General features: G+C 46.4%; 1 protein-coding gene across 4 annotated transcripts; it reads left to right on the top strand.

Moving 5' to 3' along the window:
• Positions 1–32,808: 32,808 nt before the first annotated feature.
• ARF6 (ADP ribosylation factor 6) lies at positions 32,809–56,645 on the top strand. Of its 4 annotated transcripts, none has more exons than XR_007774619.1 (3): positions 32,809–32,873; positions 50,956–51,216; positions 54,505–56,645. XR_007774619.1 is itself a non-coding variant. In XM_050954747.1 (2 exons), exon 2 carries the CDS (start codon positions 33,446–33,448, stop codon positions 33,971–33,973), a length of 528 nt encoding a protein of 175 aa, XP_050810704.1. In that variant the 5' UTR covers positions 32,824–32,873; positions 33,025–33,445; the 3' UTR covers positions 33,974–36,971. The 4 variants fall into 4 exon arrangements, 1 of the variants encoding a protein (XP_050810704.1); XR_007774618.1 differs by lacking the exon at positions 32,809–32,873 and adding an exon at positions 49,558–50,231; XM_050954747.1 differs by lacking the exons at positions 50,956–51,216; positions 54,505–56,645 and adding an exon at positions 33,025–36,971 and having other exon boundaries at positions 32,824–32,873.
• Positions 56,646–72,089: the final 15,444 nt, after the last annotated feature.

The following is a 72,089-nucleotide window of genomic DNA, read 5'->3' as shown; positions in this document are numbered from 1 at the left end:
ACCGGCCCAGGTCGGAAACGGAGCAGGTCAAAACTCCCGTGCCGATTAGTAGTGGGATCGCGCCTGTGAATAGCCCCTGCAGCGTAGCCTGGGCAAAACAGTGAGACACGGTCTCTTTTTATACACCCGCCCCGCACAGCCTGGAGGGGGGGATGGGAGCACCCACACGCTGGGGATTCTGACTTGGGGAGAGGGACGCACCTAAGCAACACAGATCTTAAAAAGGGGAACAGAGACACCCACAGATCCCGGATGGGGGCAGGGGAAACCACGCACTAAAGCTAGTTCATGGGGTGGAGGACAGACACCCACCAGAGATCCTGTACGGGAGCACGCACATGCTGGGGATCTTGAACTGGGAGGAGGGAAGCACCATGTACCAGAGGTTCTGAAGGGGGAACAGGGACACCCACACACCAGGTGTCTTGCAGCAAGAGCTGCGGTCTTGATTTACACACGGCAGGGATGGGGAATGAACCACTGCCCTTGCGGAGCTTGTTGCACTAGATAATTAGTCTCACGATTAAAAAATGGTCATTTGCAGTTGAGATTTTGTGACATTGACTGCAAGCCAATGGGACCTTGTTCAATCTTTCCCTGATGAATTGAAAAACCCTTTAAAATCACATATTCCCCCTCTGGGAATTTTTAAAACTGTATATTTAAAACAGTGATTAAATCGCCTCTTAACCTCCAGTCAATGAAATCACTGGAGCTTCTTCAGTCTCTCGCTGTAGACAGAACAGGACAATGCACATTTTCCTTGTTTTTAAAGGCAAAAGCCCAAATCTTTCCAAGAGAACTTCTGCTTCAACTGTCAGTTTGGGGAAGTATTTGGCTTCCTGGGTTATAATCTTCGTGCTGCGTTATAACCTGCAATCTGCAGGGTCAAATTTAGATGAGACCGTTAGTGCTGCTCCCGTCTGGCCGGAGAGGGGAGTTCACAAGCAGAGTTGAAAGCTGGAGCTGGGGCGGACCTGGCTGGACACGCGGGGCACAAAGCCTCTCGCGTGTAATCCTTGCTCTGCAGCCGGAGGCTGAGGCAATGAGACGAAATTCAGGGCTGCACCCTGCCATGCTGAGCAGTGTCTGTGCTAAGGTTGGAGTCAATAAGGTGATTCTGGGAAGTTCGGGGTCCCCAGGTTCCCAAGGGAGGGGTGAAGTAGGTCACTCCTGGATCAGGTTAAAGCTGCAGGTTGCCAGTGGGATTGCTACCCCTGTGAACAGCTGCTGTAGCACCGCCTGGGCAGGACAGTGCGAGCCAGTTATCACCCCTGCCCCGCCTGTATCTGTTGTTGGGAGCACTCACACCGTGGGGATCCTGAGCTGGGGCGGAGGGAGGCCCCCGTGCACCAGGGATGCTGTAAGAGCGAACAGGGGCACCCACCCACCAGAGATCTTCTATGGGGGGAGAATGGCACCTCCACACCCAGGATCTTGTAGGGGGGACAAGGGCATTCACACTCCGGGATCCGCGGCAGAGGGACAGGCTGCCCCCTTCTGGCCAAGGCACAGAACTCACAAACTGAGTTTAAAGCTGGAACTCGGAAGAAGCAGAATCAGCTGGGTCCCGTGGCTGGTGCCTGTGATCCCAGCTCCCGGGGAGGCTGAGGCCGGCGGATCGCTTGAGCTCGGGAGTTCTGGGCTGCAGGGGGCTGTGCCGAGCGGGTGCCCGCACTAAGTTCGGCATCAATATGGTGATCCCGGGGGAGCTTGGGGTCCCCAGGTTGCCTAAGGAGGGGTGAACCGGCCCAGGTCGGGAACGGAACAGGTCAAAACTCCCGTGCCGATCAGTAGTGGGATCGTGCCTGTGAATAGCCCCTGCAGCGTAGCCTGGGCAAGAGAGTGAGACACGGTCTCTTTTTATGCACTCAGCCACCGCAGAGCCAGGAGGGGGGCGGAATGGGAGCACCCACACGATGGGGATCATGACCTGAGGGGGAACGCACGCACAGCTGCCACACGGAACTTGAAAAGAGGAACAGCGACACCCACACACCACAGAGCCTGGATGGGGACAGAAGAACCACACAAGGGAGCTAGTTCATGGGGTGGGGGACACACCCATATGCTCCATTGCACCATTCTTAATGAGAAGAACGGGGACATCCACACAACAGAGATCCTTAACGAGCTGGGGGACACCCACACACTCCACTAGTAACCAGGAGGGACAAGGGCACCAGACACCCTCAGTAGCGTGGAGAAAACCCACATCCATGGGTAAGACAGAGCGGATTGTAACGGGGCCCAGCACACCCACGCAGCAGGGATTGTTAAGAGTTGAAGGGATAGGGACAGTTGGAAAAGAGGCGACTAAGAGGGGATATGATAGAGGTCTATACACTCATGACTGGTGTGGAGAAAGGAAATACCATGTGTTATTTACTCCTTTTCATAATACAAGAACTAGGGGCCACCATATGAAATTAATCGGCTGCAGGTTTAAAGCAAAGAAAAGGAAGTATTTCCTCAGACATTGCACAGTCAATCTGTGGAACTCCTTGGCAGAGGATGTTGTGAAGGCCAGGACCATAAAGGGTTCAAAAAAGAACTAGATAAATTCATGGATGATACATCCATCTATGGCTATTAGCCAGGATGGGCAGGGATGGTGTCCCTAGTCTCTGTTTTTGGGAAGCTGGGATTGGCGACAGGGGATGGATCATTTGATGATTCCCTGTTCTGTTCATTCCCTCTTGGGTACCTAGCACTGGCCACTCTCAGTAGATAGGATACTGGGCTTGATGGACCTTTGGTCTTATCCAGTATGATGGTTCTTATGTTCTTATGACACTCACACTTAAACTCTATGAAAACATTTTCCCGGGTTTCTCCTTGCGGCTGTCAGATACCACAGTGATGGGCCCGATATAAGAACCCCAAGACAGCACTCTAGCTATTACTTTACATTAATGGTGACGTCAGCGCTTTTCTAGCAAAGCTGCTGCTAAAGCGCTGGATTTGGGGAACTGTTCGGTTCTGTTCAGAGATCTGCCTGCGGGGTGTTAACCTGCCACGAGGAGTGGGAAATGCAACCAGCAGCGGGAGGCGTTGGCTGAGCTCCAGGCTGCCCCCGTGTGGCCAACGCTTAGAACTGAGCAGCGGAGTATAGAGCCGGCGCTGGGAGAGACCTGGACACGCGGGGCACGAAGGCTCCTGCGTGTAACGCTTGTTGGATGAGCGTACCTGATGCCGGCGTTCGGGGCTGCACCCCGGGGTGCTGAGCAGGTGTCTGTGCTGAGGTTGGCCTCGCTGTGGTGGTTTCTGGGAAATGTGGGGTCACTAGTTTCCCTAGGGAGACGGGAGCCAGGCCAGGAAAGGAGGCCGGCAAAACCCTGGTACCAATTGGCAGTGGGACTGCCCCTGTGAAGAGCCGCTGTAGCCCCGCCAGGGAAAGCCGGTCTCTCTTTATGCAGCCCCCACCCCACCACCACCCATTCCTCAGGACGAGGCTTGTGCTCAAAGATCCGTGCCCCGTGTTTTCACCTCCATGTGAAGCGCGCAGTGCAAATAACCCGCAGCGCATCGACGCCTGTGACTAGCCGCTGCAGCGTAGCCTGGGCAAGACAGTGAGACATGGTCTCTTTTTATACACACGCCCCTGCAGAGCCCGTATCGGGGGATCGGAGCACCCAGACGGTGGGGATCCCGACTTGGGGCGGATGAAAGCACCTATGTATCAGGGATCATGAAAGGGGAACCGGGACACCCACATACCGGATATCATGCAGCAGAACAAACACTTCAACCTCCCTGGTCACTCAAGTACAGACCTAAAAGTCGCAATTATTCAACAACAATAAAAAAAACCCTTCAAAAACAGACTCCAATGAAACACCACAGAACTGGAATTAATTTGCAAGCTGGACACCATTAAATTAGGCTTGAATAAAGACTGGAAGTGGATGGGTCATTACACAAACTAAAAACTATTTCCCCATGTTAATTTCCCCCCTACTGTTACTCACACCTTCTTGTCAACTGTTTCAAACGGGCCATCCTGATTATCACTACAAAAGTTTTTTTTTCTCCTTCAGATAATAGCCAACCTTAATCACTGAGTCTCATTAGAGTTGGTATGGCAACTCCCATTTTTCATGTTCTCTGTATATATATATATATGTATATATATATACACATATATATACACATATATATATATATATATGTGTGTATATATATATATATATATATATATATATATATATATACAAACAGAGAACATGGGAAGTAGGAAGTGTATATATACACTTCCTACTGTATTTTCCACTGCATGCATCTGATGAAGTGGTATTTAGCCCAGGAAAGCTTATGCGAAAATAAATTTGTTAGTCTCTAAGGTGTTACAAGTACTCCTGTTCTTTTTGTTGATCTTCATGTAGAGACTGCAAGTGATGCGGAGAGAGATACCTACACGAGGCTAAACTGGGTACCAGAGGCAGAGAACAAGGTACCCCCAAGCGAATGGCACGAACTCATTAGGTGAAATATGCCCAAATGATCACAGCAGGGGATCCACTCCTAGAGGTGGGTGTCCCTGTTCCTCCTACCTTTAGAAATACCTGGTATGTGGGTGCGCACAATTCCTCCTGCCCTTAAGAATACCTGGTCTGAGGGTGGCCCCCTCCAGATAAGAATCCTCCATGTGGTTTCCCTCGCTTCACCTCCAAATAAGAACAGTGTGTGGAGAGGGTGGGAGGAAGGTTGTTTGGCAAATACGTAAAGGGGGGACTGTGTCTCCCTGTCTGGCCCAGGCTCTTTGGAGGAAGTGATCTCAGTGTGTCCGGCTGTCTCCATTCCTCCCACCCATAAGAATCCCTGGTGTGTGGGTGCACCCCAGCCCATTAAGGATCTCTGGTGGGTGGGTGTCTCTCTCCCCCTAGTCAGGACCTCTGGTGCTTGGCTGTATAAAAAGAGACTTTGACTCACCCAGGCTGGGCTGCCATCATGGAACAGACCAGGTCCTTCTGTGGAGGGTTTGGATTCCTTCAAGGACGTGATCTCAGTGTGTGTGGGTGTCCCCGTCCCTTCAACCCTTAACAATCCCTGCAGTGTGGGTGCGCTGGGCCCCATTACAATCCCCTCTGTCTTACTGTCATAAACAGATAGTTAAGGGTTAATAGAACAGAAGTACTTCATGTCTCTTTTGACTGTAAAGGGTTAACAAGTTCAGTGAGCGTAGCTGTCACCTGACCAAAGGACCAATCAGGGGACAAGATACTTTCAAAGCTTGAGGGAAGACAGTTTTTGTGTGTGCTGTTAGATTTTGGTGGTTGTTCTCTCTGGGTTCTGGGAGTGACCAGACTTGCAACCAGGTTTCTCTCCAGTCTCCCTGATACAGGTTCTTATAGATTCAAAATAGTAAGTACTAGGTGATAAGGAGAGTTAGGCTTATGTTTGTTTTCTTTATTTGCAAATGTGTATTTGTCTGGGAGGAGTTCAAATTTGTGTTTTGCTGAAAGGATTTTAATTAGTACTTGTATACTTAGGCTGGGAGGGTATTCCCAGTGTCTATAGCTGAAAGACCCTGTACGTATTCCATCTTAAATGTACACAGATAATTTTTACTGTTTTTTTCTCTCTTTAATTAAAAGCTTTTCTTGTTTAAGAACCTGATTGTTTTTTTTATTCTGGTGAGAGCCCAGGGGACTGGGTCTGGATCCACCAGGGAATTGGTGGGGAGAGGGGAGGGAAGGGGGCGAGAAAGGTTAATTTTCTCTCTCAGGGAGAGTCTGGGAGGGGGAGAGAGAAGGAGGGGGGAAGGTGAATTTTCCTCTCTGTTTTAAGATTCAAGGAGTTTGAATCACAGTGATCTTCCAGGGTAACCCAGGGAGGGGAAGCGTAGGAGAGGCAACGGTGAGGGAAAGGGTTTACTTTCCTTGTGTTAAGATCCAGAGGGACTGGGTCTTGGGGGTCCCTGGGCAAGGTTTTGGGGAGACCAAAGTGTTACAGGCACTGGAATTCCTGGTTGGTGGCAGCGCTACAAGTACTAAGCTGGTAATTGAGCTTAGAGGAATTCATGCTGGTACCCCATCTTTTGGACGCTAAGGTTCAGAGTGGGGAATTATACCATGACACTTACCCATGAGGGATCCTGTGGATGTGGGTGTTCTCCACGCTACTGAGGGTGACAGGTGCCCTGTCCATCCTGGTTAATAGTGGACTGTGTGGGTGTCCCCCAACCCGTTAAGGATCCCTGTTGTGTGGTTGCCCCCGTTCTTCTCATTAAGAATGGAGCAATGGAGCATATGGGTGTGTCCCCCACCCCATGAACTAGCTCCCGTGTGTGGTTCCTCTGCCCCCCTCCAGGCTCTGTGGTGTGTGGGTGTCGCTGTTCCACTTTTCAAGATCCGTGTGGCAGGGGGGGCGTCCCTCCCCCTAAGTCAGGATCCCCAGCGTGCGGGTGCTCCCATCCCCTCCAACTGCAGGGTGTCTGTATAAAAAGAGACCGTGTCTCACTGTCTTGCCCAGGCTACGCTGCAGGGGCTGTTCACAGGCGCGATCCCACTACTGATCGGCACGGGAGTTTTGACCTGCTCCGTTCCCGACCTGGGCCGGTTCACCCCTCCTTAGGCAACCCGGGGACCCCAAGCTCCCCAGGGATCACCATATTGATGCCGAACTTAGTGCGGACACCCGATCGACACAGCCCCCTGCAGCCCAGAACTCCAGCGGCCCGCCGGCCTCAGCCTCCCCGGGAGCTGGGATCACAGGCACCAGCCACGGGGCCCGGCTGGTTTTGCGGCCTGGCAGCTCGAGCTTTAACTCTGCTTGTGAGCTCTGTGCCTTGGCCAGACGGGGACAGCCTGGAACTGGGTAATGCTCCTGCTTCCCCCGCCCCCGTCTCATGTCGGGCTGCAGGCGCCGCTGTCCTCCCAGTTAAGATCTCGGATGTTTCGGTGCCCCCATCCCCCGTCCAGGAGCCCAGGTGTCCGGGTACCTCTGCCCCCCATACAGAATCCTGCATGTGTGGGTGTCCGTCCCTCTGCAGAGGATCCTGGAGCGTGGATGCCCTTGTCCCCCACTACAAGATCCTGGGTGTGGGGGTGCCATTCTCCCCCCATAGAAGATCTCTGGTGGGTGGGTGCCCCTGTTCGCCCTTACAGCATCCCTGGTGCACGAGGGCCTCCCTCCACCCCAACTCTGGGTCCCCAGGGTGTGAGTGCTCCCAACCCCCGATACAGGTGCGGGGGGGGGGGGGCGGGTAATCACTGGCTCTCACTGTCCTGCGCAGGCGGTGCTACAGCAGCTGTTCACAGGGGCAGCAATCCCACTAGCAACCTGCAGCTTTAACCTGCTCCAGGGGTGACCTACTTCACCCCTCCCTTGGGAACCTGGGGACCCCGAACGTCCCAGAAATCACCATATTGATGCCGAATTTAGCACAGACACCGGTCAGCATGGCGGGGTGCAGCCCTGAATTCCGACAATCAGCTACCCTCAGCCTCCTAAAAGAGAGCTTTAAACTCTGCTTGTCAGTTCTACTTTTTGACCAGACGGGGGCAGCACTAAAGGTCTCATCTAAACACTCTTTGTATTTGACCCTTCAGATCGCAGATTATGAGCCACGGACAGTTCTCTGAGTGCAGCCAAATCCCTCCCCAAACTAAACATTTAAGCAGAAGCTCCCTTGGAGAGATCAGTATTTTTGCCTTAAAAAACAAGGAAAATGTACATTGTTCTCTTCTGTCTACAGCGAGAGATTGAAGAAACTGAATTGATTTCACCGAGTGGAGGTTAAGAGGCGATTTAATCACTGTTTTAAATACACTGTTTTAAAAATTCCCAGAGCGGGGAATATGTGATTTTAAAGAGTTCTTTAATTCACCACCGTGTGAGTGCTCCCGTCACCCTCCAGGCTCTGCGGGGCGGGTGTATAAGAAGAGACCGTGTCTCACCCAGGCTACGCTGCAGGGGCTATTCACAGGCGCGGTCCCACTACTGATCGGCACGGGAGTTTTGACTTGCTCCGTTTCCGACCTGGGCCGGTTCACCCCTCCTTCGGCAACCTGGGGACCCCAAGCTTCCCCGGGATCACCATATTGATACTGAACTTAATGCGGACACCCGATCGGCACAGCCCGCTGCAGCCCAGAACTCCCGAACTCAAGCGACCCGCCGGCCTCAGCCTCCCCAGAAACTGGGATCACAGGTACCAGCCACGGGGCCCGGCTGATTCCACACGCTCCCACTTCCAACTTCAGCCTCCAGTACAGGATCCCAGCTATGTGGGTGTCTATGCTTCCCTTTTCAAGATCCCTGTTGCATGGGTGCATCCCTCCCCCACAATTCAGGATCCTCATTGAGCGAGCGAGCGAGGCACTTAAATTGAAAAAGGTCTTTTAACATAAAGTGTGTTGTCAGCATAACCATAACGGTTTCTAGCACATAGTGAGTTCCCAATACGTTTAAGGGTTTTCCCAAATGCTCATACACATTGTACATTTTTATAGTTTTTGATATCAGCAACAAACTAGTCACAAAATTTAACAGCAATAATATTATTATCAAATCTATCATGTGTACATTGACAAGTATTTTTGTCACGTCACATCTTTGGCTCAATGTCATTGTGGTTTTGGCATTTAACGGTTATCCTGTGGCTTCTATTAGCAGGATAAAATTTTTCTCTTCCTCCCTGTCCTGGAGGGTCAAAATCTGAGCTATCTTGTGTAACAGAATCCATTGGCTGGCTAGGTGCTTTCTACACAGAAACTTCTCAGTGTAGACAAGGCCCTAGTTAGAACCTTCACATGAAAGTCCATCAGATGTGGATGGTTATCTTCCACAGTCCATTGTGAGTTAAGTATTCCTGAATGGGCCATTTAACTTCAAAGGTCCCTTCAAGATGTGCAGGCTAAATACCTTCTGGGTGTTACCACAGGAGCAAACATTTGAAATACAGAGTTAATATTCATAACTTCAATACAAATGTGATACATGCATACAAGTAGCATAATCATATTCTGCACATCATCAAATTTGTGGTGATCGGGGGAGGTCCTGGACTATTGGAAAAAGGCAAATATAATGACCATATTTAAAAAAGGGAAGAAAGACAATCCGGGGAACTACAGACCAGTTAGCCTCACTTCAGTCCCTGGCAAAATCATGGAGCAGGACCTCAAGCAATCCATTTTGAAGCACTTGGAGGTGAGGAAGATGATCAGGAACAGTCAACATGGATTCACCAAGGACAAGTAATGCCTGCCCAACCTGATTGCCTTCTGTGATGAGATAACTGGATTTGTGGCTATGGGGAAAGCAGTGGATGTGATATATCTTGACTTCAGCAAAGCTTTTGAGATGGTCTCCCACAGCATTCGTCCCAGCAAGTTTAAAAAAGTATGGATTGGATGAATGGACTATAAGATGGATAGAAAGCTGGCTAGATTGTCCGACTCAATGGGTAGTGATCAATGGCTTGATGTCTAGTTGGGAGCTGGTATCAAGCAGAGTGCCCTGGGGTCTGTCCTGGGGCCGGTTTTGTTCAACATCCTTATCAGTGATCTGGATGATGGGATTAATTGCACCCTCAGAAAGTTCACAGATGACACTAAAGGGAGAGGTAGATATGCTGGAGGGTAGAGATAGAGTCCAGAGTGACCTAGACAAATTGGAGGATTGGGCCAAAAGAAATCTCATGAGGCTCAACAAAGACAAGTGCAGAATCCTGCACTTAAGACGGAAGAATCCCCTGCACTGCTACAGGCTGGGGACCTACTGGCTAAGCAGCAGTTCTGCAGAAAAGGACCTGGGGGATTACAGTGGATGAGAAGCTGGATATGAGTCAGCAGTGTGCCCTCGTTGCCAAGGCCAATGGCATATTGGGCTGTATTAGCAGGAGCATTGCCAGCAGATTGTGCGAAGCGATTATTCCCCTCTATTCAGCACTGGTGAGGCCACATCTGGATTATTGCATCTAGTTTTGGTCCCCCCACTACAGAAAGGATATGGACAAATTGGAGAGAGTCCAGCGGAGGGCAACAAAAATTATTAGGGGGCTGGAGCACATGACTTATGAGGAGAGGCTGAGGGAACTGGATTTATTTAGTCTGCAGAAGATAAGAGTGAGGGGGGATTTGATAGCAGCCTTCAACTACCTGAAAAGGGGTTCCAAAGAGCATGTAGCTCGATTGTTCTCAGTGGTGGCAGATGACAGAACAAGGAGTAATGGTCTCAAGTTGCAGTGGGGGAGGTCTAGGTTGGATATTAAGAAAAACTATTTCCCTAGGAGGGTGGTGAAGCACTGGAATGGTTTACCTAGGGTTACCTCCATCCTTAGAGGTTTTAAGACCCAGCTTGACAAAGCTCTGGCTGGGATTATTTAGTTGGTATTGGTCCTGCTTTGAGCAGGGGGTTGGGCTAGCTGACCTCCTTAGGTCCCTTCCAACCCTGATAGTCTATGATTCTGTGATAACCTTTCCATAGACAGCTTACATGCCACACTTTGAACAATATTTGTTGTGATTATATAACAGTGGTAGCAACAGTGATCTGCATAGTCATATTTTATCAGATAATATCACAGGCACCCGCACAGCCAGGATCCTGTATGGGGACACAGAGGCACCTGCACACCCAGGGTGCTCTACAGAGGCCCAGGCAATAAGGATTGTAGGGACAGATATGGACACCCACACACCTGAGCTCCTGAACAGGGGGAAGGGGGCACCGAAACATCCAGGATCTTATATGGCAGGATAGCGAAGCCCACACATCTGAGATCCTCTTTGGGGGCAGGAACATTAGCCCAGTTCCAGGCTATCCTTGTCTGGCCACATTATTCACAAGCAGAGGTTAAAACTGGGACTGGTAGGAGATGCAGTCAGCCGGGCCCCGTGGCTGGTGCCTGTGATCCCAGCTCCCGGGGAGGCTGAGGCCGGCGGATCGCTTGAGCTCGGGAGTTCTAGGCTGCAGCGGGCTGTGCCGATCGGGTGTCCGCACTAAATTCGGCGTCAATATGGTGATCCCTGGGGAGCTTGGGGTCCCCAGGTTGCCTAAGGAGGGGTGAACCGGCCCAGGTCGGAAACGGAGCAGGTCAAAACTCCCGTGCCGATTAGTAGTGGGATCGCGCCTGTGAATAGCCCCTGCAGCGTAGCCTGGGCAAAACAGTGAGACACGGTCTCTTTTTATACACCCGCCCCGCACAGCCTGGAGGGGGGGATGGGAGCACCCACACGCTGGGGATTCTGACTTGGGGAGAGGGACGCACCTAAGCAACACAGATCTTAAAAAGGGGAACAGAGACACCCACAGATCCCGGATGGGGGCAGGGGAAACCACGCACTAAAGCTAGTTCATGGGGTGGAGGACAGACACCCACCAGAGATCCTGTACGGGAGCACGCACATGCTGGGGATCTTGAACTGGGAGGAGGGAAGCACCATGTACCAGAGGTTCTGAAGGGGGAACAGGGACACCCACACACCAGGTGTCTTGCAGCAAGAGCTGCGGTCTTGATTTACACACGGCAGGGATGGGGAATGAACCACTGCCCTTGCGGAGCTTGTTGCACTAGATAATTAGTCTCACGATTAAAAAATGGTCATTTGCAGTTGAGATTTTGTGACATTGACTGCAAGCCAATGGGACCTTGTTCAATCTTTCCCTGATGAATTGAAAAACCCTTTAAAATCACATATTCCCCCTCTGGGAATTTTTAAAACTGTATATTTAAAACAGTGATTAAATCGCCTCTTAACCTCCAGTCAATGAAATCACTGGAGCTTCTTCAGTCTCTCGCTGTAGACAGAACAGGACAATGCACATTTTCCTTGTTTTTAAAGGCAAAAGCCCAAATCTTTCCAAGAGAACTTCTGCTTCAACTGTCAGTTTGGGGAAGTATTTGGCTTCCTGGGTTATAATCTTCGTGCTGCGTTATAACCTGCAATCTGCAGGGTCAAATTTAGATGAGACCGTTAGTGCTGCTCCCGTCTGGCCGGAGAGGGGAGTTCACAAGCAGAGTTGAAAGCTGGAGCTGGGGCGGACCTGGCTGGACACGCGGGGCACAAAGCCTCTCGCGTGTAATCCTTGCTCTGCAGCCGGAGGCTGAGGCAATGAGACGAAATTCAGGGCTGCACCCTGCCATGCTGAGCAGTGTCTGTGCTAAGGTTGGAGTCAATAAGGTGATTCTGGGAAGTTCGGGGTCCCCAGGTTCCCAAGGGAGGGGTGAAGTAGGTCACTCCTGGATCAGGTTAAAGCTGCAGGTTGCCAGTGGGATTGCTACCCCTGTGAACAGCTGCTGTAGCACCGCCTGGGCAGGACAGTGCGAGCCAGTTATCACCCCTGCCCCGCCTGTATCTGTTGTTGGGAGCACTCACACCGTGGGGATCCTGAGCTGGGGCGGAGGGAGGCCCCCGTGCACCAGGGATGCTGTAAGAGCGAACAGGGGCACCCACCCACCCACCAGAGATCTTCTATGGGGGGAGAATGGCACCTCCACACCCAGGATCTTGTAGGGGGGACAAGGGCATTCACACTCCGGGATCCTCTGCAGAGGGACAGGCTGCCCCCTTCTGGCCAAGGCACAGAACTCACAAACTGAGTTTAAAGCTGGAACTCGGAAGAAGCAGAATCAGCTGGGTCCCGTGGCTGGTGCCTGTGATCCCAGCTCCCGGGGAGGCTGAGGCCGGCGGATCGCTTGAGCTCGGGAGTTCTGGGCTGCAGGGGGCTGTGCCGAGCGGGTGCCCGCACTAAGTTCGGCATCAATATGGTGATCCCGGGGGAGCTTGGGGTCCCCAGGTTGCCTAAGGAGGGGTGAACCGGCCCAGGTCGGGAACGGAACAGGTCAAAACTCCCGTGCCGATCAGTAGTGGGATCGTGCCTGTGAATAGCCCCTGCAGCGTAGCCTGGGCAAGAGAGTGAGACACGGTCTCTTTTTATGCACTCAGCCACCGCAGAGCCAGGAGGGGGGCGGAATGGGAGCACCCACACGATGGGGATCATGACTTGAGGGGGAACGCACGCACAGCTGCCACACGGAACTTGAAAAGAGGAACAGCGACACCCACACACCACAGAGCCTGGATGGGGACAGAAGAACCACACAAGGGAGCTAGTTCATGGGGTGGGGGACACACCCATATGCTCCATTGCACCATTCTTAATGAGAAGAACGGGGACATCCACACAACAGAGATCCTTAACGAGCTGGGGGACACCCACACACTCCACTAGTAACCAGGAGGGACAAGGGCACCAGACACCCTCAGTAGCGTGGAGAAAACCCACATCCATGGGTAAGACAGAGCGGATTGTAACGGGGCCCAGCACACCCACGCAGCAGGGATTGTTAAGAGTTGAAGGGATAGGGACAGTTGGAAAAGAGGCGACTAAGAGGGGATATGATAGAGGTCTATACACTCATGACTGGTGTGGAGAAAGGAAATACCATGTGTTATTTACTCCTTTTCATAATACAAGAACTAGGGGCCACCATATGAAATTAATCGGCTGCAGGTTTAAAGCAAAGAAAAGGAAGTATTTCCTCAGACATTGCACAGTCAATCTGTGGAACTCCTTGGCAGAGGATGTTGTGAAGGCCAGGACCATAAAGGGTTCAAAAAAGAACTAGATAAATTCATGGATGATACATCCATCTATGGCTATTAGCCAGGATGGGCAGGGATGGTGTCCCTAGTCTCTGTTTTTGGGAAGCTGGGATTGGCGACAGGGGATGGATCATTTGATGATTCCCTGTTCTGTTCATTCCCTCTTGGGTACCTGGCACTGGCCACTCTCAGTAGACAGGATACTGGGCTTGATGGACCTTTGGTCTTATCCAGTATGATGGTTCTTATGTTCTTATGACACTCACACTTAAACTCTATGAAAACATTTTCCCGGGTTTCTCCTTGCGGCTGTCAGATACCACAGTGATGGGCCCGATATAAGAACCCCAAGACAGCACTCTAGCTATTACTTTACATTAATGGTGACGTCAGCGCTTTTCTAGCAAAGCTGCTGCTAAAGCGCTGGATTTGGGGAACTGTTCGGTTCTATTCAGAGATCTGCCTGCGGGGTGTTAACCTGCCACGAGGAGTGGGAAATGCAACCAGCAGCGGGAGGCGTTGGCTGAGCTCCAGGCTGCCCCCGTGTGGCCAACGCTTAGAACTGAGCAGCGGAGTATAGAGCCGGCGCTGGGAGAGACCTGGACACGCGGGGCACGAAGGCTCCTGCGTGTAACGCTTGTTGGATGAGCGTACCTGATGCCGGCGTTCGGGGCTGCACCCCGGGGTGCTGAGCAGGTGTCTGTGCTGAGGTTGGCCTCGCTGTGGTGGTTTCTGGGAAATGTGGGGTCACTAGTTTCCCTAGGGAGACGGGAGCCAGGCCAGGAAAGGAGGCCGGCAAAACCCTGGTACCAATTGGCAGTGGGACTGCCCCTGTGAAGAGCCGCTGTAGCCCCGCCAGGGAAAGCCGGTCTCTCTTTATGCAGCCCCCACCCCACCACCACCCATTCCTCAGGACGAGGCTTGTGCTCAAAGATCCGTGCCCCGTGTTTTCACCTCCATGTGAAGCGCGCAGTGCAAATAACCCGCAGCGCATCGACGCCTGTGACTAGCCGCTGCAGCGTAGCCTGGGCAAGACAGTGAGACATGGTCTCTTTTTATACACACACCCCTGCAGAGCCCGTATCGGGGGATCGGAGCACCCAGACGGTGGGGATCCCGACTTGGGGCGGATGAAAGCACCTATGTATCAGGGATCATGAAAGGGGAACCGGGACACCCACATACCGGATATCATGCAACAGAACAAACACTTCAACCTCCCTGGTCACTCAAGTACAGACCTAAAAGTCGCAATTATTCAACAACAATAAAAAAAACCCTTCAAAAACAGACTCCAATGAAACACCACAGAACTGGAATTAATTTGCAAGCTGGACACCATTAAATTAGGCTTGAATAAAGACTGGAAGTGGATGGGTCATTACACAAACTAAAAACTATTTCCCCATGTTAATTTCCCCCCTACGGTTACTCACACCTTCTTGTCAACTGTTTCAAACGGGCCATCCTGATTATCACTACAAAAGTTTTTTTTTTCTCCTGCAGATAATAGCCAGCCTTAATCACTGAGTCTCATTAGAGTTGGTATGGCAACTCCCATTTTTCATGTTCTCTCTCTATATATATGTATATATATATATATATATATATACAAACAGAGAACATGGGAAGTAGGAAGTGTATATATATAGATATACACTTCCTACTGTATTTTCCACTGCATTCATCTGATGAAGTGGTAATTAGGCCAGGAAAGCTTATGCGAAAATAAATTTGTTAGTCTCTAAGGTGTTACAAGTACTCCTGTTCTTTTTGTTGATCTTCATGTAGAGACTGCAAGTGATGCAGAGAGATACCTACACGAGGCTAAACTGGGTACCAGAGGCAGAGAACAAGGTACCCTCAAGCGAATGGCACGAACTCATTAGGTGAAATATGCCCAAATGATCACAGCAGGGGAGCCACTCCTAGAGGTGGGTGTCCCTGTTCCTCCTACCTTTAGAAATACCTGGTATGTGGGTGCGCACAATTCCTCCTGCCCTAAGGAATACCTGGTCGGAGGGTGGCCCCCTCCAGATAAGAATCCTCCATGTGGTTTCCCTCGCTTCACCTCCAAATAAGAACAGTGTGTGGAGAGGGTGGGAGGGAGGTTGTTTGGCAGATACGTAAAGGGGAGACTGTGTCTCCCTGTCTGGCCCAGGCTCTTTGGAGGAAGTGATCTCAGTCTGTCCGGCCGTCTCCATTCCTCCCACCCATAAGAATCGCTGGTGTGTGGGTGCACCCCAGCCCATTAAGGATCTCTGGTGGGTGGGTGTCTCTCTCCCCCTAGTCAGGACCTCTGGTGCCTGGCTGTATAAAAAGAGACTTTGACTCACCCAGGTTGGGCTGCCATCATGGAACAGACCAGGTCCTTCTGTGGAGGGTTTGGATTCCTTCAAGGACGTGATCTCAGTGTGTGTGAGTGTCCCTGTCCCTTCAACCCTTAACAATCCCTGCAGTGTGGGTGCGCTGGGCCCCATTACAATCCCCTCTGTCTTACTGTCCTAAACAGTTAGTTAAGGGTTAATAGAACAGAAGTACTTCATGTCTCTTTTGACTGTAAAGGGTTAACAAGTTCAGTGAGCGTAGCTGTCACCTGACCAGAGGACCAACCAGGGGACAGGATACTTTCAAATCTTGAGGGAAGACAGTTTTTGTGTGTGCTGTTAGATTTTGGTTGTTGTTCTCTCTGGGTTCTGGAAGTGACCAGACTTGCAACCAGGTTTCTCTCCAGTCTCCCCGATACAGGTTCTTATAGATTCAAAATAGTAAGTACTAGGTGATAAGGAGAGTTAGGCTTATGTTTGTTTTCTTTATTTGCAAATGTGTATTTGTCTGGGAGGAGTTCAAATTTGTGTTTTGCTGAAAGGATTTTAATTTGTACTTGTATACTTAGGCTGGGAGGGTATTCCCAGTGTCTATAGCTGAAAGACCCTGTACGTATTCCATCTTAAATGTACACAGATAATTTTTACTGTTTTTTTCTCTCTTTAATTAAAAGCTTTTCTTGTTTAAGAACCTGATTGTTTTTTTTATTCTGGTGAGAGCCCAGGGGACTGGGTCTGGATCCACCAGGGAATTGGTGGGGAGAGGGGAGGGAAGGGGGAGAGAAAGGTTAATTTTCTCTCTCAGGGAGAGTCTGGGAGGGGGAGAGAGAAGGAGGGGGGAAGGTGAATTTTCCTCTCTGTTTTAAGATTCAAGGAGTTTGAATCACAGTGATCTTCCAGGGTAACCCAGGGAGGGGAAGCGTAGGAGAGGCAACGGTGAGGGAAAGGGTTTTCTTTCCTTTTGTTAAGATCCAGAGGGACTGGGTCTTGGGGGTCCCTGGGCAAGGTTTTGGGGAGACCAAAGTGTTACAGGCACTGGAATTCCTGGTTGGTGGCAGCTGCAAGTACTAAGCTGGTAATTGAGCTTAGAGGAATTCATGCTGGTACCCCATCTTTTGGACGCTAAGGTTCAGAGTGGGGAATTATACCATGACACTTACCCATGAGGGATCCTGTGGATGTGGGTGTTCTCCACGCTACTGAGGGTGACAGGTGCCCTGTCCCTCCTGGTTAATAGTGGAGTGTGTGGGTGTCCCCCAACCCGTTAAGGATCCCTGTTGTGTGGTTGCCCCCGTTCTTCTCATTAAGAATGGAGCAATGGAGCATATGGGTGTGTCCCCCACCCCATGAACTAGCTCCCGTGTGTGGTTCCTCTGCCCCCCTCCAGGCTCTGTGGTGTGTGGGTGTCGCTGTTCCACTTTTCAAGGTCCGTGTGGCAGGGGGGCGTCCCTCCCCCTAAGTCAGGATCCCTATCATGTGGGTGCTCCCATCCCCCGCTCCAGAGTCCAGGCTCTGCGGTGGGTGTAAAAAGAGACCGTGTCTCACTGTCTTGCCCAGGCTACGCTGCAGGGGCTATTCACAGGCGCGATCCCACTACTGATCGGCACGGGAGTTTTGACCTGCTCCGTTTCACCCCTCCTTAGGCAACCTGGGGACCCCAAGCTCCCCCGGGATCACCATATTGATGCCGAACTTAGTGCGGACACCCGATCGGCACAGCCCGCTGCAGCCCCGAACTCCCGAATTCAAGCGATTCGCCGGCCTCAGCCTCCCCGGGAGCTGGGATCACAGGCACCAGCCACAGTGCCCGGCTGGTTTTGCTGCCTGGCAGCTCGAGCTTTAACTCTGCTTGTGAGCTCTGTGCCTTGGCCAGACGGGGACAGCCTGGAACTGGGTAATGCTCCTGCTTCCCCCGCCACCGCCTCATGTCGGGCTGCAGGCGCCGCTGTCCTCCCAGTTAAGATCTCGGATGTTTCGGTGCCCTCATCCCCCGTCCAGGAGCCCATGTGTCCAGGTACCTCTGCCCCCCATACAGAATCCTGGATCTGTGGGTGTCCGTCCCTCTGCAGAGGATCCCGGAGCGTGGATGCCCTTGTCCCCCACTACAAGATCCTGGGTGTGCGGGTGCCATTCTCCCCCCATAGAGGATCTCTGGTGGCTGGGTGCCCCTGTTCGCCCTTACAGCATCCCTGGTGCACAAGGGCCTCCCTCCACCCCAACTCTGGGTCCCCAGGGTGTGAGTGCTCCCAGCCCCGATACAGGCCGGGGGTCGGGTATCACTGGCTCTCCCTGTCGTGCCCAGGCGGTGCTACAGCAGCTGTTCACAGGGGCAGCAATCCCACTGGCAACCTGCAGCTTTAACCTGCTCCAGGGGTGACCTACTTCACCCCTCCCTTGGGAACCTGGGGACCCCGTACGGCCCAGAAATCACCATATTGATGCCGAATTTAGCACAGACACCGGCTCAGCATGTCAAGGTGCAGCCCTGAATTCCGACAATCAGCTACCCTCAGCCTCCTAAAACAGAGCTTTAAACTCTGCTTGTCAGTTCTACCTTTTGACCAGACGGGGGCAGCACTAAAGGTCTCATCTAAAAACTGTTTGTGTTTGACCCTTCAGATCGCAGATTATGAGCCACGGACAGTTCTCTGAGTGCAGCCAAATCCTTCCCCAAACTAAACATTTAAGCAGAAGCTCCCTTGGAGAGATCAGTATTTTTGCCTTTAAAAACAAGGAAAATGTACATTGTTCTCTTCTGTCTACAGCGAGAGACTGAAGAAACTGAATTGATTTCACCGAGTGGAGGTTAAGAGGCGATTTAATCACTGTTTTAAATACACTGTTTTAAAAATTCCCAGAGCGGGGAATATGTGATTTTAAAGAGTTCTTTAATTCACCACCGTGTGAGTGCTCCCATCCCCCCTCCAGGCTTTGCGCGGGGGGTGCATAAAGAAAGACCGTGTCTCACTGTCTTGCCAAGGCTACGCTGCAGGGGCTATTCACAGGCGCGGTCCCACTACTGATCGGCACGGGAGTTTTGACCTGCTCCGTTCCCGACCTGGGCCGGTTCACCCCTTCTTAGGCAACCTGGGGATCCCAAGCTCCCCCGGGATCACCATATTGATGCCGAACTTAATGCGGACACCCGATCCGCACAGCCCAGAACTCCTGAACTCAAGCAATCAGCCGGCCTCAGCCTCCCCAGAAACTGGGATCACAGGTACCAGCCACGGTGCCCGGCTGGTTCCACACGCTCCCACTTCCAACTTCAGCCTCCAGTACAGGATCCCAGCTATGTGGGTGTCTGTGCTTCCCTTTTCAAGATCCCTGTTGCATGGGTGCATCCCTCCCCCACAATTCAGGATCCTCATCGAGCAAGCGAGGCTGGGGATGGGGATGGGGCTGGGACAGGAGCGGGGCAAGGGTGTTTGGTTTGTATGGTTAGTGTTATTTCTACATTGTCTTTCAGGTAGATCCTGGATTGCACTTAAATTGAAAAAGGTCTTTTAACATAAAGTGTGTTGTCAGCATAACCACAAAGGTTTCTAGCACATAGTGAGTTCCCAATATGTTTAAGGGTTTTCCCAAATGCTCATACACATTGTACATTTTTATAGTTTTTGATATCAGCAACAAACTAGTCACAAAATTTAACAGCAATAATATTATTATCAAATCTATCATGTGTACATTGACAAGTATTTTTGTCACGTCACATCTTTGGCTCAATGTCATTGAGGTTTTGGCATTTAACGGTTAACCTGTGGCTTCTATTAGTAGGATAAAATTTTTCCCTTCCTCCCTGTCCTGGAGGGTCAAAATCTGAGCTCTCTTGTGTAACAGAATCCATTGGCTGGCTAGGTGATTTCTACACAGAAACTTCTCAGTGTAGACAAGGCCCTAGTTAGAACCTTCACATGAAAGTCCATCAGATGTGGATGGTTATCTTCCACAGTCCATTGTGAGTTAAGTATTCCTGGATGGGCCATTTAACTTCAATGGTCCCTTCAAGATGTGCAGGCTAAATACCTTCTGGGTGTTACCACAGGAGCAAACATTTGAAATACAGAGTTAATATTCATAACTTCAATACAAATGTGATACATGCATACAAGTAGCATAATCGTATTCTGCACATCATCAAATTTGTGGTGATCGGGGGAGGTCCTGGACTATTGGAAAAAGGCAAATATAATGACCATATTTAAAAAAGGGAAGAAAGACAATCCGGGGAACTACAGACCAGTTAGCCTCACTTCAGTCCCTGGCAAAATCATGGAGCAAGACCTCAAGCAATCCATTCTGAAGCACTTGGACGTGAGGAAGATGATCAGGAACAGTCAACATGGATTCACCAAGGACAAGTAATGCCTGCCCAACCTGATTGCCTTCTGTGATGAGATAACTGGATTTGTGGCTATGGGGAAAGCAGTGGATGTGATATATCTTGACTTTAGCAAAGCTTTTGAGATGGTCTCCCACAGCATTCGTCCCAGCAAGTTTAAAAAAGTATGGATTGGATGAATGGACTATAAGATGGATAGAAAGCTGGCTAGATTGTCAGACTCAATGGGTAGTGATCAATGGCTTGATGTCTAGTTGGGAGCTGGTATCAAGCAGAGTGCCCTGGGGTCTGTCCTGCGGCCGGTTTTGTTCAACATCCTTATCAGTGATCTGGATGATGGGATTAATTGCACCCTCAGAAAGTTCACAGATGACACTAAAGGGAGAGGTAGATATGCTGGAGGGTAGAGATAGAGTCCAGAGTGACCTAGACAAATTGGAGGATTGGGCCAAAAGAAATCTGACGAGGCTCAACAAAGAGTCCAGCGGAGGGCAACAAAAATTATTAGGGGGCTGGAGCACATGACTTATGAGGAGAGGCTGAGGGAACTGGAGTTATTTAGTCTGCAGAAGAGAAGAGTGAGGGGGGATTTGATAGCAGCCTTCAACTACCTGAAGGGGGTTCCAAAGAGCACGTAGCTCGATTGTTCTCAGTGGTGACAGATGACAGAACAAGGAGTAATGGTCTCAAGTTGCAGTGGGGGAGGTCTAGATTGGATATTAAGAAAAACTATTTCCCTAGGAGGGTGATGAAGCACTGGAATGGTTTACCTAGGGTTACCTCCATCGTTAGAGGTTTTTAAGACCCAGCTTGACAAAGCTCTGGCTGGGATGATTTAGTTGGTATTGGTCCTGCTTTGAGCAGGGGGTTGGGCTAGCTGACCTCCTTAGGTCCCTTCCAACCCTGATAGTCTATGATTCTGTGATAACCTTTCCATAGACATCTTACATGCCACACTTTGAACAATATTTGTTGTGATTATATAACAGTGGTAGCAACAGTGATCTGCATAGTCATATTTTATCAGATAATATCACAGGCAACCGCACAGCCAGGAGCCTGTATGGGGACACAGAGGCACCTGCACACCCAGGGTGCTCTACAGAGGCCCAGGCAATAAGGATTGTAGGGACAGATATGGACACCCACACACCTGAGCTCCTGAACAGGGGGAAGGGGGCACCGAAACATCCAGGATCTTATATGGGAGGATAGCGAAGCCCACACATCTGAGATCCTCTTTGGGGGCAGGAACATTAGCCCAGTTCCAGGCTACCCTTGTCTGGCCACATTATTCACAAGCAGAGGTTAAAGCTGGAGCTGGTAGGAGATGCAATCAGCCGGGCGCCGTGGCTGGTGCCTGTGATCCCAGCTCCCGGGGAGGCTGAGGCCGGCGGATCGCTTGAGCTCGGGAGTTCTAGGCTGCAGCGGGCTGTGCCGATCGGGTGTCCGCATTAAATTCAGCGCCAAAATGGTGATCCCTGGGGAGCTTGGGGTCCCCAGGTTGCCTAAGGAGGGGTGAACCGGCCCAGGTCGGAAACGGAGCAGGTCAAAACTCCCGTGCCGATCAGTAGTGGGATAGCGCCTGTGAACAGCCCCTGCAGCGTAGCCTGGGCAAGACAGTGAGACACGGTCTCCTTTTACACCCACCGCAGAGCCTGGAGGGGGGGATGGGAGCACCCACACACTGGGGATTCTGACTTGGGGAGAGGGACGCACCTAAGCAACACAGATCTTAAAAAGGGGAACAGAGACACCCACAGATCCTGGATGGGGGCAGGGGAAACCACGCACTAAAGCTAGTTCATGAGGTGGAGGACAGACACCCACCAGAGATCCTATATGGGAGCACCCACATGCTGGGGATCTTGAACTGGGAGGAGGGAAGCACCATGTACCAGAGGTTCTGAAGGGGGAACAGGGACACCCACACACCAGGTGTCTTGCAGCAAGAGCTGCGGTCTTGATTTACACACGGCAGTGATGGGGAATGAACCACTGCCCTTGCGGAGCTTGTTGCACTAGATAATTAGTCTCACGATTAAAAAATGGTCATTTGCAGTTGAGATTTTGTGACATTGACTGCAAGCCAATATGACCTTGTTCAATCTTTCCCTGATGAATTGAAGAACCCTTTAAAATCACATATTCCCCCTCTGGGAATTTTTAAAACTGTATATTTAAAACAGTGATTAAATCGCCTCTTAACCTCCAGTCAGTGAAATCACTGGCGCTTCTTCAGTCTCTCGCTGTAGACAGAACAGAACAATGCACATTTTCCTTGTTTTTAAAGGCAAAAGCCCTAATCTTTCCAAGAGAACTTCTGCTTCAACTGTCAGTTTGGGGAAGTATTTGGCTTCGGTTATAATCTTCGTGCTGCGTTACAATCTGCAATCTGCGGGGTCAAATTTAGATGAGACCGTTAGTGCTGCCCCCGTCTGGCCGGAGAGGGGAGCTCACAAGCAGAGTTGAAAGCTGGAGCTGGGGCGGACCTGGCTGGACACGCGGGGCACAAAGGCTCTCGCGTGTAATCCTTGCTGTGCAGCCGGAGGCTGAGGCAATGAGACGAAATTCAGGGCTGCACCCTGCCATGCTGAGCAGTGTCTGTGCTAAGGTTGGAGTCAATAAGGTGATTCTGGGAAGTTCGGGGTCCCCAGGTTCCCAAAGGAGGGGTGAAGTAGGTCACCCCTGTAGCAGGTTAAAGCTGCAGGTTGCCGGTGGGATTGCTACCCCTGTGAACAGCTGCTGTAGCACCGCCAGGGCAGGATAGTGAGAGCCTGTTATCGCCCCCCTCCCCCCGCGCGCCTGTGTCGGAGGATGGGAGCACTCACACCCTGGGGACCCTGAGTTGGGGTGAAGGCAGGCCCCCTTGCACCAGGGATGCAGTCAGAGCAAAAAGTGGCACCCACCCACCCACCCACCCGAAGTCTTCTGTGGGGGGAGAATGGCACCCACTCACCCAGGATTTTGTAGTGGGGGACAAGGGCATCCACACTCCGGGATCCTCTGCAGAGGGACGGACACCCACAGATCCAGGATTCTGTATGGGGGGCAGAGCCACCTGGACACCTGGGCGGAGGATGGGGGCACCGAAACATACAGGATTTTATTTGGCAGGACAACAGCGCCTGCACGCCGATATGAGACGGTGGCGGGGGAAGCAGGAGCATTACCCAGTTCCAGGCTGTCCCCGTCTGGCCAAGGCACAGAGCTCACAAGCAGAGTTAAAGCTCGAGCTGCCAGACTGTAAAACCAGCCGGGCCCCGTGGCTGGTGCCTGTGATCCCAGCTCCCGGGGAGGCTGAGGCCGGCGGATCGCTTGAGCTCGGGAGTTCTAGGCTGCAGCGGGCTGTGCCGATCGGGTGTCCGCATTAAGTTCGGCATCAATATGGTGATCCCTGGGGAACTTGGGGTCCCCAAGTTGCCTAAAAAGGCGTGAACCGGCCCAGGTCCGAAAAGGAGCAGGTCAAAACTCCCGTGCCGATCAGTAGTGGGATCGCGCCTGTGAATAGCCCCTGCAGCGTAGGCTGGGCAAGACAGTGAGACACGGTCTCTTTTTATGCACTCAGCCACAGCAGAACCTGGTGGGGAGGATGGGAGCACCCACACGGTGGGGATTCTGAATTGTGGGGGTGCACGCAACCTTGCCACAAGGATCTTGAAAAGAGGAACAGCGGCACCCACGGACCACAGAGCCTGGAGGGGGACAGGGGAACCACACACGGGAGCTAGTTCATGGGGTGGGGAACACACCCATTTGCTCCATTGCACCATTCTTAATGAGAAGAACGGGGGCATCCACACAACAGGGATCCTTTATGGGTTGGGGGACACCCACACATTCCACTAGTAACCAGGAGGGACAAGGGCACCAGACACCCTCAGTAGCGTGGAGAAAACCCACATCCACAGGATCTCTCATGGGTAAGACAGAGGAGATTGTAATGGGGCCCAGTGCACCCACACAGCAGGGATTGTTAAGGGTTGAAGGGACGGGGACACCCACACACACTGAGATCACGTCCTTGAAGGAATCCAAACCCTCCACAGAAGGACCTGGTCTGTTCCATGGTGGTAGCCCAGCCTGGGTGAGTCAAAGTCTCTTTTTATACAGCCACGCACCAGAGGTCCTGACTAGGGGGAGAGAGACACCCACCCACCAGAGATCCTTAATGGGCTGGGGTGCACCCACACACCAGGGATTCTTATGGGAGGGAGGAATGGAGACAGCCAGACACACTGAGATCACTTCCTCCAAGGAACCTGGACCGGACAGGCACCAGCCACGGGGCCCGGCTGGTTTTGCTGTCTGGCAGCTCGAGTTTTAAACTCTGCTTGTGAGCTCTGTGCCTTGGGACCCCGAACTTCCCAGAATCACCTTACTGACTCCAGCCTTAGCACAGATCCTGCTCAGCATGGCAAGGTGCAGCCCTGAATTCCGTCTCATCGCCTCAGCCTCAGAGTGCACAGCAAGGATTACACGCGAGAGCCTTTGTGCCCCGCGTGTCCAGCCAGGTCAGTCCCAGGTCCAGCTTTCAACTCTGCTTGTGAGCTCCCCTCTCCGGCCAGACGGGGGCAGCACTAACGGTCTCATCTAAATTTGACCCTGCAAATTGCAGATTATAACCCAGCGAGCAGATTATAGCCCCGGAAGCCAAATACTTCTCCAAACTGACAGTTGAAGCAGAAGTTCTCTTGAAAAGATCAGGATTTTTGCCTTTAAAAACAAGGAAAATGTGCATTGTTCTGTTCTGTCTACAGCGAGAGATTGAAGAAACTCCAGTGATTTCGTTGACTGGAGGTTAAGAGGCGATTTAATCACTGTTTTAAATACCAGAGGGGTAGCCGTGTTAGTCTGGATCTGTAAAAGCAGCAAAGAATCCTGTGGCACCTTATAGACTAACAGACGTTTTGGAGCATGAGCTTTCGTGGGTAAACACCCACTTCCTCAGATGCATGAGGAGCTCAAGCTCATGCTCCAAAACGTCTGTTAGTCTATAAGGTGCCACAGGATTCTTTGCCGTTTTAAATACGTTTCAAAAATTCCCAGAGGGAGGAATTTGTGATTTTAAAGGGTTCTGTAATTCACTAATGGTTGAACAAGGCCCCATTGGTTTGCAGTCGATGTCACAATATCCCAACTGGAAATGACCATTTTTTAACCGTGAGGCTAATTATCTAGAGGAACAAGCTCCACAAGGGAGGTGGTAAATTCCCCATCACTTGCAGTTTGTAAATCAAGACCGCAGCTTTTGCTGCAAGATACCTGGTGTGTGGGTGTCCCTGTTCCCCCTTTCGGGATCCCTGGTACATGATGCCTCCCTCCCCCCAATTCGGGATCCCCACCATGGGTGCTCCCATCCTCCCCCCATATAGGATCCTGGGTTGTGTGTATACAGAAATCAAAAGAGACCGTGTCTCACTGTCTTGCCCAGGCTACGCTGCAGGGGCTGTTCACAGGTGCAATCCCACTACTGATCGGCACGGGAGTTTTGACCTGCTCCGTTTCCGACCTGGGCCGGTTCACCCCTCCTTAGGCAACCTGGGGACCCCAAGCTCCCCAGGGATCACCATATTGATGCCGAACTTAGTGCGGACACCCGATCAGCACAGCCCGCTGCAGCCCAGAACTCCTGAGCTCAAGCGATCCGCCGGCCTCAGCCTCCCTGGGAGCTGGGATCACAGGCACCAGCCACGGGGCCCGGCTGGTTACAGCGTCTCCAGCTTCCAATTTCAGGCTCAGCTAGTGAGCTCTGCGCGGGTAGAAGTGGAGCCTGGAATTGAGCTGATGCTCTGAGGGTTATTTGCACTGCGCGCTTCACGTGGGCACAAGCCACGGTGCCCTTCCGAGTTCACCCACTCCTAGCTCCAGCTTTAAACTCTGCTTGTGATTTCTGTGCATTGGTCAGACAGGAGCAGCCTGGAACTGGCCCAGTGCCCCCACCCCCGCAAGCTGTTATTAGACTGATGAAAGAAGCGAGCAGAGTTAGATTGTTTACAACAAATCACAAAATGGAAGTAGCCCTTCACCGTTGTCGTTTTCCTGAGCTCCCACTGATGTTGTCTACTGTGTATTGTATTTGCTCGCATTTGCTCAGTTTCTCAACTGGCGAGCTACAAAAGTCAATTGAGGCATGGAGGGAGGAGTGTTGTGAGGCTTGGAAAATTGTATTAACTACTCTAGCAAAATCAATCAATCGATCTTGCTCTTCCACTCCTTGAGCACTGTTACCCTTCAAGGTCCATACTCTCTTGTCAACTTCTTGAAACACACACACAGAGATCTTATTGTTATCACTGATATATTTTGACTCTTTTATATTACGTGTAAAGAGGGCGTGGAATTTTTAACTTTGAATAAGGGGTCAACGATCTGAAAATGTTGAGAAAAACGGCAGCACCAGGTATCCAATGAGACTGATTCTCTATGATCCTCTGCAGAGAGCATTGGAATGATTTGTTCTCTATGTCCAGTCCATGCTTATTTATACATTACTTGAAATCTTGCCCGTTTGCTGAACTGAGCACTAGGCACTAGGAAGCTATAGGGGAGGTGCACCTTGGGGACAAGATTTTTACTTCTATTTTTAGATTAAATGGGGGGAGAAGCAACATTATTAGTCTCAGAATAGAGTGCCAAAAAGAGTTAATCTATGACTGGTACCAGTCACTGCCATGCACTTTTCACTGCCGCCAAGAATCCACTCAGAAGCACCAGTTCATCCTAATTTTACAATCAGGATTAGGTTTAAGCTTTCTAGGCCACTTCATCCTATGTAAAATCAGTCTTGGGTGCCCCATGCAATCTAAGTCACTGCTTTCAGTGTGCACTGTTTATGTTATGATATAATGACACATTATAAAATAGAGACACGGTGTCACTAAATCATAACACACTCAGAAAGTCATAGGTGCTGGACAGGGGTGCTGGGGTTCTGCAGCACCCCCTGGCTTGAAGTGGTTTTACATTATATCCAGGGTTTACAGTTTGGTTGAGTGGCTCTCAGAACCCCCACTATAAAAGTTGTTCCAGCTCTACAACAGTAAGTTCTGATTTGTTATTTTGTGGCTTTGCAGAAGACAGGCCGGAGCAAATTGTGATGCCTTGTAAATTTTGAAACAGTGTAACAAATCCATTTGCTACTGAAAACAGATACAAATTCATAGATTCCCACACACTAACAGGATGAGAAACTTTGAAAAAAAGAGCCATTCATCATTTGAACTAAAGGAGACCTTCCTCTGCTGAAATGCATACACTCCTCTCACTTTGTCAGCATTTCACAACTAGCAGATGTTTTCAGATGTTAGGGTATGGACTTTACTATCCTTTGTACTGACTACTATATACCAGAAATCTCATTTGGGCTCTGATCCAACTCTCCCACACTCTGAAGTCAGAAGCATCTTTGCCCTGGGTGCAGTTTCAGACCCATAAACTCCTAGCAGAAGTCCAGGGCTGAGAAGCACACCTTAGCATTCTCCATATTCTCTTGCTTTGTCAAAGAAAAAAAGCTTCATTCTAAACTTATTTGCTTACCAATAATACTTATGCAGTCTAAAAAAATCTTTTTTTATTTTGCACTGAAAAGAGCAAGCAATTTTCTTTTGCCTTTCCAAGGGGGCTTCTTTGCATGCTCCATATAGTAGCTATAAAGTGGTTGCAATAAATATTAGAAGTTCTGGTATTTTTGAAAGAATATTATAAGGATACAACAAAATGTCATACAAATGTAATCTTAAGTGAAGCATGCAATTTGTCTCTTTTTTAGCTGTGCAATGACGAAGGCAGACCATGGTGGGATTTTGTCATGTGATCTGGACTCAGCCTGAAGGCTGTCCAGTAAGGGACCCCTGGTATTTTTCTACATTTGTATTCTGGAGTCACCTTACTCACAGTTCCTCTCACATGCAGCTATCAACACAGTCCACGGTTTGAATTACCCCTGGCTCCCTCCCCAAGGGATTTTCCAAAGTGGGCAGATTTATATTTCCAATCAGGGCATCACAGGAGCCCAGGCTGGCAGAGGCTGCACTGGAAACGTGCTGCTGAATCAGTGCACTCTTGTTCGAGGGCCCCCTGCTTTGGACCGCTTCCTCAGCTGTTCCAGGCAGCTGCAGGCAGGGCTGGCTCCAAGGTTTTTGTCACCCGAAGGGGCGGGGGAAAAAAAAAAAGCTGCGATCAGCACTTCTACTGCCAAATTGCCGCTGAAGAGCTGGATGTGCTGCCACTTTCCACTGGCTGCCCCAAGCACCTGCTTGCTGCACTACTGACTGGTGCCGGTCCTGGCTGCAGGGTCCCCCATCGAGTGGCCACAGACCAAAGGTCCATCTAGCCCAGTATCCTGTCTTCTGACAGTGGCCAATAACAGGTGTCCCAGAGGGAATGAACAGAACAGGGAATCATCAAGTGATCCATCCCCTGTCACTCATTCCCAGGTTCTGGCAGAGGCTACGGACACCATTCCTGCCCATCCTGGCTAATAGCCATTGATTGACCTATCCTCCTTTTAACTTATCTAGATATTTTTTGAATCCTGTTCTAGCCTTGGCCTTCACAACATCCTCTGGCAAGGAGTTCCACAGGTTGACTGTGCATTGTGTGAAACAATACTTCCTTTTGTTTGTTTTAAATCTGCTGCCTATTAATTTCATTTGGTGGCCCCTAGTTCCTGTGTTATGAGAAGGAGTAAATAACACTTCCTTATTTATTTTCTCCACACCCGTCATTATTTTATAGATCTCTATCATACCCTCCCTTAGTCATTTCTTTTCCAAGCTGAAAAGTCCCAGTGTTATTAAACTCTCCTCATACGGCAGCCATTCCATACCCCTGATCATTTTTTTGCCCTTTTCTAAATCTTTTCCAAGTTCAATACATATTTTTTGAGATGGGGTGACTACATCTGTACACAGTATTCAAGATATGGATGTACCATGGATTTATATAGAGGCAATGTGATAATTTCTGTCTTCTTATCTATCCCTTTCTTAATTATTCCCAGCATTCTGTTTGCTTTTTTAACTGCTGCTGCACATTGAGTGGATGTTTTCAGAGAACTATCCACAATGAGTGTAAGATCTCTTTCTTGAGTGGTAACAGCTAATTTGGATACCGTCATAAGAACATAAGAACAGCCGTACCGGGTCAGACCAAGGTCCATCTAGCCCAGTATCTGTCTACCGACAGTGGCCAATGCCAGGTGCCCCAGAGGGAGTGAAGCTAACAGGCAATGATCAAGTGATCTCTCTCCTGCCATCCATCTCCATCCTCTGATGAACAGAGGCTAGGGACACCATTCTTTACCCTTCTTGGCTAATAGCCATTTATGGACTTAGCCACCATGAATTTATCCAGTTCCCTTTTAAACATTGTTATAGTCCCAGCCTTCACAACCTCCTCAGGTAAGGAGTTCCACAAGTTGACTGTGGGCTGTGTGAAGAACTTCCTTTTATTTGTTTTAAACCTGCTACCTATTAATTTCATTTGGTGACCCCTAGTTCTTGTATTATGGGACTAAGTAAATAACTTTTCCTTATCCACTTTCTCAACATCACTCATGATTTTATATACCTCTATCATATCCCCCCTTAGTCTCCTCTTTTCCAAGTTGAAGAGGCCTAGCCTTTTTAATCTTTCCTCATATGGGACCCTCTCCAAACCCCTAATCATTTTAGTTGCCCTTTTCTGAACGTTTTCTAGTGCTAGAATATCTTTTTTGAGGTGAGGAGACCACATCTGTACACAGAATTTGAGATGTGGGCATACCATGGATTTATATAAGGGCAATAATATATTCTCAGTCTTATTCTCTATCCCCTTTTCAATGATTCCTAACATCTTGTTTGCTTTTTTGACCGCCTCTGCACACTGCATGGACATCTTCAGAGAACTATCCACGATGATGCCAAGATCTTTTTCCTGACTCGTTGTAGCTAAATTAGCCCCCATCATATTGTATGTATAGTTGGGGTTATTTTTTCCAATGTGCATCACTTTACATTTATCCACATTAAATTTCATTTGCCATTTTGTTGCCCAATCACTTAGTTTTGTGAGATCTTTTTGAAGTTCTTCACAATCTGCTTTGGTCTTAACTATCTTGAGTAGTTTAGTATCATCTGCAAACTTTGCCACCTCACTGTTTACCCCTTTCTCCAGATCATTTATGAATAAATTGAATAGGATTGGTCCTAGGACTGACCCTTGGGGAACACCACTAGTTACCCCTCTCCATTCTGAGAATTTACCATTAATTCCTACCCTTTGTTCCCTGTCTTTTAGCCAGGTCTCAATCCATGAAAGGACCTTCCCTTTTATCCCATGACAGCTTAATTTACGTAAGAGCCTTTGGTGAGGGCCCTTGTCCAAGGCTTTCTGGAAATCTAAGTACATTATATCCACTGGATCCCCCTTGTCCACATGTTTGTTGACCCCTTCAAAGAACTCTAATAGATTAGTAAGACACGATTTCCCTTTACAGAAACCATGTTGACTATTGCTCAACAGTTTATGTTTTTCTATGTGTCTGACAATTTTATTCTTAACTATTGTTTCGACTAATTAGCCCAGTTCTGACATTAGACTTACTGGTCTGTAATTGCCAGGATCACCTCTAGAGCCCTTTTTAAATATTGGCGTTACATTAGCTAACTTCCAGTCATTGGGTACCGAAGCTGATTTAAAGGACAGGTTACAAACCTTAGTTAATAGTTCCGCAACTTCATATTTGAGTTATTTCAGAACTCTTGGGTGAATGCCATCGGGTCCCGGTGACTTGTTAATGTTGAGTTTATCAATTAATTCCAAAACCTCCTCTAGTGACACTTCAATCCATCATTTTATATGTATAGTTGGGATTCTGTTTACCAATGTGCATTACTTTGCATTTATCAACACTGAATTTTGCGATTTTGTTGCCCAGTCACCCAGTTTTGAGAGATCCTTTTGTAGCTCTTCGCAGTCTTCCCGGGGCTTAACTATCTTGAGTAGTTTTGTATAATCTAAAATTTTGCCACCTCTCTGATCACCCCGTTTTCCAGATCATTTATTATGTTGAATAGGATTGGATCCCGTACAGACCCAGCAGAGACACCACTATTTATCTCTCTCCATTCCGAAAACTGACCATTTATTCCTACCCTTTGTTTCCATCTTTTAACCAGTTACTGATCCATGAGAGAACTTTCCCTCTTATCCCATAACTGTTTAGTTTTCTTAAGAGCCTTTGGTGAGGGACCTTGTCAAAGGCTTTCTGAAAATCTAAGTGCACTATGTCCACTGAATCCCCCTTGCCCATATGCTTGTTGACCCTCTCAAAGAATTCTAGTAGTTTTGTGAGGCATGATTTTCCTTTACAAAAAACATGTTGACTCTTCCCCAACAAATTATGTTCATCTATGTGTTCAACAATTTTGTTCTTTACTATAATTTCAACCAGTTCCGGGGTCAGGCTTACTGGCCTGTAATTGCCGGGGTCACCTCTGGAGCCCATTTTAAAAATTGGTGTCACATTAGCTATTCTCCAATCATTTGGTACAGAAGCTGATTTAAATGATAGGTTACAGACGACAGTTTATAGTCCTGCAATTTCACATTTAAGCCCCTTCAGGACTCTTGGGTGAATCCCATGTGGTCCTGGTGACTTATTACTGTTTAGCAATACGTGTGATTTGCAAACCCCTTCTGCCAATGCCATGCCTCCCACGTTCTCCCCCCGGTACCTCTTCATCCACAGGCCCCGTCGTGCCCAGTTTTCTATGCAGCTGTGCCAGATGCTCATTACTGCCCCCCATGTTACAGGCCTCCTCCCTTAAACAATACACCCTTTAGCACCAGGGCCCCGCACCGCCCAGGCTGCGGGAAGGGGCCAGACGCCGCTCAGACGCCCCCTGCCTGCACCCTAGGGAACAGCTCCCTGCCCCGTAGACACGCCCACTGCTGGCACTGGCTGGCCCTTTAAGAGGGAGCTTGGCCTTATACCCGCGTGCCTGTGCTGACGTGTGATCGCCCGGCGCCTCTCCTTATACAAGACACGCCCCTTGGCCACCCGCATGCGCAGTTCCTGCCCGGGGATTTTCATATAGATCATCCTCCTTACGTGATGGGCGGGGGGATGTTATTGGGCATGCGCACCCGTTGGAAGGTGGAAGTAAGGCTCCGTGGCTTTTACACGATAGCGCATGCGCAAATCTTGTCCCGGGCAAATTAGGCGGGATTCTTCAGAGGTTGCTCCGTTATGGTCCTGTTGTGCTATGACGGCGCCTTCGCAACATCAGTGAGAGGAAGACTCTTAATGAGTGTGTGCATGCGCGATATCACTGCGCATGCGCAGCTCTGAGGCAGGAGAAAAGCGCATTTGTTCAAAAACCAAAGCGCTTGGTGGGGTTCCCTGCGCATGCGTGATACTCGGACGGTGGTAGGGGAGGTAGATTTCCCTAGAGAAGGGTTTGGATTTGCACATGCGCAGTGGACCATGGGGAGGAGACTCCTTCGTGAGGCCCTGCCTCCCCGGGCGGATGGGTGTGCGTGTGCACATGCGTGGTTCGTTCGCACTTCCTAAGGGGCGGGGTTTGTCGCTCAGAGGCCTCTCCTCCGGGCCGGTGGGCTGTGCGCAGGCGCGCGCCCGGCCGAGGGGAAGTGAAGGTGGGTTCGCGCGGCACCTTTTCCGGCGGCGGTGGCTGGGTTGGGCGCGCGAGGAGGGGAGCGGCGCGAGGCCCCGCAGGTCCCGGGCGGCTGGGCCCGCTCGCGGCAGCCAGCGCCGGGCAGTCACCGTCTCTCTCCGTCCCCTTTGCAGGCAGGAGCCGGAGGCGCCGGCATCGATGCGCTGAGGAGCCGCTGCCTGGGCCGCTCGGAGCGAAGGAAGGAGCCGGTCGCGGGGCCGCCCTGGGCCCGGCGGCGAAGGGCAGGAGGCCGGGCCTGCACGCGGGCGGGCGGATGGTCCGGAGCTGACGCTTCCCGGCTCTCCCTGAGGCGGGCTGGCGGCCTCTCTGCTGGGCTTGGCGGGGGATCGGCTGGCCCCGGCCCTGCTGGGACCCCGCCCCGGCCGCTGGGGCGGGATAGGCCCGCGGGCCTCCCCCGGTGACCCGTCTCCCGGGCGGTGAGTCTCGTGTTCCCCAGGCCCAACGCCTCGCGCTTCCGCCCGGCTCCCCGGGGCGAGGACACCGCGGCCTCCGGGTTCTGCTCTGCCCCGAGGGGGCCCCGTGGATGCCGCCGAGATGGGCAAGGTGCTGTCCAAGATCTTCGGCAACAAGGAGATGCGGATCCTGATGCTGGGGCTGGACGCGGCCGGTAAAACCACCATCCTGTACAAACTGAAGCTGGGCCAGTCCGTCACCACCATCCCCACCGTGGGCTTCAACGTGGAGACGGTGACTTACAAAAACGTCAAGTTCAACGTGTGGGATGTCGGGGGCCAGGACAAGATCCGCCCCCTGTGGCGGCACTACTACACGGGCACGCAGGGGTTAATCTTCGTGGTGGATTGCGCCGACCGCGACCGCATCGACGAGGCCCGCCAGGAGCTGCACCGCATCATCAACGACCGGGAGATGCGGGACGCCATCATCCTGATCTTCGCCAACAAGCAGGACCTGCCCGATGCTATGAAACCCCATGAAATCCAGGAGAAACTGGGCCTCACCCGAATCAGGGATAGGAATTGGTACGTGCAGCCCTCTTGTGCTACCACAGGGGATGGACTCTATGAAGGGCTGACATGGTTAACGTCCAATTATAAATCCTAATGATGATACCTAATTAGTCTGCAGATAATTAAAAAAAAAATATAGCCTGCCTGGTTTCCTAGAAGAATGATTCTCCACCGAAAAAGTAAAACCAAGCATCCATAGGATTATGATCACTTCTTCTCCAGTTACCACCCTTTCCTTCTACATGCTGACTGGATTCCTGTTTTAACTCTTCTTGCTTGGTGTTAGGATGCTGTAACCTCCAAATGTGACACGAACACAAGCACTAGATTCTATGGCAGACTTCCAGCAAAAGGGGGAAAGACACACTGTAGATTTGCTAAGTAATTTTTTTCCTCTCTTGATTTAGCCTTTATAATGGTTTGATTCCTTTTTTTTTTTTTTGGTGGTGGAGGGAGGAAGAGAAGGGGTAACCATTTTCAATGTATGCTTTCTGGTTCCACTTTTTTTGATTTTTTTTCCTTTATCACTTGCTGTAGATTGCTTCTTTTTGCATTCATGCAGAATATGTTGCTAGGTTTGTTTCATCAGTAAACTGAAAATTATTGCTTAAAATCAAACTGCAGTCTGTCTTTTTATATTGGGGACTTCTTTTTAAAAAGAAGCCCTTCATCTGTAACTAAATAGTAACTTTAAATCTGTCTTTTCATATCTAAGACTAACATGGTAAATAAAACCTTGCCTACAGTGGTAGATAGTGAGAATACCATTGTAATATGTTCAAAGTGCATATCTGAGGTAATGTTAAGAACTGCATTGAAATGTCAGCTGTGAAGTTCTGAACCATACATCATGCATGAGTAGGGATGCAAATAAGTTCCCCATACTACATAGCAACCATATAATGAATAAAATGTGAATGATGTAATAGTTTCAAGTTATACTCTACTCACAGTTCCTATGTCTTGCATTGCAAAGTTAATGATGTTTAGGTGCAGTCTTATCTAGTTATGTATCAGTCTCACAGTGCTGGATCTCTTCTTTCTAGAAAGTGTAGCAGTAATGTGTAAGCATTACTGTTTGTTTTACTTTAACTTACCATTAGGCAAAAATCAAGTTGTCTTGCATCTTTCTATATTGTAAGAGAGGCATTTGTTAATCTTGAGACTTTTGGAGACATTTCCTCTTCCAAAGTTCAGAAAACATGAGATTTTTCAAAAAGCATGCATCTTTATCAGCTGCAAACCCCCTCATTGTTTCCATATCATGATCATTTGAATAAGCAAGCTTAGGTCTAAACTTTAACAGAAATTAATCATTTTAACATTTTGAGTAACTGGCATTTGAAGAAGTCATTTATATCACAATTTAGTTTTTGCAAGACCACAATCGAACTCATGAAAGTAGTTCTAAACATTTTTGTCCCTCTGTTTCAGTAATGTTACTATGATTATTTATGAAAGGAACTGTGTTGAATGTTTGAATTTAAATCCGTTGAATAATTAGTAATGAGAGTGGGGTGTAGAGAGTGAGCATATGACTATGAATGTAAACTTCCATATAAAGTTTTTAAAGGGCAAGCAGCTCACTTGCCATAACACAGTTTTCAGATGTCTCTGACTGGCAAGTTATGGCAAAAACAAACAAACCAAACCCACCCAGATTGAGAGTTCAAATCAGTGTATCGTTTCAATCAAGTATTAATGCTGGGTGCAAAAAATGTAAAGCAGCTGGGTTTTATTCAGCCTTAAGGATTAATTTCAGATTTCCTCAAGGAGTTAAACTCAACTGGGGAATTCTAGGAATGTAACTCTACAAAACTAGAAGAAGAAATTTTTTTGAGGGTGTAAATTTTACATTAGATTGGGGCATTACACTACATTTCTGCAGTGTTAACTGTATGTTAAGTACAGTGTATTATGGAGCTCTTACCAAAGATCTGTGGGGAGATAAAAATATTGAAGTTTTTTTCCTAAAAATTTAATGCTTAGGATCCCTTGGAAAAAAAAATGCTTAGTTTAGAATATGGTTCTAAAAGAGGGACACTCTTAATGTGGGTTGCAATGGCAATGAGGATTCTGGACGATACTAGAAAATATAGCAACGATTCAGAAACACTTGTAAAAGGAAAACGTTCATTAGAAAAGCAAGGCAAGTTCAGTTGTTTTAAATCGTAATTCTGAAGGAGAAACTAGACGTCTTCATTTTAGAAGTCCTTTCAAGTCCTTCTTGAATTGTTGCTCCATTTTCTAGTTTTTATAAATTCAAGAAATTCTTCATTTCAGTTTAAGGTAATTGGTCAGATAGTGTGGTAGTGTAAAGGCATATAAACCAAACACCAGGGTACATTTTTTTTTTTCTTCTGGAACAAAAATAAAAAAAAAGCCAAGCACAAGGTAAATGCCTAAACTGGAAGACTTGAAGCTCTATTAATAGTTTTCAAACTTTCTTAAACATATCTCAATCAACATGAAAAGTTAGATTTTCACTTTCAGTCTAAAGTGTTTACTGTATTCTTTCTCTTCAAACACTGTTTAGGGCAGGTTTAAATTTCACTAGGTTTTTACATTAAATTGAATTCACAATTTTGTATTTCTTTGGTAATTTTGTTACTTTAGATATTCTGTTGTGTAGGTAAAATGATAAATTTAATTATACTCTTGAATTTTTAAATGTTTTATTCTGGGGGAAAAGATTCTAAAGTTACTGAAACTTGTGTGGCAGATAATTAAAAAATAAATGACCTTTGTTACTGAACGAAATCTAAAGGCTTCATTTTCAAGATGTCTTTATGAAGGAAGTGGGGGGTGGGGAAACCATGCAAGTAATTGCAGCCTGCAGGTTAAAGTGGCAGTCTTTTTATCAGAATTCTTACAATCTGAATTTTAAGTGCATCAACTTCTCTGTTCATATGAATTCATAAAGTAAATTGGAGTACTTTTTTTGGGAGGTGGCATTGTTCTTGTCTGGTAAGTGAATGAGTCTGTAGATTTTCATCTCCCTGACTACAGTAAACAGGAATTTTGTGTTCTAAATATGGTTGTAGTGTTGATAAAGAACTAAGAAGCAGAAAATAAAGCAATTATGCAGTGCAGCTCTCCTGGTATGTTACTTATATGTGAATATGGTAAAAACAGAAGGGTCTATATAATACACTGGAGTAGTGCCTTCTGCTTACATAGCGGCCTAAGTTCTGTTTAACCTGGTCTTGAAACGTTGTAATGCTATTAGTTTCTTTTTGAGGAATCTTTAAGTCACATAATTAAAATTGAAAAGTTGGAAAGAGGAGACAAGCTTCTTTTAAAAATACTCCCACTTCTGATTACAGCCTCTCTTATTTCAGTAAGCTTAATGTTATAATATTATGCTTTGTAAAATACTTCAATACAAGATCTGTGCCCTAAGGAACTTACATTGTCACTTGGACAAATATAATGCACAGAACAATTTACCTGCCAGAAAGCACAGAGGTGCTGATGATGAGGTGGTCAGTCCTGGAAAGTTTCATGAAGAAAATGGCCTTGAAGGAATAGAGGGAAGGAAAGGTGCTTTTTAGATTAAGGGGTAAAATGGGAAAAATTGTTATAAGAAATCGAGAGCTACAGAAGCATGCAAGGAGCTACAGCTAGAGATGGAAAGGAGTGAAGTTGTGTGGAGCTCCGAGGTTGAGAATGAAGCAGCTAACTAAGCAGTAAGGCAGTTAAGGAGTTTGGAAGGGGAGTAGGGATGAGGCTAGAACAGTGTACACATTGAAGCTGCTAAAGTAATTTTTCAGAGTGGAGGGTAGAGACAGAGCTGGCTCCAGGCATTCCAAGCTGGTGCTTGGGGTGGCAGTCCGCAAGGGGTGGCAATTCCTGTTGTTTTTGCCCCCAAGCAGCGCGCCGAATTGCTGCCGTGGGCAGCAGGCGTGTTTCCGCAGCAGCGGCAATTCAGCAGCAGCTTCTATGTTTAGCTGTCTGGGGCAGCTTCAGCTAAACATAGAAGCTGCCGCAGAATTGCCGCCGCCGCAGAAACGCGCCTGCTGCCTTGAGGGCATAGGGACTGGTCCCCCGCAGCAATTCATCGCGCTGCTTGGGGTGGCAAAAACTGTAGAACCGGCCGTGGGTAGAGATGTGATGTAACAGGAAAAGCTAAGCAGACTCTAGAGTCTGGATGTGGAGTGACAGTCTCGACATGCTTGAAGATGGTTGAGCTGACATTGAGAAGGGATAGAAGAGATACTGGCCTTGAAATGGATATGAGACATCAAGGAAAAAGGCAACACAGTTTGGTCACCTTTCGTCACTTATGCCGAAAGATCAGGAGTAGACAGGTGACTTGGGAGACAATATCATCCCACTGCCTTAAGCTAATCCTAAAAATCAATTTTCAAGGTCTCAGGTGTATCCAGGTGATGATGGTGCTGTGGTCCTACAGTGGTAGCTATGTTTAAAAAAAGAATTACCCTTCAGTATCTAGCTCGGGTTCTCACAAGAAATTTTTTGGTGTCCTCAGAGTGCGGCCCCCAACTCTTGCTGGTAGCTGCACTGACAATTTTTCCTAAAATAATTAACTTTTGGAAATGTATATATGCATATTTATTTTTCCTAATCATTGTAATTTAGTTATGTAGGGATTTTTTCAGACTCAGTAATAAAAAATAATGTACAGTGGTCTCTCTACTGGACATAAACAGAATAGAAACACAAATAAGGTGCTTGTGCATGTTCTTGTCTTTTTATTGTTGCTTTTTTGGTTGTTTTTTTTTTTTAACTTGCTGTCTAGTAAGTCTGCTGCTGTGAAACCTGATATTTGTATGTTTGTTAATATCACGTTTCACAGCACACATACTCAGCCCCGGCAAACCCTGGGACAAATTAAGCCCTGGATGGGGAGAAGGGCAGGGAGGCCGTGGGGCCCAGGGATGATGGTGTGGGTGGCGAACCTGGGACCAGCACCTGGAACCAGAGCCTGCTATTGCATGGATGAAACCTGAAGCCAAAGACTGCCCACCCGCCTTTGGGAAAGTGGGGCATTCACCAGCTGCCTGCACCTCCAGCATGTCTCCCTGGAGGGGGGGCAGGGCTACCCCCCCCATTTGCCCTGAGAGAGTGGCCACTGCTTCTTTTCCCCCCAGCACCGCCGATTACAACCCAGGAGGATGTGTCAACAAGAAAAGCCCTTGGTGGCCAATGCAGCCACGGTGGTTGCATTCGAGAGACGCGGATCTAGCTTGTCTTGTCTACACACACACTTGAGCCACCTTAGCTAGGGATGGGGCTTTAAAAACTGATTTAGTTTAAACCAGAGCAAGTGTGCATAGACACAACCTCAGAAAAATAAACCTGTAACTGATAACGTGATGTCGTAGCTGTTAGTAAAAGTTGACTTTGTAAGGGTGACCATTTTTGGGTTAGACCTCTGTAACTGTGTTCAGCTTTAGCTTAATTTCTTAATTAGAATACCATTCTTGAATTACTATTTTTCATGAATCAGAAAAGGCTTCAGCAATCTCTTTTCCAGTCGCAGGAGAAAATTAGTAGTTATGGATAAGGCTTGGAAGAACTTACCTGCCACCTACTAGCCTGAATGAAGACTCAGCCTACAAACAAAAACACTTGTTCCCTAGAGGCAGGCAGTGCCCCTCAAATTAAAGCCACGTTTCCATCAATTTTAAAAATGTACTGTTCTACTGTATTTACATGGCACACTGCTGGTCAATCAACTTTCTATATACATATTATATAAAAGGTAATGTCAGGGCTGGTCAAATGAAAATATATTAATTGAATATCTGACAAATTGACCTGACTGGTAGTTCCACTGTTTCCAGCAGAACTGTGAAAAAATGTAGTCAAAACTGACAAGATTGGTCAACTTTCACTTTGTAGTTTGTGGGAAGGTCTCAGCAGTTGCAGAGGCATCAGAACTGTTAGGAACAGCATTGCACTGGTATAACCTTGGTTTGGGTTTGTAAGGTTGCAAACATTAATGGCTAAAATAAAAAAGAAAAATCTTATTACCCAGAAGATATTGGTACTTTGTGGGGAAACTTCCACTGTCCCTAGGCAAGTGTAAACTCCCAAGTGCTATTTGTACAGAGTATTAGGATTTTATTCTAAATCCAGTGACGGGTGGGGGAAGAACTACTATTCTGATATTTTAGCACTTAAGTCTCGTGTTGACCTTTAACTCTTTAAAAAAAAAAAAAAACCAAAAAAAACCCCTAGGATTTCATACTGTGTAGTTCTTCAATACTTGAGACTGAAGCAAATTATTTAAATGAACATCAGATGTCAGGAGGACCATTTGAAGTATCATAAAAAGCGGGATAATTTTTGGCAGTGGCATTTTTGAAGAAAGAAAATAGGTGACCCGAATGTAGTAATCCTACTTTTGATACTTAGTGTCTGCCCACGTGAGGGGATGCTGGTCAATAAATGCAATGTCAGTGGAAGAGCGCAGCATGGTGGATTTAATGCATGTGGTCTGGGGAGGAAGTAGTTCCATAAAAGTTTGAGACGGCTGTGATGGCACCTACTTTTGTAAAAGATGGAAGGAAAATAAAGGACAATGAGCTTGCATATGTTTATAGTACTATAACTTTGAGGGGGAGGGGGAAATAAGAACTGGATGCCTTTACCTATGCTGTTGGGTTATTGCCTCCAATTGCAAACTGTAGATCAGGCCTGCACAATATATGGCCCGCAGGCGGCATGTGGCCCGTGTGGGCTCATTGTGCGGCCTGCAGGGGGTGAGTAGGCAAGCAACAGGGTGGGGCAAGCCAATGGCTAGTTGGCTGACTGGCCAGTGGGTGGGTGGGGTGGTGAAGAGGCCAGTGGCAGGCTGGAGAGTGAGGGTGAGCCAGCGGCAGAAGATAAGAGACCAGCGGTGGGCAGGCCGGTGAGCTGGCGGTGGTGGTGGGGGGTGTGTGTGTGTGAGTAGGCGAGCTGGGGGAGCGGGGGCTGAGGAGCGGGAGGGAGGCAGGTGAGCTGGTGGCGGCGGGGGGGCTGAGGAGGTGAGCAGGGGGTGAGTAGGTGAGCCGGGGGGGATGACGAGCCGAGCGGACGGGCAGTGGTGGTGGGGCTTTATACTTGGGAGGGGGTGAGGAGGCGAGCGGCGAGTTGGTGACTGACCTGTTCTACTGATCTTGGTCTCATAAAAATTGGTCCTTTTTGCTGCTTTTCTCTGTGCTGGAGGTTGTCCCAATGCTGAAAAGAGAGCCTTCCCAAAGGAAGGTGCTTGCTTCTAACCCCCAAGGCCGTCAGTATGTCTGCTCTTCAACAGTCAGCCCACTTGACAAGTTGCATTGTCCTTGTTCTGGCTCCCATCCCCTCTCCAAGGGTTGCAGCTGTCTGGAGGTGCTGCCTTCCTCAGTCACGCCTCATTCATTCAACGGGCGATTGATTACAAAGTAGGGGGAAGATCTTATTCTACTTCTAGCCAAAAGACATTTTTCTTTTACCTTAATTATACTACCTTAGGGGCCCACTATAATGTATTACCAAGGTTCAATACCGCTGTTTCGCTGGGGCGGCGCTGGGGAAGGAGGGGTTCGTTTCCATGGGGCGGGCAGCACTGGGGGAGAGCTGTTTCTGCGGGGCCAGGTGGCGCTGGGGTGTGTGTGTTTTGGGGGGAGGGGGGTGCGGTGGGTTTCAGCCCTCAGCTGTTTTCTTTGGAGAAGCATGGCCCCTGCTTCTTTACGAGATATGCAGGCCTGCTGTAGATATTCTAATAGAAAAATGGTTTCACTTCACTGGTAGCATCGGAACGAATGGTACCATTCTTCCTTGTCCATTTATGGAACTACCTCCCTTCTCCTCAGAGCATGTAATCAAATCTACGATGCCGTGCTTCTACATGGGGTTCCCAGCTGCCTTTTTTTGTGGCTTTGTTGAACAAAAAAGCCGGAAGCCTTTTGGTGTGTGTTCAGAGACATCAAAAGTGGTCTCATACGTAGGCACATTTTTGTTAATTTAGATCTTTATTTAAGGGAAGTATTTGAATCTTAAAAGCTTCCTTCTGTTTCTCTGTCTCAAGTTAAACATACAAATAACAAAGCTTTTAAAATAGTCTGAATAAAAATTGCTTTCCTTTTCAATAAGGTTTCACTTCCAATGTCATCCAGTAAGTGCTCCAGATCTTTATGGAATTGCTTAAGGCAGTGTTCTCAATGACCAGTCCGTGGACCAGCACTGGTCCCTGAGATCTCTCTGACACTATTTAGGAAGGCAGCAAACTGGTCCTTGGAATCAAAAAGGTTGAGAAACACTGATCAAACATACACAACCTGGTTTCCTAACTTTTAAAAAGTAACTTCTTAATTCATCTCAGGCCTGTTGTGTAATCATGAAACAAACAAAACACACATTCAAAATTTTCCCCCTTTGCAGGTCATATTTTAAGTACCTCTATCTTCTGTAATTGTAGGACTGGAAGGGACCTTGAGAGGTCTTCTTGTCCAGTCCCCTGCTGCACCCAAGGCAGGACCAATGTAATTCTCGAGCTGCACTAACTGAACCAAAATTGGTTGTAGACACAGTACTTAGGCAAAACTCAGGGGATGTCATGTCTTCAAAATAGTAGATAGCTGCATTGTTAATAGTGGAAATATTTCTATAGAAATATTTTGGTTTACCAAAAAAAGCAAATGCTGAATCACACCGCGTTATTTCTAGTTCTAGAGATGAGTCCTACAGTTAAATTGGTAATGGAAATGACAGCAAAAGGAGTGAAAACTTTGTATAGACACACCTAACTCCACCCCCCCCCAAATCCTCCTTTAATTCCAAAGCAGAGTGGGAGCAGTGGCGTATCCCATGTACAGTATTGTCAATGACCAGGAAAAAAGCAGATCTGGAAAATGTGGCTGTTGTGCCATATTACTTGTGATACAGGCAATTATGCTTGTGTGGTTAATCATATTTCATAGAGGTGCATTTCACATTCAGGATAGCTAGCTGAATATTGCAACACTTCAGAGTTCATAAGGTATGAAGGTAACTTGAGGGTAGGGTGGATATCTCTTGCGTTGCCCCCTCTAGCAAAATCTAGACTAGGAAGTAAGTGAGAGTGTGTGAAATGTAGTGTTACTTTCTCATTTCTAGAAACGCCGTAGTGTTGTGGATAAGGGCTTCCGGATGATTAGCTTGAATTCTTCCATAGGAAGGGAACAATATTATTTCTATGCCATTGTCCATTAAGACCTTTATCTTTTGATATCTAAAAATCTTGTGGGTTTTTGAGCTGTAATGACATCCTACCCATGTATAGTACGAGTTTTGATACTTATACAGGTGTTTAAATGAAGGTTCATGCATGTCCTGGGGAGGGGGGCGAGAGGCGGCTTGTGCCGAGATTAGTCTGTATGAAACCTATCCTGGTATTACCAGCTATTAGAGGGAAAATCAGCGTTGGCACTAGTGACTATCTATGTTCAGAATACAAGCAAAAACATTCCAGACACCATGTTTACATGAATGCAATAAGAGGCAAATAATAGGGTGGAACTCGTATTATATAAATGGCTTAAATTATATTGGTTCGCAGTGTTGTTGGGTAACACTGCAAGGTGTAATTGAAACTGTTTATAGAGCTGACAGCTTCTAAACTTGAAAATAACATTTGCTTGTTGGTCTGGGTTCCTCAGAAGTAGGTCTGACACTTCACAGAGTAAGGAATGTGGGGTTACTCAGCCGTTGTACTATGAGTATTTTTGCTATTTTACCCTGAGGAACTTCCTTTAACGCTTCTCTTGGAAACTGGGAATATTATTCTAGAACGCAGCCATTAACTCTACGGCTGCTTCAACTTTTCAGTTACCACCTGTAGGTGTACTGCAATATGTTCATACAGTGTTAGTTAAACATCTGTCATAATGCCTTCTCCCCACAGGGGTTGGATTAGTTTGGAACTGCCTCAGATCTTGTGGAGACTTTTTTCCCCGTCATATAGGGATGATTTTCAATCAGTTGTCTTAGCAGTAATTGAATCCAATGTGAGCCCAGGAGTGCATGCTGTTATACCCTCTAAGAGGAAGCATTCGCTTGCGAACTCACAAGATTAGACTAAATGGCTTGGTTCTGGTTGAGCTCCCCCATCAAAACAAAGTCTGATGACATGGAAGGTTCAGATATAGGGAATAGACTTGGATGGCCTGTTTTTCCTCATCTCAAAGAGTTTGTCAAACACTGGGAACAACTTTTTTTTCTTAATCTAGCTAGGAGGGACAAACACTTATCTGCCTTATTTTCAGCACTGTATTTATAATACAAATAAAATTACCTCATTAAGAAGAATTGGGGACAGCCTTTGTCAACTGTATTGTGAATTCTTTGTTTTCTTTGCGATACCCAGGGCTTGCAAAAATTCACCTGCTAGCCTGAGGACTAACCAGACTTGTCAAAGGCAGATATAAAAGCTGCTGGATGAAGGTGAGGGATGCTTGGATCCCTGCCAAGGGTTCTGTGCTTGGACCTTGCTCTGAGGCTCATTTTACCAACCTTCTTCTGCTAGCGGAAACAGTTTTCTATTCACCTACTGCTTATCCTCAAGCCTCCTGATTGTTCGGAGGGGTCTCTTTTTTCCTAGCTGATTCATGGGGAGGGCCAGCAGAATGCCCGCTGTTCTGCCCTCCTTCAGACTTAGGTTTTTTGTATAATTTTCTCCGGTAAATAGCTTTTAGAACTTGCCTTGTCTGCTGTTCATAGCTTTGCTTAGCGGCTGCAGCAGAAGGAACCTGATATATTGTAATCAATTTTAGTGGTCATGGGGTACCGAGTAGCAGCAGTGAAGCTGAGCCAGTCGTCTTAGCTTTCTCAAGCAGCAGAAGGAAGTTTTGAGCAGCGTTAGAACTGTCCACAGACTCAAGCCTTGTCTATGCTACAAATGCTTTGCTGGTGTAGTGCTCTTCTGCTGTGATTCCTGCATCTATACTGGAGGTTCTGCTGGCATTGCTTTGTTTGCCGGGTGCGTGTGTGTGGTTTTTTTGGTTTTACACGCCAACTGATATAGCTATGTCCACAAAATGTTGTAGTGTAGACCTGGCCTTAGAAAAACAGTGCTGCATCTCTGAGCATTTGGAAGACTTTGGTATCAACAAGCGTTAGGGATTTTTTTTTTTTAATTTAAAGCTTAATTTTTTCCGAACTTGATGGTTCAATCTCCCACTGCTAGGAAAGGGGCAATTTTGCCACTCCTAGTTGGTGAAGTCCGGTCAGACTTCTCAAACAAAAAATGGAATTGGGGATTGTCTGCATCTAAGCACTTAAAGGACTAAGTATTAAAGTGTTCTATAAACTAGTAAGGCACATGCGTTATAGAACCATCTGCAGTTTTGGCCATACTTGTGATTCATAGACTCTAAGGACAGACAGGACCATCTTGATCATCCAGTCTGATCTCCTGCACAATAAAGGCCACAGAACCTCACCCACCCACCCTTGTAATAGATCCATTACAGTAGAACCTCAGAGTTACGAACACCTTCGGAATGGAGGTTATTTGTAATTGAACACAATGTTCTAGTGGTTGTTCTAGAAATTTACAACTGAACATTGACTTAATACAGCTTTGAAACTTTAGTATGCAGAAGGAAAATGCTGCTTTCCCTTTATTTTTTTTAGTGGCTTGTTTAACACAGTACTGTACTATATTTGCTCTTTTTTTCCTCTCTGCTGATGCCTGATTGTGTACTTCTGGTTCCAAATGAGGTATGTGGTTGACTGGTCAGTTCGTAACTCTGGTGTTCATAACTCTGAGGTTCTACGGTACCTCTGATTGAGTTACTGAAGTCCTCAAACTATGATTTTTAAGACTTCAAGTTACAGAGAATCCACCATTTACTTAGTTTAAACCCGCAAATGATCTGTGCCCCATGCCACAGAGGAAAGCAACCCCCTGGCCTCCGGCAGGATCTCTGCCAATCTGAATTGGTGGGGAAAATCCTTCATGACCCCAAATATGGTGATCAGACCCACCAACCACACACCTGAATTCTGTTTTTCTAATGCCTTAGTGACAACTTCTTTGCTTAATATATAGAATGATTTTTCAGTTATGTTGTTTTGAATCAGTGAGAACATTCAAACAGTCCTTGAGCTTGGTTGGTGGCCTTGAGTGAAGGTTTTAAATCTCAGGTTTTGGGGTCTTATTCTCCTGAGCTGGTGGGAATGGACTGTATGCAAAATGATCTTGGGACCACTGTACAGGTGTCATTTTGCTCTTGGTCCAAGAGTTAGTACTTAATGGTCTTGCAACCTCTGGGCCTCAGGGGCATGTCTCCACTTTGAGCTGTGTGTATAAATCTGAACTCGAGGAGACATACCTGCAGTAACTCTGCCTGAGTTAGCACAATGTGGGATGAGTTAGCCACCTTGAGTACGTGCCCAGCATCTCCAGTGGGTATGTATTGAAAGTGGCCTGCCCCTCGTGCTGCCATAGCTGCGCTCTGTTTATAGCATGCTGCCTCAATTAGAGTTAGCACCTCCTTGAGCTGGGAATTGCACCCCCAGCTCAAAGTGCAGACATACTCTTAGGCTGAGTTATTCACCAAGGCTGCAACCTTAACGACAAAATATTTCTCCTTGTTTCCTTGTGTCTCCCACCCTGTTGTCTTTTATCTTCTAGGTAGAGCGCAAGCCCTTTTGGGCAGAGACTGTCTCTCTGTTCTGTGTTTTGTACAGCACCTAGTGCAATGAGGCCTTGCTCCATGACTGGAGCGCCTAGGTGCTCCCATAATACAAACATTAGATGGGCAACAGCCTTTTTTAAAAAACAAAAAGCTGGTTATAAAGCCCTCAGAAGACCAGAGGTACTAACCCGCTTATTAAAGGTTCAGTTGCTGTGCTGACAGCTTGTCACTGGGTTCCTCTGCCTTTCAGAAGAAGGGGTGGAGTGGGAGTACTGGATCAAACAATGGTCTGTCAAACAAAGATCATGTCTCAATGACCAGCATAAGTTGCTTTAAAAGAATGTGTGGGTAAACAACCTAAGAAGATTCCCCTCCCCCCATAATGGTCACTTTTAGGCACTAAAATAACTATAGGGTGAAGGTTCCCAATCTCTTTTTTGTTGCACCCCCTTTAGGAGGGTCACATCCTATGCACATCCTCCTCTTTCTAAGAAACAGAATTTCTGTGGCTGCCTGGGGTCTGGGAGACCATCCCAGCTTGGGTGCCTTGTTTGTACCCAGCCTGCAAACATCCCCTGGCTGGGATCTGCTCTGAGTGGACAACCCCAGCAGGACTCAGGCAGCCAAGCTGGGACCCTGCCTTTGGGACCCTCCCATGATCATTCACAGGCTGCAAGCTTCTTTGGCCGTGGCACAATCCCCAGCATGTGTGTGCAAGAGCCTGTGTGAGCAGGGAGAAACTACTCCCACCCGCCCAGCACAAGCAACCACATGGGAGAACATCATCTGAGAGAGGCTGACCACACTGCAGAGAAGATGGATGTCAACTTCATTATGAGACAGGAGGAGAAATAGCTTGGAGGGCCTTGAAAGCTTGAACAAGAGTTTGTGTGATAGAAGGGAAGCCCATACTGGGTTTGAGGGATTTGGCATGGCCAGAGCCATGACCCAGGACAATGATTTTACCAGCAGCATTTTGAGTGGACTTGTCTCCCTCAAAGAATAGTAGGCTGAAAAGAGATGTGATTTTCCCCTCCCTCCCCTACTTACAGCAGCTGGGCTGCCTGGGTCCCTATTGTAGTGGGGTAACTAAAACATGAACACCTTAAAAATTTTTAATGAGAAGCTTTGACAATGTTTAGTCTCCTGACTGTAATCCACCATTTTTTGTTATTTAGGGTGGAGCTGATTGTACGATTGAGTGTCCCCTATTTGGGGGAAAACCATAATTTTAATCACATAGAATTATAAATTTTACGTCAGGGGTTCTCAAACTGAGGGTCAGGACCCCTCAGGGGGTTGCGAGGTTATTACATGGGGAGTCACGAGCTTTCAGCCTCCACCTCAAACCCTGCTTTACCTCCAGCATTATAATGGTGTTATAAATTAAAAACACTTTTTTATATATTTAAGGGGGGGTCGCATTGAGAGGCTTGTTATGTGAAAGGGGTCACCAGTACCAAAGTCTGAGAACCCCTGTTCTACATCTATTTGTAGAAGGAAAATTATTCCTGCAACCACATGAGGCCTACCTGAAATGAGGCCCATCCAGTGTACCGTGTGTGCCTCATTTATTTAGAAAACATTTCTTGCTCTTCTATAACTATCAAAACAAACAATTTTATGTAATGCAATGGACTGTATGTGAGTGTAATCGGTACTGGCTTAGAGAAATTTCCCCAAGCTGTACTTCCTTACATCAGTAACTTCATGAAGGAGTCATGGTATCTAAATTGAGGTGTCTGTGCAGCGTACATCAGTCTTCTTAAATGTGACTTAAGTTTTGAAAAAAATGAAGTAAATAAGGTGGTGCATTGGATGCTCCAGCTAACCGGGGCAGGAGAGGGCATTCAATAAGCTGATTTTTTTTTAAAGCACGTTATAGAAGGACGAAACATTAAACCAGCTAATATCTCCTATCAAGGGTCCTTATGTGGAAAACTGAGCATATGCTAGTTCTCAGTTTTTTCCTGTGTGAAGTTATATGCAGTGCTGGTGCACAACAATTCTGCACACTTGCAAATTCTGATTGGCCAGGGTTTAGCATGCTGTCTCAAATTGCCTTTGGATCAGTACTAGGAACTGTGGTATTAAATTACATAATGATCTGAAAGATAGAGTGAAGTGAAGTAGTGAAATCTGTGGACAACACAAATTGTAGATTCGTCAGGATGATGGAGCACTATGGTAGAATGAGGCGTAATTTAAGAAAACCAAATTAGGCCTTAGCGGCTCGGACGATTGGTTCAGAACTTTTCATGTGAAGGCACTACTTTAAATCCAGCCAGGCCACTAATGACCAGACATGATCAGACAGCTGGTTAGTGGGGTGCGTATGAAATGAGCTCAGTCCCGTTCCTAGTGCACAAGCATCCACATTACAGACCTTGTGACCACAGTTAGCACTAAGAGCCTGTCAGGTAGTCTGAGGAATTGGGGACTGAGTGAACATAGACATTACTATCCTTCCTCGTGTACAGTTGGAGCACTGTGAGGGGAAGCTGGAACCGCTGCCACACCTTTTGTCTGACTTGGCCCTTGTCTACACTCGAGTTTTGTTGTCAGAAGTCAGCTTTCATTAACAAAACAGTGGAGGTGCACACACCACAGTGCTCCTGCCGCCAACAAAACTCTTCTGCTTTGCCAACAAAATAAAGCCACCTTGACGAGAGGCATAGAGATTTTTGAGGCAAAGTTATATTGACAAAAGTGTCAGTATAGACGCTGCATTTGGTTATGTTGTTGTAAATAGCATCTAGGAGGTGTCCCACAATGCCCATCCTGACTGCTCTGGTCAGTAGTTTAAACTCAGGGCCAGCTCTAGCCATTTTGCTGCCCCAAGCACCGCGGCATGCTACGGGGGGTACTCTGCTGCTCGCCGGTCCCGCGGCTCCGGTGGACCTCCCGTAGGCGTCCCTGCGGGAGGTCCACCGGAGCCGTGGGACCAGCTGACCCTCCGCAGGGACACCTGCAGGAGGTCCACCAGAGCCGCCTGCCGCCCTCCCGGCAACCGGCAAAGCACCCCCTGCGGTATGCCACCCCAAGCACACGCTTGGCGCGCTGGGGCCTGGAGCCGGCCCTGTTTGAACTCCACTGCCCTGCATCCAGGTACATAGATATCAGTCCCCCCAACCCTCTCATTTAAAGGCTAGGGAATTTTTAAAATTCCACTTCCTCTTTGCTCGGCACGGACGGCTCACATCGCATCTTCCCAGCTGACCAGGACGGCTCCAGGCAGTAAATGATCTCCCTGAGTTATTGGATCTGCTGGCAGTGTGGGGAGAGGAGGCTGCACAGATCCACCTCCTCTTCAGCCACAGGGACATTGATACCTATGGTCAGATTTCTCATGGCATGTTGGAGAAGGGCTACAAATGGGACACACAGCAGTGCCATGTGAAGATGAAGGAGCTGAGGCAGGTGCACCAGAAGGCAAGGGAGTCAAACCGTCACTCTGGTGCTGTGCCGAAGAGCTGCTGCTTCTATAAGGAGCTGGACGCCATCCTCAGCAGCGACCCTGCTCCCACTGCCAGGATACTTTGGCGGGGCCGGTGATGGTGGAGAGCGGACTCAACCCTGAGGACAAAGTCATGGATGAGGAGGTCGAGTAGGAGGATGATGTGGCGCACACAGCAGGGTCGTCCGGTGGTGCGGCGAGCCAGGACATCTTTTCCACTCCGGATGGGTCTAGCCAGTCCCAGCATTCCGTCTCTGGTGTGCATGATGCAGGAGAGGAAAGCTGTGGTAAGTGATCTTTTTGAGCTGATGATACTCAGTTATGAGGTAGAGCTGTCCTTTGCTTTGTATGTTCTAGAAGTGGGTGAAGGGATAGAAATGTACAAGACTAGCTGTGTTTGCGTGTGCTTCACATTCCCCTCTGTAGCTAAGCAGTGCAGTGGCACTGTGTTAATGTGCACCGTGATTTCATGGGACTCCTCCAGAAAGATCTCTAGGAAAACTTCCTGCAGGTACCTGCCAATCCTCTACCGAAGGTTCCTTGGCAGAGCTGCTTTCTTCCTTTTCCCCGTTGTAAGAAACTTTCCTGCCCCAATCGGCAATCACTTGTGCAGTGACCAATCTGGCGCACGGGCGATGACATAGGGACCGGTCTGAATCCACATGCATACAGGAGATGCACCGTTGCCTCCTTGCTTACCCTTAAGAGTGAGATATTGGCTTTCATGACCCCTTCCTGTGGAAAATGGTGGTAGAATTTAAAATATTGTCCCGGATCACCTCAGTGATCCCCTTAAAAAACCCACAAAGATCCTTAGCCCCCATCTTGAGTGCTCCCTCCCCTTTCTTCCCTGGCCCTGGGCTGAACTCACCATGTTTAGGGCATTCACCGAGCTGTGTTCTTGCCAAGGGACAGTGAAAAACTGATTTGTATTTTTAAAAGGGGTGCATTTTATTATGATTTGATGCTGTGTATCATCATGCTTCTCTTTTGTTTCTTGTTTTTCTGCAGATGTGGCCTTCAGGGGGAACACCCTACATGCTGGCAGAGCGCCTCCGCCATATAAGGAAGTGACCAAGGAGGATGTGTTTTGAGAGGTGCTCCAATCCTCAGAGGCTGAAAAACAAGAATGCAAGGTGTGGAAAGAGACTTTAAAAGAGAATTCTAAAATTGAGAGGCGGGACAGTGCGCTGCTCTCTCTGCCAATGTTAGAGCACCAACGATGGACCTGCTCTGCCGACAGAAGGAACGTTGTGAACATGCACAAACCATGTAATTATATTGGTATTTGATCGGTGGCATAACTTGGGTTGACAAAACTCTGTAGTGTAGGCAAGGCCTTAGTCTTCAATGCTGCTAGCCCAGAACTTCCCACGAGCAATGAAACTCCTACTATTACTTAAAAATTGGCAACAGAGCTGCAGATGTGCTTGTCGTCTTTCCCTATATTTGTTATCTTGGGAAAAACAGAGCTGAATGACATAAGGGAATCTGAGCTAGCTTTAACTCCTGCAGGAAAAAGATGGCTCCTGACAGCTAAGCCATATACTAATAAAGTTTACAATGAATGGCAGTGTAGAAAGGGATGGTACATCCCTGATTGGTTCCAGTTTGGTGTTCTAACAATAGCTTTTCCCTTGTATTAACAGAAGATAGAGGGAGTGAGTAAGTGAGGTCTGAACTTCTGGCGAAAGACACATCTATCAATCCTGCCGTTTGATCATTCTTCAGGGAGAATTACTTTGTGTTGCAGATTTGAAGGGGTAATGGGGGGGGGTGGAGATCTTGCTCAAATGTAACATTATCCCTTTGCTTTTTTGTCCTAACTCTTCCAGCATACGTACACTTACCTTGATTTTGTTTAATTTCACAGTTTCTCAGGCAAAAGTTATCTTTACTTCAATTTTTCCTGGAAAACTGTTGGTGGTCTCTTGACAGTTGACCAGGGCTGCTCAGAGGATTCTGGGAGCCTGGGGTCTTCGGCGGCGGGGGGCCCCCGCTTCGGTGGTAAGTCGGAGGCAGGGGGTCCTTCCACTCTGGGACCTAATGCCGAAATGCCCCGAAGACCCGCGGCGGGGGCCCCCCGCTGCCGAATTACTGCCGAAGCGGCACCTGCCACCAAAGTGCAGCCGGGTCTTCGGTGGTGGGGGGTCCTTCCGCCCCAGAGCGGAAGGACCCCCCACTGGCAAAGACCGGGAGAGGAAAAAGCTCTGGGGGCCTGGCCCCGTGAGAGTTTTCCGGGGCCCCCGGAGCGAGTGAAGGACCCTGCTCCAGGGGCCCCTAAAAACTCTCGTGGGGCCCCGGGCAAATTGCCCCACTTGCCCCTCCCTCTGAGAGGCCCTGCAGTTGACTACCAAGTTTGTTGATGTGAAGTTTTTTTTGCTTTCTCCATGCCCCATTTCACCAGTGAAGTCATCTTGTCTCTTCAGCTTTGGTTACGTGTCCAAAGTATGCGTGTAGAGGTACAGTAATGGAAGGTGTTTGGAATAAGTTAAATTCCAGTCTTGATATTGGTGTGAAGAGCAGCCGAGTCCGAACTTGGTCTGTCATCAATTAAATATGTTCTTTCTTATGAAGTCTTGTTTCTTTTGCATTTCAGAGCAGGAGAAATACTTCAGTAGCTGGTGCAGATGTTCTTACTGTGATACAATTACTGCCTTCCAGAACGGGAGAGCTCCTTTTAACTTCCTGACTCACTTCCATTGTTACCATGCTCTATTCTCTTGCTCCTGTCTAAGTGGGCAATTCTTCTGAGGATACAAAAGAGATCTCTAAAATGCTAAGTTGGAAACCTAATGCCACATAAGCAAGAAAAGGGTACATAGTTGCAGGCCTGACTCATCAAGTAAAAGTTTTGCTGATTATGAACTTGTAAGATTCCAGAGGGGTGGGGAGTACATAGCTACTAATGGAAAAAAAATAATTAACATCATACTTTGTTTCCTCCCTAAGATCCTGAGCAATTGAAGCTTCAGATGTTTTGGCAGAGAAATCACACAAACTTAAAACAAATGGAAAAAGAGAGATTTAGACTGGAATAGTTCTTTCCTCTATCTATTTAGAGTACTTCTGATTCACTCCCTTTGGCAAAGAAATAGGGAAGTCTGCAGCTCCGATTTCTCAGGCACTTAAGAAGATTCTACATCTCCATTAATGTGATTTAGGGCATGTCTCTACGTACAGCAATGCAGTGAGCGCGTCTGTACTGGTACAGTTGTGTTGCTGCAGCACATCTGGTGAAAACGCTCTATGCCGACAAAGGAGAGCTCTCCTGTTGGCATAAAAAATCCAATCTCCACAAGCAGCATAAGCTAGGTAGGCAGGAGAAGCTGTCCCAGAGACATAGCACTGTGCACACTACAGGCGCCTATGTCAGTGTAACTTATATCGCTCGGAGGGGTGGAATATTCACACTCCTGAGCGAAAAAAGCAATGGTAACTATTTGGATGTTTTCCTGTATCTTAAATGAGTTTTAAATTAGTATTAGGAAAACACAAAGTCTTTTCCTGTAAACATTTCCCCTTAGAACTGAATTAGAACTCTTGCTATGATGGATTTTGTGCAATTGAGGCTACAGATGTCCTGCAGAGAAATCACAAACCAAAGGGAAAGAGTGGGGGTTTAGAATGGAATAGTTTATAGTGATGAATTTTGCCGCGTAATGGCATTGTAAGAAGGTTGCTGTGAGATCTCTCAGCTATTATGGAAGTGTTTGTATTATAGAAATACACTTAACCAATAAGCCAAGATAAGGCACACACTTCACTTGAGCACTACTGCAGGTGTTGGAGGGGGTGCTAAGACATCAGCTCAAATGCAGAATGCCTTAAAATCTGAAGAGTGCACTAAGCATAAAATAATGCACATCCTGGTACATCTTAGTATAGTTCAATAAACTGGTTAAATCACAGCAGTTTGGAACATTTTATTTTTCTGAGATGACTTACTTTTTCTGCTTATTGCTTTTACTGGAAAAATGGATTATAAGTGTCTAAAATGCAGAAACACCATAAATTGCATCTAACTATGGACACAGAAGGGTAGGGTGGGAGGAGGACTGAGGCTTATCCAGGCTAGAAATAGTAAGGAGAAGTAGATTTCAGGCATAAATTGGTATGGATTCTAACAGCATTACAGAAACTCTGTAGAGAGAGAACTCAGAAGCTGGTTCTCTCAACAGGGAGTGTAATGTAAGGAGTACAAAGGTTAAAGTCAAGGTCAGGGAGGGAGCTTTTCACTCTTTCAATGGCCTCTTGAAAGTTGAAATAATTAGGTATGTTTTTAAAGAATAAAGCCCTTTAACTGTCCAATAAGGAATATTAACATATTCTTTCCTGCTCTAACTGGATAGATAAAGGAAAGGGAGTGTGTGTGTGTAGGTGGGTAGAATCATTCTTGCTAAACTTGTTTTTGTGTAGGGAAAGTTTGTGTATTTTAGCTAAGCTATTACCGAGGGGCGGAATTGTTCAAGCAGTGATCTCAGCAGCTCCCTGGGTAGATTCGACTCCACTCGTGTTATTAAAATAAATACTTAGCTCTTCTCATCCATAAATCCCCAGGTGCCTTACAAAGCAAGCATCATTCTTTCCATACTACAGGTGAGAAAGCTGAGGCCAGAGGTGGACTTGCCCAGCATCACACAGCAGACCAATGGCAGGTAATGCTTGCAGCATAAGAGCCTGTATAGTTTACTTTTGCATGTGAGAGGGAGAAAATCTGAGACAGTGTCAGATGAGCTTGCCTGATTCAATAGGGCTTTATAAAGACCTCTTGCCCTTCTTTCTTCAGTGGGGAGGGATAGCTCAGTGGTTTGAGCATTGGCCTGCTAAACCCAGGATTGTGTGTTCAATCCTTGTGGGGGCCATTTAGGGATCTGGGGCAAAAATCTGTATGGGGACTGGTCCTGCTTTGAGTAGGGGGTTGGACTAGATGACCTCCTGAGGTCTCTTCCAACCCTGATATTCTGTTTCTTTTTCCGGCCAAGAAATTGTTGTCTGAGAGCTGTCACTGTCTCTGGTGTTCTTAGATGCATATACTAGCAGCCCCTAGCTCTGAGCTCAGTGATAAAACTGGGAATCATGTCAGTTTTCAACAGGCCTGTGCAATCAGCAACTCCTATTCTAAGGGACACCAGATACTAAACGCCATGGTTTGAAATGAAATTAGAGTCTGAAACGTGACTGCAAAGATGGCACCGCTTTTTCTCAACAGCTCCATTACCTGGGTGTTCTCAATCAGATCTGCTCCCTTTAGTGATAAGATTCAGATCCTGGTGGGCCTGCAGAGAGTTAATGCTGCTCCATGAGGGGGAGGTAGATATTACTCAGCATCAAACGGGGCATCAGTGTTCATGGTGCAGCGGAGGGTGGAATTTGGAACGCAAGTGTAAGTCTTCCTGCCCCATGGGTTTGCCAGGTCATGGCTGAGGTCAGAGCTTGGGCTGCATAATTTTTGTTTTTGGTGATAACCTGGAATCTCTCTCAGATAAGTTCGCAGGACTGGCTGTTCAAGCAACCATATTTACTCTTAAACTGAGAGAGTTTGATTTGAAAATCACTGGGGGGAGGGGGGGAGCCATTTTCAGTCACTTTTCAGCACTGAATCACACTTTTTTTTTTTAAATGTTCACATTTATTTCATACCAATGAACCAATTAGTACTTATCAGTAATAAAACGAGAATGTCAAGACCACAAAACAATTGGTCTTTTATTCTTACATGTAATAAGTGAAAACTGCAAACCATTTTAAGGTTAACTTTTTACAGTCTGTTACAGAAATGGATATTAGTGTTAGAATTCTGAATACCAAAGTTGAGCTTCTCAGCAACTTTGACTTGCCTGTAAAGCACAGTTTTGCCTGCAGATAGATGTGTATCTGCCACTGAAGTCAATAGATGTATGTGTTTACAGACTGGATTAAGCCTGTTGTGTGTTTAAACTATAAACTCAGCAAAGTTACGGATTCAGAATAGTCTGTACAAGGTGGTGTGAACTAAGACTGCTATAAAAAACAACTTTTGCAGTTTGTTCAGATGTAGGGTTTTACCTGAGGGCCATCATTTAAATATCAGCATCAGCTAGAGCAGGGCCTTCTTGTTAAGGTCTGCTTCCCAAACTTGTGCTAGCCACATGTTCATCTGCCGAGCTTGGAGTATGAAATTCCTGCACAAAGTGCTATTCTTGTCTTTAAAGTAACTTAAACAACTTAACTGCCCTGTGAAATTCTGTGGCTGTCTGATACCTCTGTATCAGGTATGGTCCAGGATGTAAAATCTAATGTTAATGGTACTGTACCACTGTTACCAAAACTGTGGAAGTATTCCCTCCAAAAACCTGTAGTGGTTAAATACAGCCTTTGGTGGGAATGTGATGTTCACAAAGGCATATTTTTACAGGGTCACCTGCAGTCCTTCCCTGTATCTAACACTTCTTTTAAAACTAACCTAGTGGTGAGAAGTCTAGCTGTATCCACCATGTCCATCTAGAAAATACAAATGAAAATGCTTGACTTGTGCTGCATATTTGGCTGATATCAATGATTCAAAGTTAAAAAACAAAAGTTCTGACTTTCTGTTTTGCACAATGACTTTTTAAAGTGATTGTAAAAGCTATAACAAAGGGCAAATACTCTATTCCTGAAAAATGGCACTGTTAGAAGAGTTCTGACAAATTGAAATGAGCACCCAATGAGTTCTAGAATGAGGATAAGAGCTTTTTATTATTATTATTTTATGATATTGCTTCCAACATGTCCTGTACTGGTGGAATAGTCTTCCAAAATTTCTAGTACAAATTTTCTGCATGAAGGTGCAGGCATGCCCTGGAATAAGCCCCCCTCTAGAGGGAGATAACAAAATAAATAACCCCCTGTGTACAGTTCAGTATGAATACAGTGTAATTTGGCTTTCAAAATCAGAGCTCGCACTACAAAAGGATACAGTTAACATCTGCAATCATCATACCTTTTTCTGTTCAATAAATCAAAGGTATGTGACACCACAGGGTACATATTAACAAGAATGTAAATATTGATGTAAGTTCTGCACATGTAACTCTTAGCAGCTTTCCTGTGCTGTGGGTTTTTTAATCATTAAGCAGCATTTGAAAACACTTGTGGGAAGGAAACACTCATTAAAATCTCTTGGTCTGGACCGGCCTTCAGTCATATTTGGCACTGCTCTTGGGAGTGTGAGCAGCCAGTCCAGCTGTGAATGGACAGGGAGAACTGTGTAGTCCCTCCAGCGCAGGGGTTAAGCACACTCCAGGACTGCTGTGAGGGAAGCGGGAAGGGCAGCCATCTGTTCTGTGAATGAATAGACCACAAATCTCCAGAGAGATCTATTCAGCAGCTTTCATGAGCCACTAATATTCACTTAATTGTTTTTGTCTAACAGCGAATCTAAAATAAATAAGGGGCCTCCATAGTCTTGCTTCGATACATGGGACTGGGGAAAAATCAGTCCTCTTGCACAAGCAGAATACATCCAGTAAGAATACATAACCAATTACAGAAGTCTCTTTCAAACCCATCTTCTGTATACTCAGTTTGAAACAGCTGTCTGGCCATCCATGTGCACAGTTAAGGCATAACTAAGAAGCTTATTCAAAGTAGAGAAGTTAGATCAAAAAATTGGGCACCAGTGTATATACCCCCAAAATGCCTTTTAGTGCACTTGATATAATGAAGTCCTAGAATGACCACCTTTGAAAGGCAATAGGTTAGCCCTAATGCTACGCAATTCTACAGAAACATTCAGAAACTGCTGCATCTTACAGTAATGTTACTGCAATGGTGCAGGCTGCTGTGGAATCTTGAGACAATGTTATTAGGGGGGGAAACTAAACATCTTGGTAGCACTGCGAAAGCTTCATGCCAAAAGCCTTTCTGTTCTGCCCAAATGTTCTGAAATTTTTCAGCCCATCTCTACAAGATCATTCAATTTTGGTAAAACTCACTGAAGTATAACTCCTCCTGACCAAGAAAAGATCAGTGTCATGTCGTCTGCTTTAAACTCATCATCTTTATAAACCACACCTCTGTATATTAAACTGTTTCATTTTCAAAGTTGCTTGCTGTTTTTGCTGGAGGCTGTCTCAGCTGGAGGGCTGGTAGGTAGTGTTTTACCAGCAAAACAGCCTGAATATGCACAAAACCAAAAGTGTGCAAACCTGGCTATTTAAAATTAGGGTCCTAAATACATATTTAAGAACGGAAAAAAGTGTCCTGATTTGCAAAACTCTCACTGCTCAGCAGTTTTCACTCATTTCAAACTAATGGAAGCTGTGGGTGTTCAGAACCTTTGAGAAATTGGCTAACTTTAATGTAGGCGTCTATATATACATATAGGAGCTTAATTCCAGGCAAGCAAGTTTCCAAATTTTGTTTTAAACGTATAGTAAGCTAGTCAATTGATGGATCAAATATATTTTTGGCTTAGGTTTTTGATTTTTAAAAAGATAATGAAAATGCTTTAAAGTTGTTCTGCAAAGCAAAGGCTCTTCATCTGCAATGACAGTCACCTTTTGAAGGATATGCCTGGCAGTAATAGTCATGTATATTACTGGGTAACTGTTCACTGATTCAACAAGGAATCCAGTGGCACCTTAAAGACTAACAGATTTATTTGGGCATAAGCTTTCGTGGGTAAAAAAACCTCACTCCATGCATCTGAAGAAGTGAGGTCTTTTTACCCATGAAAGCTTATGCCCGAATAAATCTGTTAGTGTTGAAGGTGCCACCAGACTCGTTGTGGGTTTTGTGGATACAGACTAACCTGGCGACCCCCTGATACTTGTTCACTGATTAAAGAGCATTTAAGGAAGGGGAAAGGAGGGAAGCAGACCTGCTTAACTCCTTATAGTAGCTGAAAATCATGTCACCATCTGTTTCTAACACCCTGAGGCCTGAATTATCCAAAGACTTAAGCACATGCTTAACTTCCTGCACTATGAGTAAGTGGCTCATTGACTTCATTGGGGACTTCTCAGGCTGTGAAGTTAAATGTTCATATAAGGGAGAGGTGTGTGTGAAATATAAATGTCATTTTGAGATACTATAGCCTACTGCAGTGCTGTAGTTTTCAAAACCCCTCCTTTTTTGCCAAGGTGGCAGGACAGAGGCATAGTGGTCACATTTAGCTTCTGGACCACACCTTTCTACCAAGTGCCATCTCGCCGCTGGGCTTTACATCTGGACAAACACTCCAGCAAATCACCATAAGGCATCCCTGTAAATTCCATCTTGGTGACTAAGGCCCATATCCTCAAAGGTATTTAGGTGCCTAACTCTCTGGGGCCAAAGTGACTTGGCAACACAACCCCTGCTGACTTTCTGCAAGACTTGTGCTTCCTTGTCATTTAGGTGCTCTTGAAAATCCCATCTTTAGACATATTTTAACCAGCAACAGACATTAACCTCTTCCTGGAAAAACTTTTGATCATGACTTACTTAGAAATTGAAAACTATATTTAGATTCCATGTAGCATTGACTGTTAATCCCTCACAGTCTGCCTTTACAATGTGAAAACTCAAACTGTAGGTAAACCGATCCTTCATATTGTGATGGGCTCGGAGTCAGAGATTCTCTCTGTCACACACAGGAGCAGACATTGGGACAGATGATGAACTTAACCCTGTGATTGGAGTCTGTGAACAAACTTGTGTTTATGCTGAGTAAACTGGGGCCATAAAGTTGTCTGTAATTAACAACAGGAGCCTGGATGTAACACTGTTTTGTAGAAAACCTAAATTTAAGAAAATTATCATTCTTTCTAATTAGAACAGGTAGGAAAATGAGGTGGTGTTTCCCTCCCCTCAAAGAAAATTTTGAGGGCAAAATAAAAACGTATTTTAATCAGATTGTTCCATTTTTTTTTACTTTGTCTAGAACAAAAATAAAATCCTCACATCTCCAAACAGAGTTTCTGCTGAGAAAATTGAGGCAAAATACATCATTTTGGGCCAGGAGGAACTGCCACTGTGCCTTATAGGGGTCGTCTTAATGCCACCCATCATATACTCCTGCTGGAATTCAGCACCACTGTGCATCGCAGAATTTGCACCAAATTTAATGTTCCCTGAAGAATTTTATTTTTTCACGCAGAATTTATTTCCACCAAATTGCTTCCTTTTCTCAGTTTCTCAAAACTGAGAAAAAGAAGCAAATGTATTAGTTATGTACACACATAACATCTTTGCGTGCACGACTCAAATACTGCCTACCTCCTCTTATTCCTTACTAGCCTGAACCCACCTTGCTCCACTCCCGCTATCACTGCACCTCTTCAGCACTCCTGCCCACACCTGGCACTGGGGCATGTATACCACCTCCGGAGGTGAAGGGGTGTTGACTGGTGAACCATGTACATGACCCAAGCCACTCAAACAGACACACATGTGTCCCAACACATGCATTACCCTGGGTCTCCCTTCTCCATGCTAAGTACCTGCTATTGCGGGTTGTGGGCAATAAACAAAAATTCATGGGAGCCCATGACCTGTCTGTGACTTCTACTAAAAATAATGGGGGTTGAGGGGGCTGACGGGGATGACTGAAGCCCTAGCCCAGCGGGCGTGTGTGTGGCATGTCCAGCACCTGCACCCCAATAGCTGACTGTTCCAGGACCCTTGCCACAGCCGCAGCTGCTCGGAGCTATGGGGCCCTCACTGCACGTGGTGGCTGATGGCCCCGAGGTCACCACTGCACGTAGCAGCTGATGGCTCTGGGGTTCCCGCACTGCCCACAGCAACTGGGAGCTCCGGATCTGTCTGCAAGAGGCAGAATTTTTAATTTTTTGGTGCCGAATTCTCCTTGAAGTAATAATTGAAGTTGTAGTCCAGCTGCAAAGCCCAGCCTCTGGAAGAGAATGGGGACAAAAGGCACCTGAACTACAACTCCCATGAGGCACTGCAGCAGCATAGGTGAACTCAGTTCAATGCCTGTCAGAGCCAAAATGCAACATCCTGACATTTACATAACATCTTGATTCAAAATCTTCTTCTCCATTACAATCGTTGCTATTTTGATTTTTGGCCGAATTCAGATGAAAACAAATGTCAAAACATTGGAACTTTCCTTAGGACAGAAACCAGCTCTCCCACTCCAATGTGTCATTTCCTATGCCATACATACAACATACATGTCAGGTGTCATTCCAGAGAAGAATAACCTAGGCTCCTATGTACTTTGGAAATGGGTAGATTGAATTACTGGAATATTCTGGGTAAATAAATTGTCTAATAATAAACTATTAAATTGATTTGGACATCTGAAAGGATGTAAAGGGTTTTTTCAGCTATTTAACCAGCTAATGAAAGTCATTAAGACATGTTTTCCTCATTCACACCCATTATATTTTCCGGTCATAAGTATGTTTGCCAAGTTTAAAACAAAATATTGATTCCATATCTCAACCAAAAGATCACTTATCTTCCTCTCACTGAGACATGCTTTGATTTTAATAATTTAAGTGATGGTTTGCAGCAGCCTTTCCATTGATAGGAAAATTGTTAGCCACTTCTTATCACTGCCACAGACCTCTCTTCCTAGACATAACAAAGATATGGGCAGGCTCCAGTCTGAAACCACCTAGAAATCATGGAAGTGCACATTTTTCTTCAAGATTACCTGCCTCTGTGCATTCCCAACTTCTGCGATATGCCAAAGCGGCAAAGTTTGCAGATGATAAAAATTATTCAAGACAGTTAAGTCCAAAGCAGACTACAAAAGGATCTCTCAAGACTGGGTGACTGGGCAACAAAACGGCAGATGAAATTCAGTGTTGATAAATGCAAAGTAATGCACACACACAAAAATAATCCCAACTATACATACATAATGGATTCCAAATTAGCTGTTACCACCAAAAAAGAGACCGTGGAGTCTCTGTTGATAATTCTATGAAAACTTCTGCTCCATGCACAGCAATGGTAAAAAGGCTAACAGTATTTTAGACTATTGGGAAAAGGATAGAAAATAGGACAGAAAATATATTGCCACTACATAAAGCCTTGAATACTGTGCACAGTTCTGGTCACCCCATCTCAAAAAGGACATAGTGGAACTGGAAAAGGTTCAAAAAATGGCATCAAAGATGATCAAGGGTATGAAACAGCTTCCGTACAAGGAAAGACTAAAAAGATTAGGGCTGTTCAGCTGAGAAAATAGATGACTAAGGGGCAATATCGTAAAGGGCTATGAAATCATGAATGGTGTGGAGAAAGTGACTAGAGAGATGTTATTTACCCTTTTGCACAATATAAAAACCAGGGATTATCTGATGAAATTAATAGGTAGAAGGTTTAAAGAAAATAAGAGGAAGCACTTTTTCACACAATGCACGATTATCTTGCGGAATTCATTGCCATGGAAAGGCCAACAGAATAACTGAGTTCAAAAAAGATCTGGATCCATCAATGGCTGTTAGCCAACATGGTTGGGGATGCAACACCATGCTCTGGGTGACCCTAAATCTTTGACTACCAGAAACTGTGAGTGTAAGACTGGAGAGGCTCACTCAATAATTGCATGGTTCAGTACACTCCTCGTGAAGTTCTGGTATGGGCCACTGTGGGAGACCTGATACTGGGCAAGATGGACCATGCTCTGAGCCAGTATGGCAGCTCTTGGGTGTGTAGAAGTTATGTTGAAGAATTACTGTTGCAAGTAATATTTATTTGAGAAATATATTGTACTTAATCTGGTATAGTTCATGCAGCTGTGGTGACTTCTGTAAAGTCAATTATTAAATTTAAATCAGTTCTCAAACGTGGACATTGACCTGCCATATAGAATGATTAAAAGATTAGGAAACATGCTTTTTAACAGGGGTTGGCAACCTTCAGCATGCAACCCATCAGAGTAATCTGCTGGCAGGCCATGAGGCATTTTGTTTACATTGACCGTCCACAGGCATGACCCCCCGCAGCTCCCAGTGGCCGCGGTTCGCCATCGCTGGCCAATATTGAGCTGTGGAAAGCTCCGGGCTGCAGGGATGTTCTGGTTGCGGCTTCCCTCAGCTCCCACTGGCTGGGAACAGTGAACTGCGGCCCCTGGAAGCTGTGGGGGGGCTGTGCCTGCAGACGGGCAATGTAAACAAAATGCCTTGCGGCCTGCCAGTGGGTTAAGCTGATGAGCTGCGTGCCGAAGGTTGCTGACCCCTGCTTTATAATGATAGACTCAAGGAGCTCAATCCACTTAGTGTAACAAGAGAGGACATTAAGGGGGTGGCTTGATCACAGTCTATAAGTACCTGCATGAGGAACAAAAATTTGATAATGGGGCTCTTCAGTCTAGTAAACAAAGATATAACAAGATCCAATGTCTAGCTTCAGCTTCCAGCCAAATTCACACTGGAAATAAGGGACAGATTTTTTTAACAATGAGGATGAATAACTATTGGAACAATTTAACAGGGGTTGTGGTGGTTTCTCCTGGGAATTTTAAAGTTAGATATTTCCCCCCCCCCACCCTAAAATATCTGCTCTGGTTCAAACAGGTATAAGTCAGTGATCTGTGTTGCAGATGAGGCCAGATGAGATGATCACGGTGGTCCCTTCTGGTTTCATAATCTATGAATCTATGGAGATCTCACATGATTGGGAGTCACCAGCTACCTCATTGTCACCACCTGCTGGTTGCATTTGGGATTGATTCCACACTCTTTTTACTGAAGAAAATTTGGAAAAATAGAAATTTCCAAAATGGACTCTCTGTCAAACTGCAAAAATCCTTCTTTCTGAGCAGGAGTAAGAGCAAGAAATACTGGGAGAGGCTGATGTGGGTTTCACTCGGGTATAAATTAGGAGTGATTTAATAAAAGCTAATGGAGTTACATTGATGTTAACTGAGATCAGAACTGGACTCAGACTCAAAGATGCATTTGATGATGAGTGCATCACACTGAAAAGAACACAAGCTTTTAGAATGTGGTGTTCCCATTCAGTCTCTCTAGATAAATTCCAGAGATTTCCTGCTACATCAAGCTAGATCCTGCATACAGATCTTTTCTCTAATCAGCATCTAGCTCATTAATAGTATGCTACTGTTTGCCCTTGCTTCCAGAGGTCTAGTAAGGGTTTCCCATTAGCATCAGTACATTTTTTTCTGCTGTTTTATCTTTTAGTTTCATAATACAAAGTATAAAGTTAAAAAAAGTGACTCAAATTTCAGTAACTCTTAGGGGGCGTGGGGGTGTGAAAATTCTATTGTTAACTAGGTCACACTGACTCTGAAGATGAAAACCTACTCAAATAGCGTATGCAGTTCTCTAGCTGATGATCTTTGATCAAAAAATATATTCAGCCAAGGAGCTAATCCAAACATTAGTTTAACTATTAAACTTTGAAAACTATTTTTGCATAGTTTAGCTATATCTAAATATGTGAAAGTAGGAAGAAGTGCATAAGTGAAAATAGTGTGGAGTGGGTGGGTGAGAAGGGAAGTTGGAGGCTTGCATAATCTTGTTGCAAATTCCCTTGGAGTTGGTAACCTACTTAGATTAGGGTACTCGTCTTAATATGACTTTCATTGTCACACTTTTTTCCTGCTGTGGCAACATGCTATATTAATATTGGCTAGTGACAGGTTTCAAGCATACAAGTAAAGAGGGAAAATATAATTTTAAAACAAGTCTCAGAAATTGGATTAGAGCGTTAGGCTGTGGACATGGGGACATGGATTACTTTACCAGTACTAGCGTGGTGCAGTTTCGTCAACAGCTGCCAGTCTATGCAAACTGCTGTGCAGGGGAGTATCTTAACCATGAACAAACTCCAAGAGTGAGCCTGGGCACTATTAAGTGGCTCACTAATATACAGAGTTTTCTTAAGCAGTTCAGTTATACAGGGTGCAGCATACAACTGTGAAGTGTGTAACTAACTTGGCCATTCTTCAAAACCTACCTTGAAATCAAAATTTAACTCAGTGCCACAAAACAAATAGTCGGATATAAGAGCAAGTTCCTTTAAATCTGCAGCAGGGAGATGGGGCTGGGACGGGCCTGGGCTGAAGCGCTATGGTGACACAGTAGCTTGAGAGATAATGCAGCTTTCCTTAGTCTAATAAGGTTCCTTGTTCAGTGTTAGAAGAAAGCAACGCTGTGATTCTTTGTCATTGTCACATGACAGGATGAAGAGACATCGCAAGCTTAAAATCAAGAGTTACCATATGATCCAATTATGTTAGTCATGGCCAATGTTTGAGAAGAGTGTTGTATCCACTCAGCAATGCCGTTTCCTATGGCTGGAGTAGGCCAGCACTGCATATTAGCCAGTCCTCCAGGACCTTTTCTGTTTTGCCTTTGTGGCCATATATCTCTTGTAGAAATGATGTTTTTTTCAACTTAGTGGACTAAGAGACAAATCATTGGTCCAGCAACTGGCGCAAGGATTGTGTTGGGTCTGTGTTATGCAGTCACACAGGGTTCTGGACTGCAAAGTGCCTAGATACTCCAGTCAAGGGGAACAAGGTGGAGAAGCCATGCAGCTAAGCCTAGGGAGGGCCCCATGCACGCTCCTTGCTTATCAGTCCCACAGACATGTTGGAGGGTCAAGTGCTATAATACCCACCATTTATTATCACCATTAATTTTCCTAAACAATGAAAGGAAGTGGTAACATATAACAGCAAGCTCCTCTTTGGCACAGCAATGATCTTGGCAGATGGGCAATGCCACTCCCCCCCTGAGTCTTGTGCTCTCAGCTGTCCTTGTTAAATGAAACCAACAGGCTTTTGGTTGTTTCTGCATTAATGGCCCATTGCCTTGAAAATAAACACAGCATTCCTTGTATATGTGTGTCGTACCGCCAGGGGCTACACCATGTTAGCCTGCGTGAGCGCCCGGTTTGGTGTAAACTGGTGTTTTAGTCCTTCCATGTTGTCAAACTCTTGCAATTTTCTTGTGAGTCTTGTGGTATTCAGAGTTTTTCCTCGAAGTCCCAGCCCCTAGCGTGATGTTGTCATGTGAGAATCATTTAGAAACAAAATATAAATTGCTGTGGAGAAAAGCTTGATAAGGTGACCCCTATAGGTTCAAAACCCAGAAGACAAATAAAAAAGAGCACAAATATATTACTGCTAAATCTTGTGATGTTTAAGTCAAACTTGCTGTTTTTTAATTCATAGATTCGTGGATTTTAAGGCCAGAAGGGACCACTAGATCATCACGTCTTGACTTCCTGCATATCACAGGGCATTACATTTCCTGGATTGAGCCCAATACCTTGTTTGACTAAAGCATATCTTCCAGAAAGGCATCCAGTCTCTATTTTAAAGACATCAGGGGATTGAGAATCCATCGCTTGCCTCTGTAGTTGGTTCCAATGGTTAATCACTCGCTGGTTTAAAAAAGAAAGTATCTAATTTGAACTGGTCTGGCTCCAGGTTCCAGCCATGGGTTCTTGTTCTGCCTTTCTCTGCTAGATTGAAGACCATTTAGTGCCGGGTGTTTTCTCCTCGGGAGGGTCCTTACACACTGTAATCAAGTACACATGTATCCGACGAAGTGGGTGTTCACCCACGAAAGCTCATGCTCCAATACGTCTGTTAGTCTATAAGGTGCCACAGGACTCTATGCTACTTTTACAGATCCAGACTAACACGGCTACCCCTCTGATACTTGTAATCAAGTCATCTCTCACTTTTCTTTTTGACTGGGGATTTTAAGTCTTTTACTGTAAGGCGTTTATTCTAGTGCTTAAATCATTTCTGTGGCTCTTTCCTCCAGTTTCTCAACAACCTGCTCAAAATGTGGATACCAGAAGGGAACACAATGTTCTAGTACCAGTCTCCCGGATGTAGCATACAGTGGTCAAATCCCCTCACTGCTTCCCTGTGTTTATACATTCAAGGATCCCATTAGCCATTTTTGCCACAGCATCGCACTGGGATCTCATGTCGCGTTGCTTGTCTTCTATGTCTATTAAATCCTTTTCAGAGTCCTGCTTTCCAGGACACGGTCTCCCATTCTGTAAATGTGGCTTGCATTCTTTCTTCCTAGATGTATGTCTTGCATTTGGCTGCATTAATACACATTCTGTTTGCATGGGCCCAAGCTATCTGGCTCGCGCTGAACAACTGCCCTGTAATTCATTATTTCCCACTCTGGCAATTTTTGTGTCATCTGCCAGTTTCATCAGTGGTGATTGTATATTTACTTCCAGATTACTGATAAGTGCTGAATGGAAGCACCCCCATTCACTGATGATTCTCCAGAGACAACTGTGTTTTGAGATCTATCAGCCTGAAGTGGGTTAGGTTGCACCCATAACAAATAGACAAATACACAGGTCAAAGGACAAGCTCGGGCTCCAGGCCTGAAACTTGTTGGGTGCTTCCTCTGAGGTGCTGTGCACCCTGGACTTCCACTTTGCTGGCGATGAAAGCACTTAATTCCTTACCGGGAGAATGTAGACAGTCACTAGCAATTGGGCTTATGCAGTGCCTTCATTTGTAAAACCTAGTGTCTAAAATAGCCACAAACTTCCTAGTGCTGAGGGGTTTGTGTGGGTATTTCCCCAGGATGTTCACTTTCCTTTAATTTTCAAATAACTTTTTCTGTCCGGGTATTTTTTAAGGGAGCACAGGGGAAGCAAAGAAGTAAGTGAGTAATGGGACAGACTTCAGCTGTGCATAGTCTGGGCAGATGTGGGCTTCCCCACAGAGCTCTGCAAATGCATTTCAGCCCTGACCTGCAGCAACATGAGTTCCTACTGTGATAGTTCTTTCTCTTGAGCAGATTCCTTGGATTGCGGCCCTCTGTTATGAACAAGGACACTGCTATTTGCAAATAACTCAGCTGCATTGAGGGTAGATCTGATGCTGTCACATCACCTAGTTCCTTTAAAGGTGTGAAACTATCTATAGATTAGACCCCATTAGGAATTAATGTGGCCTCAATAGCAGTCTGAGCTAGTTACAAAATGCTTTCTTGAAGCTGAATGTCTCTAAAACCAAACAGAGAATCCCAGCAAACTCAGCTAAGTGCTTCCGTCTCCCCAATTCTTTCTAATGTGGTAGCCACCATTTTGGTCAACTTCCTTTTGGCTTACAAAAACGTATCTTAGGTGGAATGTATTTTAATGGAACCTGTTTGATTTGGGCATGTAGCGTTGGCGAGAATAACCCCGAATATCTTTGTAAAGTGGTGGCTAAAATAATACCCTAGTTTGAAATTAATGAGATGGGTCAGATTTAAAACAACAGGCGGTTGTGCTTCTGAAGGAACTTCTGAAACAATCCTACTTCTGGGTTGCCTTGTGAAGCCTTCAGAAGCTGCTATGCTGTGTAAAGTACAGCACCTTCTAGATTGCTTTGGAAGACTTTATATAATAGTTTACTGTGTCTGATGTCCCACTATTTAAGGACACAGTTGCACCTACCCATCTCCTCTCAGGGCCTGATATAAGCCCACTGAAGTCAACGGGAGTCTTTTCATTGCTTCTTCAGTGGCAGGGTCTCACTATGTGGACCTGATTGAAGTCAATTGAAAGACTCCAACGGATGTTGATGGGAGCTGGCGCAATCCCCATATCCTTCTAAATAGAGCTGATGGGCATTTTTGATGGGAAAATGTTGAATTGTTTTGACTCTTATTTTGATAATGGAAAACATTTTATTTTTATTTTTTTATTATAACAATTGTATTGTTTTATTTTATATGTGTTGCTTTGACTTATCAAAATGATTTGATGTTTGTGAATAAAAGTTTTCAGAATTTCTGTTCTGCAAAAAAATGTAAACTTTTCATTCTGATTTGGAGTTGGACAGAAATTCTGTTTATAGGATATCCGGACAGAAAATCAGCTGACATTTCTCCAGGGTATTTTCTAAATAGAGTTCCATCAGAATATCTGAGAGCTTCGTTTATTGCTACTTCATGCTTGAATAGTGAAGCTGCTTTAATCTCATGGTTTGAAGTATTTCTCTGTTCCCAGAGAATGAAACCTCACAAGTTGTTTATATTGTGATACTAAAAATACAGGTACTGGTCAAGACATAACAATCTCTATTTGCAGTTTAGTTTGCAAGCCCTGGTGCTTTGAAGAACTCTGAGAGAGCTATTCATTATGAGCTGGAAAATCAAATACGTTGATTCCTGCTTTAAGTCACAGATACACTGATAGAGAAGTGTTGTGTTACTCTGAAGTCCCACGTATGAAATGACACACTTTCTCCCTTCCCAAGCAAGTCAGTTGGTATTAATACTGGCTCTAAACTTAAGTATCTGCTTATATGTAACTTATATGAGCCTGATTCAAAGCCCGTTGAGGTCAATGGGAGTCTTTCCATTGACTTCAGTGGAGTTTGGACCAGGGCCTAAATGCCTTGTGACCAACTATTCATAAAGTTTTGGAATCAGGCCAGAGTAGTGCCTCATCACTGTCTTCTGTGAACGACAGCTGTGAGCAACGGGGGCTGGCTCAGGGCTTGTATGTGCTGACCTCAATCTGCCTGTGTGGCAGAGGGCTAACACAACCTACAAAAGTGTACAAAACCTACAAAAGAAAACTCAAACTACTGTTTGATGACAAATGCATCTGAGGCCAGTAGCCTGGCAGGTCTGGTTTGGCTGAGGCTTGCCAGTTTCAGAAGTGCAAAGAAAGAGACTTTCTTTCATATCTGGAAAAAATTGCTTTCAGTTCTGAGTGCATGTGCCAAATTTCAGACTGAAGTGAATATTTTACAGCTGAGTGCATTCAATAACGTTAGGGGCATACAGCATTTGAGGCATTTAAAAAGAAAGGAAGTCAAAAGGAATTTGACCTCTATTTTGGCTGGACTGCTAGCACTGCCTTTGTCAGATGTTTGCAATGGCATCCCATGCTGCTCACACTCCCTGGGCAATTTATCACGAGAGCAGGAAAGCTGGACTGATGCAGTGACTTGTACCTTCTTTCTGTGGTGTGAAGCCCAATGGTGTGGCTTTCCAAGTGCTCTGTGGTTTCGTGTGCAATAGCTGGTTGTGTGAGGGGACAGATCTTGGCTCTCTGGATCTCCAAGAGGTCTTATTCATCCCCAGACTAAGAGAAAGTGTATGAACAGAGGAGCCAAGAGTGTTAGAGGACAGAAGCTTTCCCTAAATTGTGCATTTAGCCTAAGTTTTGGTGGGCAGGCTGCCTGGCCTGGCTCTGGGGGTTCTTCAGGGGCATGGACGTGGCAGCCAGGCTGTAGAGTAGCGACCTATTGTTCTCCATCTCTAACATACAGTAGCCTCCCCTATTCCTGTGCTGGGCAAAGTGGGCAATGGCTGGTGAAACCATGCAGCGACAGGACTGCTCTCCCCATCCCTCCTCCTCCCACTGCTCTAAGGTGCCCTTTGCATGGGCTCCCCACGCATGCTCACTCTGTGCAGCGAAAGCAAACGTATTCCAGTGCAGCTGCAGCCCTGCACAGCCATGAAAGTAGAGTCAAGATCCCGCCACCATTAGATATTTTCCAGATTCTCTCTCTTTTTGGAACAGCATTTTCAGGAAACAGTTTACAGTATATTAACAACTAGGGCAGCCTGTGTGCTCCGACTGCTGTTTATTACACTAATTCTGGTCTCATTCTTACCCTGTGTTTCCACTCTCCCCCCTTTATCTGTCTGCATCCACCTGTTTTTGTAAGCTTGTTGGGGCAGGGCATCTCTTTTTGCTATCTAGCCCAATCTCGTCTAGCCCAGTGGGGCCCCAAATGCTGCGAATAAATAATAACAAGCCAATAATAATCTCTCCAAATAATTGCCCTTGTGTCTCTCAAACACAAGGATTGCTTGGATTTCCAGTTCTCAACAGCAGTGCCTGGAGCAGTCCAGTGGGACTCCTAGTGCTCTAGTACGGACCATTCAGCTTGAAGGGAATTTTGTCCCAGTGAGTCGAATTTAAAGTTCAGTGATATACAAATGCACGACTGAAAACAGCCTGGTAAATTCTACACCACCCCCCCCTTTGCACCATCTGAGGACCTTTGTTTGGATGAGTGAGCAAAATATCATTTGTTTTCTCTTGCCATGGGAAGGGTGGGAGAGAAGATTTTGTGCGGGGCCAGGTAAATTCTCATGACAGTTCTGCATGGCTGATTTACCATCCAATTAAAAACATTTTAATTTCCTCTTGCAATTATCATGAAGCCAACTAATTAACGTGGGTAGTTTATATTTTGATGACCTCATACTTATTGTACGTAGAAATGCCGGTTGTTGTAATAAAATTATCGTTAGTGCAGAAATATAAATGGCTTGATAAATATAACTGTAAACTTTAAAAAAAGGTAACTGTTACCTTTTAATAATAAGTAATATTGTAATACTAGATTATCTCTTGTACTGCCTACTGCCCACATCCTGCAAATATTTATGCTTGTGCTTAGCCATACACAGGTTCTTGTCCCTGCTCTTGATTTCACTAGGCCTACTCACTCGTGGAAAACTCAATGTGCCTAAGTGTTCTGGGGACCAGGGCATGTCTGTGGCTATGTCCCCCTCAGACCCTTTGTCTGCCTAATCTAGCCTATAGATTGTGCCGTGTGTGTGTGTGTGTCCATTCATACGTACAGCGGACAGTGCAATGGAATCCCAACTGGGAGATTCTGAGCACTTTTGGAATCTAAATAAAGTCTCATGTAGACCTGGGGTTTGGCTCTTTAGATCACTAACATTGCATTGGTTTAAAAAAGTGTAATGTGGTAGGGTTTCTCTGAACATGTACTTCTGATCTGGATTGATTTTTTGTGGTTCTTCAGATTTTGCTGAGTGCGTAGTTGGGAAAAGAGTAGTTCTGGGACATTTGCCTGGAGGGGAATCAACATTATTATTATATCTAGACTCCTACTAGGAGAAGATACTCTCTGTTTGACTCATTCATGCCCACCATAGAAGCTAACAGTGAGCGAGTGGGTGAATTCAAATGCAGCCCAGGCAAGGGAAAATACAGAGAAACACTTATTTTGCTACAGCCTATGTATTGAAGTTTAAGGTAGTGGTCATCCACTGCAAAAACTAACCTGATGATTGAAGTACATGTAGATTTGGTGTACACTGTAGTGCTGAAAAGTGGCGTCGATTACTGGAATCTAGATTATCAGTGGCTGAATTCTCTGGTGGTCTAGTGCTGTTGGTGGGTGAAGGGCAGTTGAATCAGAGTCCAGATGTGAGTTTTAAAGA

This window comes from Gopherus flavomarginatus, chromosome 5 (assembly GCF_025201925.1).
Source record: "Gopherus flavomarginatus isolate rGopFla2 chromosome 5, rGopFla2.mat.asm, whole genome shotgun sequence".
Classification (NCBI taxonomy): domain Eukaryota; kingdom Metazoa; phylum Chordata; order Testudines; family Testudinidae; genus Gopherus; species Gopherus flavomarginatus.
The sequence above is the reverse complement of the archived record's forward strand: the minus strand, read 5'-3'. Positions and strand labels throughout refer to the sequence as shown.

Excerpts from the sequence above, each read along its gene's own strand:
- ARF6 (XM_050954747.1), top strand. The coding sequence starts at position 33,446 with ATGGGCAAGGTGCTGTCCAAGATCTTCGGCAACAAGGAGATGCGGATC.